Here is a 72,089-nt window from a genome sequence, read left to right on the forward strand (position 1 = left end):
CCTTTCTTAATCCCTTTTAATTCTTCATTGAACTCATTGCCCTTCCTTCCTGGAAGTTACCCTGGCAGTTGCCCAAGCAAAATTGCCCTCAGTCCATACCTCAGTTTAGCCCTGCGCAGATATGCTCTATGTGTGCTACCTTTCTACATAGTGTGCTTGTGTGTGCTGTCCGTGTCAGTGTTTGCCTGCTGGTCCCAAGCCCCCACAATGCCTCACCTGCACATGTTCCTCATATGACATACACCCTGATGTTCCATTTAAAGGGGTCTTGGGGTCCAGAAACCAAGCATGTGGCAGATAGACCATAGAGCTTCTAGTAGCAGCCTTAGGTGGCCAATTCAGTTGATCAGTGTGTCTTGGGGAGGCCACATTCCTTTGGCACGACCCTGAAAAGGTTTCAGCCCTCTGGCAAGAGACTGAAACGTATATATAACCAATGCATGAGACAAAAATTATACCTACAGCTGTAATCAATAAAGTTGTGGCCATTTTTAATCCAAATCATTGTCTGTTGTTCTATCACATCTCACCTGGGTCATATGCTGGGAGGAGTCTGTACTCCTTGAGTCTGTACTCTGAATAGTGACACCAGGGACCTAGAAGGTGCAGGGCTTGTCAGTCCAACCCCTGCACAGTCTCATTAGGGCTGACCTTAAGGCAATTGGAGCAATTTGGCCAAATTGGGCCCCATGTGCCCCTCCTAAGGGGCCCCCTGCACTAGGGCAATCTAGCTGGATTTTATTTATATCTATAAGATTTTGCAGACTTTGGCTGTGAACTGGGGCTCTACAAAAACAAAAAATTCAAGTTGTGCCCCACTGCTTCAAATTGGGCCCCACTGGCTAGCCCCAAGTCTCATAGATGCTGTTCCTGAGTTGCCCTGCCCTTGCTTGAAGTCTTGGGTTTGCAATTTTGGGAGAGGGGAGACTGCCCACTGGGGAGCGGGCGGGCTGGTGAGGCCCCCAAGATTTAAAGGCCCTAGGCTTCAGCCTACTTAGCCTATACATAAATCCTGCACTGGGTCAAGGCGGCCCCTCTGCCACCACCATCACTACAGCATCAATGTCCCGAACGTGTACCGTAGTATTTATTTAGCCACGCCCCCAGCCGACCAGATTGGTCGACCCAAAGAGTGATGCAGCCGGGGACTCCCTAATGGCGTGGGGGCTAACCACAGCCCTCACACAGAGGGGAGAGCTGCTTTGGTGGGCAGGCACTCAGGGGCATCAAGAGATTGCTTTTTCAAAATGCCTGGGGGACAATTTGAAACCAGCATGCCTGACTTAGACTATAAATACCTTCCCCACCCCCTTCTTGGTCTTCCAGCCATTTTTACTCTTCACGCAAGGAGCTATTGGTGCTGGCATTGTCCTGACCAAAGATGTAGCCTATGACATACATATATGGGGCAGGGCAGGCAAGTGAGTTGTTATGTACTGAGCTGAATCATAGAACAATAGGATCCAGAATCAGCAGTCTGATTGGTCCGCAGGAGCCACCCAATCCAACTTCAGGTGAAAGTGAACCCGCAACCTGATTGGCCTACAGGAGCAGCCAATCAGGCGGCTGGCAGAAGTGAATCCGCAACCTGATTGGCCTGCACGCAAAGCCCATTGTGTAATTAATGTATATAAGCAGATGGTTTTGGGAAAGGTCATTCTTCTCTTCTTCTCCTTGATGACTATGAGCTGAACATTGCTTAAAACAATTGGAAAAAAAACCACATTAGGGTTGCAGCACAGGTATCTCTTTAGACTACAAATCACTTCCATCAGTAAAGAAATCAAACAAGTTTGGCCAGAAGTTTTTATTAAACCGAATATTATTTTACATCTTCAAATATAAGCTTGTTTGCCAGTTTATTGTAACCACAGAGCTTCAGTAGTTTACTCACAAACAAAGCAATTCTTAAAAAAACAAAACAAAACCTGATCACAGCAGAAAACAGCAATAGGGGTTATTACTAACAAGTGCTTTAGGCACTTGAAGGGCAATGTTATTGCTAGTCGATAAGTGAAAAAGCAAGTGTTAAAGCCTATGTTTGCTAAGTATTAAACAGTTCATTTCTAGGGCGTATCAGTGCATCGTACTATAGACAGACAAGAACAAACAAACCCCTCTTTCATTAAAAAAAGGTTTTGTATCAGGATTATTTTTATTCCCAGACAGTAGTTTCAATAAGCATGAAGAGAAGAGTGAAAAGTGACTGTGCTAATTACAGCCATGCAATTCTAGTGAACTAATATTTTAGACCAGCTTAAAATATATTGTGTACGGAAGTACGTTTTTTTTAAAAAATAAAAACACCTATGTGCTGATGTCTTTTATCAAATGGGTATGTGTTCCATACTTTGGGGGAGCTTACTTATTTGTTACTGGCAGTCCTTGTTGTTAACACATAAAAGAGAAAGAGTTGCCTTGAAGTTTAGCTTGTTCAGGGCTTCCTCATGTGAACAATTGTGGTTTGAATGAAGACTGCTCAACAGCAATGGTTAATAACATTTATAAGTAACCATAACCAAATCAAAATTTGTAGCCAACTAAATATTTTAAATACAACATAATTAGTCGGACAGAATGAAACAATCTTGTACAACTGAAATATGCCAAACTGGAATGCCAAAATGGTGACTGTCTCTGACTGTGGGCGTAACTGCACTCGCAATGACCATATATTTGCTCCTACAAGGACTTATTGTGCCATACAGCTCAAAAAGTGAATTCTCAGGCTACCCACCCAGCTATAATTCCCAGGATGCTTTGGGTGAAACCATAATAGTTAAACTGGTCTAAAATTTATAGTGAACATTTGCCCTTGTAAGTGCTGAAAGCTACTGAAACTGAATAGATCCAAAGAAATACAAAGAGAAGTTCCTGTTTCTGATGTTTTAAAAACCTGTGTTGAGAAGTAGCCAGTAAATGGCTGAAGTGGAACGACTTTGTAACATAAGAAAAGTCAAATATGAGGTCCAAATAATGTTGCAGGAGCTTCATTAGAAATGGATCCTGTATTGACATTTTGACATGACAGTGGTGGTATGGTAGTCAATGAGGTTAATCCAAGGCACCGTTATTGCTAGTTGGAAACTTTTCATTTTCTGGCTGTTGCTCTACACACATTTATAAAACAACAGAAGGGAATGAAACACTGGGAACACCTTTAAGCAGCCATAAAAACCAAGCTCCTTAAATTTCTTTAGATATCTACCAAATGTAATCAAGGCACTTGCAAGGTAAAGAGAATAGATTATTATAATCTGGTGGGGGGGGGGAATCCTTGAAAAGAACAAATATATTTACATTACAGAGCATGTTGTCGATACTGCAGTTACTTTCAGCTTACATATGGTACATAACTAAGCATGTGAGCCAGAACCCAAATAACTTTTCTAGTGCCTTTGCATGCCCAGTGAAGCACCCTATACCACATCTCCAATAAACATGTAACTGTCAGTGGAACCAACTGACATATGTACCTTCATGATCATATGTAAAGTGTTAGTTTGTGATATAGCATAGGGATCTGTTGAAGAAAGAAAGAAAAGCCCTATGTTCTACTGGGTGCATGCAAGCGGGTTCCCTTTGGCGTTCCCGAAGAAGCTCTTTGGATCCTGGCCAATATAGCCTATATTTTCAGTATTTTATTGACCCAGCTTTCTGTGCATTTAAGCTTCCATGAAAGCAGTAAACAACATAGAAAATATTTGGGTAGTAGTGCAATCTTATGCTTGTTCCATGAGTAATCCATGGTTCAATGTGGGGATGTACTCCATGACAGGCATAGGATTTCAGTTTTAGGGTTTTGCAGCAGCTTGTAAAAGTTAATAGCAAATATTTAGCCAGAGATGTCAAGCTTTTGTCAAAATACAGATTTATCAGAGCAGGTTTCTTCAGAGAGAAACCATTCAATCAAATTTGCTTTCGAGATATGATACAACAGGCTCGCTTAGTCGTGCCTGTGCTCTTGGCATGTTATCATTTTTTCCAACATTCCCAAGTATGTTGTTCCTTCTGCCAGTATGCTGTGCAGTTAAAGCTCTTTGGGAAACTAAGTAGAGGGATGGTAATGTATACTGTCCAAAAGGTAATTGTTTCATGACCATAGTGGTTCCTGTAGGTGGCTGGGAAGAGTTTGTATTCAAACACTTCATCATATACAAAGTCATAAAGAGTGGCTGATATGTTCTGAGAACTGATGGCATGCAATGGGGGGCTTAAACATGCATCATTCATCAATATTGCAATGACCTGTAATAATTTTGCTTAAACGAAAATGGATGTATTTCATTTCTTTCCTTTTCCCCCTCACTTTGTTACCTAGCTCCTTCATGTTTGCCAGCTAAAGAGTTGAACTATGCATTACATCTGAAGTTACTACTTGGAAGAGATTCTGTGCAAGCACTATGAAATACACCAAGCAGTTCCAAAACTGAGAAACAGTCCGGCCAGTGTTCCTAAAGGGAGCTGTTCCCAAAAGTCACCTTGAGCACAATTCCATTTCCTTTCCAGGCTGGTAAAAACCATTAAATAATGTGGCGAGCAAACACAGGGTGTTTTTTAGCAAATGACATTAGGAAGGCACCATGATGGACCCACAATGCTCTCCAACACCAATGATGTATTAAAAGTTTGTGCCAATGGCTCCTGCATTATATTCACTGCCATTTGTGGATTTGGGGGAGGGGGGGCAGGGTGCCAGAGTTGTCCTATATTGGCAGTGATTCTGCATTTCCTTTTTGGTCTGCATAGCTTTAAGAGGTTTTCAGGCAAGTCTCTCCCCCCCCCCCCCCCCGTGATTTGCTATGTATAAATAATAACATTGTTCAGTGGCAAATCTCTCTCTTTAAAAAGGGGAGTGTAATTGCAAGTGGCCTTATTGATTCGAATACTGAATAGTGCTGTATTTTGTCACCCGCCTTCGACTCGTACCGGGAGAAGCGGATCCTATTGTTTGGCTAAGGAGATTATCGGGACTCAGCATTTGACCTGTGATGCCACTCATGCCGCCAACGCCGCCACTCATTCCTGCCCCTGACACTACTCTTTCAGTAACAACCACATTGCGTCCACCTGATAACTCAGAAGGAATGCCACTCATGCCGCCAACGCCGCCACTCATTCCTGCCCCTGACACTACTCTTTCAGTAACAACCACATTGCGTCCACCTGATAACTCAGAAGGAATGCTCAAATTGCCCTGCATACCTGAGACAGGTCGAATCACTCTTTCCGTCACCACTACATTTGACCCCTCGGACAGATCAGGAATACTCATGGAAGGGGGTATCCTTGCATTTGGAGCAATCACCCTTTCTGTGACCACCACATTGGACCCATCTGGTAGCTCTGGAATATCCATCATGCCATGAAAATCAGTGACCGAGGAAGGAGCAAGCACCCTTTCTGTTACCACAACATTTGATCCACACAGAGGATCGACATTCATTGTCGGAGGTTTCATTGTTGGCCCCGTTGTATACGTCTCAGTCACCACTACATTGCCTTGGAGCATAGGATCGGGCCTTGGAGGCTGTACAGCAGAAGTAGTTGTGTAGGTATTTTCAGTAACAACCGTCGTGCTGCCAACAGGAGGAGGTGGAGTCATAGTTGAAGATGTATTAACAACAATGGTAGTTCCAGGCGGTGGCAGGCTTATATCGAGATCAGGATTGGGAAAAGATGGCCAATTCGAGTCAGTATCTGGGAATGGCTCAATTTGCACACCCAAGCAGATTTCTGCCAAGGTCCTAAACTTAGGTCCCAGTGTATCTAGATAGGTGTCATCCAGATCATCACCAATAAAACTGCAACAGCCAATGGAACCAACAGGAGAGCCTATACCCTCATGATCATATATCAGGAGACAGTCATTTGCAGGTCTGCCTTCGTCTTCGTCAGCATAGGCAAACGCTTTCTAAAAATGAAGAAAGGTGAAGACAGAATTGAAGTCCTTGCTTTCTTGTGATCAACATGGAGAAGAAAATGAATCTATTAGTAAGAGATGCAACGCACCACTATTGAGCACCAGGCAGAATATCAGTGGTAAAAAATGTGCAATCGGAGTGATTAGATTTGTTCAGATAAATTCCTTCTGCTGTTAGCCAAAGGTCAGGCATGCAGAGTTTATGTTGAGGGCAGAAGGAGAAATTGATGTGCCTAGGAATTTATGTGGCAGGCACAGATGCGGTCAGACACAACCAGCAAGTTTAACTTCTCTGCACCCAGAAATACACTTAGTGCAAAGCATCCCAAAGTCACCACCTTTCCCCACCTCCCCTCCAATTTGCCAAAGCAACTGCATTCAGCAACTTGGATAAAAGCAGTTTGGACTTCTCTGACCCTGCGTTGAAAGAGATGAACATGGGTTACCTCTGAAAAATAGCTGTCCAAGAAAGCCATATTCACGCCACTCTCTCTGTATTCTTTTAGGGTCCCTCCATATGCTTCTTTTCTTCCTGTTGTTCCATAGCCTGTAGTAGCTCCATAATCAACATTCGTTCCATAGCCTTTAACTGCTCCGAGTCCAATTGTTTCTTCAACTCCTGTACTCACCCCACCTTTATACTTAGTTGCATAGATATCTGAAAATTAGAAACAACAACCACCCCATGTTATTTTTGCATGATGCTGTCAGAGCAGTGGTGATTTATGTAACCCCCAAACATCCTGCCCTACTAGCCAATGCTGAGATGAATTCGAGCCACTTTAAACCCCACTAATATGGGCAAGCAGTAGTGGATGGTGCCCCTTGGGTCTGGTCAGGCATAAGGGAGAGAGGCAAAAGGTAGGTAGTGCTAGAGGTAATGACAGACTGAGTCAGCTAATTCTAGTTTTGCACCCATCCTTTTTCTTTCTGAGTTCTACAAGGACAATCTTGAGACTGAGGAGGAGGAAGCTGACAGCCAGTGCCAACATCAAGAAGGCAGGCAGAGTGCGGCTGGTTGAGGGCAGAGCATCCTAATAGGCCAACTTCTACTACTGCTCGTATACAGTGGTACCTCAGTTTACAAACAGCCCTGTTAATGAACTATTTGGTATACGAACTCTACAAAACCGGAGGTAGGTGTTCTGGTTAGCAAACTTTACCTCGGTCTAAGAACGGAAGCCAAACGGTGGAAGGCCACTGGCGGCGGGAGGCCTCATTAGGGAAAGTGCACCTCAGTTTAAGAAGAGCTTTGGTTTAAGAACAGACTTCCGGAACGGATTAAGTTTGTGAACCGAGGTACACGCCCGGCCCTACGTGCAGGCTGGGTGTGTACCTCCCACCCGCTGGCCGACCGGTCCGCCGTGCAGCTGCGCCTGTTGCACCTGCGCTGCGCGCGGCGCCCACCCACCCACCGGGGTGGGAGGGTGCCGGAACGGGGCGGGAAGGCGCCGAAGGGATCCGGCGGGCGCCGGAGGATCCGGCACACCACGGCGCCGGGAGCGTTTAAGACGGCGCTGCCGAGGTACCACTGTATAGGTGTTTCTTCTTCTTCTTCTTCTTCTTCTTCTTCTTCTTCTTCTTCTTCTTCTTCTTCTTCTTCTTCTTCTTCTTCTTCTTCTTCTGCCACATGGCGAGCAGCTTATCTCCATGGATCAACTCCATCACAAAGGAACATCTGTTGATCTCTGGATTTCAGTGGTACGGACTTCAGTTAACGTTGGAGGTGCTAACAAGATCCAAACCAAGGTTTCCCAAACTTGGGTCTCCAGCTGTTTTGGGGGCTACAAAAACAGCTGGAGACCCAAGTCTGGGATACCCTGATCTAAACTATAGTAGGTGAACACAGGCTGTGGAGCTGGGTTATGCTTCTGAAGGTGCCCTGTCTCTCCAAGCCCCCCCTTTTTTTTACCTACTGGAAGGAATAAATATGAAAAGTATTATTTACTGAACTTACAATGTCAGTTTAGCCTTACCTGAGGAGTCACCATAGTCGCCCATGCCTGTATTTGCGACTTGCCCGCAAATATTTGAAACGTCCTAAAAGAAGTGAGTAAAAATAAATTTAAAAAATAGCTAGTTTATATATGGATTTTTAAAAGAGACGTAAATACTGTATAAGGTTTTTGGCCTGATTCAGAGGGCCACAAGCATAATGGGATGCTAGACAGGCATTAGAGGCAGATGTTGGGTTAGAGTGGGAGCATTTACCTAACCTCCCGGCAGCAGAGCTGCTGCTGCTGCTTACAGGGAATGAAGGTGGGACAAAGCAGTGGAGGGGGGGCCAATCTGCATAAGGCTGGTTCTGCTGCCTGGCCCCTCCCACTCCCACTCAGCAGCAGCAACCCACCTACCAGGAGGTCAGGTAAGTGATGGGATTACACTTCTTCTGAAGGAGTGGGTATGCAGCTTGGGGAGTGCTTCTGGATCTGCCGCTGTCACTTGTGGCTCAGGTGGCCTTGGTGGCACAGAGTCCCTTCCATCTGCTTCAGCTGCACCCCTGCCTAGACAAGGATAGCTGACATTAGTTGTCTATGCTCTGTTAACCTCCAGGTTAGATTACTGCAACACGTTATAAAAAGGGCTGCCTCTGAAGGCAGTTTGGAAACATCAGCTGGTGCAGAATTCAGAGGCCAGGTTGCTTACTGGGGCAAGGCGGCTTGAGCATATGCCAATCCTGGCCCAACTGCACCAGCTCAGGACCACACTACCTCAAAAATGGCCTCTCCTCATATGAAGTGAGCTGGACCCTGTGATCACCATCTGAGGCCCTTCTTAGTGTGCCTCCTCTGTGAGAGGTCTGGAGGGTGGCAACATGAGAACGGGCCTTTTCTGTGGTCACTCCCTGTTACTGGAATGCTCTCCCGAGGGAAGTTCACCTGGGCTTGGTTACACATCTCTAGGTGCCAGACAAAAACACTCCTCTGAGACATTTGGCTAATTAAAAAAATCGATGGCCTTTTAAACTGGGGGATGGGGGGGAGTATTGTTTTTGCTTGTTATTATGGTATGTATTTTTGTGTTTCTATATTGTAAACCACCCTGTGATCTTCAGATGAAGGACGGTATAGATTAGAAATTTTAATGCTGGTGATGGCGATGATGATGATGATGATTCTGCACCAACCTCCCCGCTGCCTTGCCCGTCCCTCCCAGTAAGCAACAGTGGCCCACTTGTCAGGAAGCTAGCACAGCAGTTCCACCCCACCTGGTGAGCTGCTTCTGCCTGGGAGACTTGCCTCAGCTGATCTTAGCAGTTGGGCAGGTCAACATGGAGGAAAATAGTCAACCAAGTAATATGTTGGTTTTGCTATGCTCCCATTACTGCTTATTTTGGTTGCTTTTATATTACTTGGGAGTAGGCTCGGAGTGAAAACAATGAAGAGTGGAATTCAAATGTTGAAACCAAATAGATGGGACAGACAATAATGGTTGTGCTGGGAAGTCTGACAGGTTGCGTTAGAGCAGGGGTCAGCAACCTTTTCCAGCCGTGGGCCAGTCCACTGTCCCTCAGACCATGTGGTGGGCCGGACTATATTTTTTTGGGGGGGGGGAATGAACAAATTCCTATGCTCCACAAATAACCCAGAGGTGCATTTTAATAAAAGCACACATTCTACTCATGTACCGATAAAAACGCCAGGCAGGCCCCACAAATAACCCAGAGATGCATTTTAAATAAAAGGAGACATTCTACTCATGTAAAAACTAAGCTGACTGTCCGCGGGCCGGATTGAGAAGGCGATTGGGCCGCATCCAGCCCACGGGCCTTAGGTTGCCTGCCCCTGTGTTAGAGGCTTCATATTGATAATGGGATAGATCCTGTAAAGCTTTCTGCAAAGTTATGAACCAACCCGGTCTTCAGGCTGTGCTCCTTCAATTCCCCATGAATGAATAGCTCCTTCGGAACATTCAGGCACAGGCTCAAATCCAGCCCCAACGCCACCAGTAGGACCAGATCCACAATAGCCGCAACAGTCACTCTGTGACATCAGAATTGGAACCACTAATAGAAGGGGTAAAAGAAATTGATGCCGTTTTTAAGCATTACGGCATATATTTGTCTCCAACATACTATGTTACAGTCATGTACAAAATAATAAGAAAGATAACAGCATAAATATAAAACACAAATTATAATAATAATAACTTATCTATATTCATACAAATTACTATATATCTTTACTTTTACTTCCCTTCTACTCTTTCCATGGTTTTCTATTTACTGTCTTTTTAACTGTGTTTTCTTACTGTTCTAAATTATTTTCTCTTATCATCTTTATTTCTTAATCTATTTGTTTAACCACTTTTATGTTTCAGTGGTGAGCATTATGAACACCACATTATTTCTATTTATCCTATTTATCCTATTTATTTATTACGAACAGGCATGGCTGAGACAGCATCAGGTGCCAGGATATAACTCTGATTCAAGCAGACAAGTCAGCCCAGCGGTGCTGGGATCCAATATAACACCATTCCCATCGCTGATACAGCAGCTGCCCTGGCAGCTACATGAGCAGCACTCCTATGGCAACTGATGCATCTCTAGATCTGCTTTGCAGGTACAGTTGGGAAGAGCCATAGCTGAGTGGTAAAGCATCTACTTTGCATGCAGAAGGTCCCAGGTTCAATCCCCAAGATTCCCAATCCCCAATCCATCTCCAGGCAGGGCTGGGGAAAACTGCTGCCTAAAACCCCAGAAATGCTACTGTCGGTCAGTGTAGAAACAATACTGAGCTAGATGGAGCACTGGTCTGAATCAGCACTATATTCTCATTGCTGTACACAGAACTATCTGTTGATGAAGCATCTTAAGGCTTTTTGGAAACAAGTAAGAAAGCTACTCTGCTTAGCCTTGTGCATTAAGCTATGGTAGCACACGTTTCTGTGTTAAATGCAGCACTTGATGCTTCCTTCAAGGCTAGGTTGTGATTTTAAAGTGTGTGAACATAAACACATAGTTAATGGGACTCCAAAATCTTCAACTCTCCTCTTGTCAAAACTCCTCCTTTCATGGGAAGGTGCACAGAGCAGCTTTCATTAATGCAATGTTATAGCAAAATATTAAATAAGAGAGATCAGCGGTCTAGTTCCCTTTTAAAAAACACACAGAATTCCCAAGAACAAACAAACAAAATAGAAATAGTTAATTTAGTTTCAGTAGAATGCTTACACACAAATATTAGTCCTCCGAGGAACATCAGGCCAATGGCTGTAGCACTAAGTGTAGTTTCTGCGCCTCCTTGTCTGTTCCAATCATAACCACCACCATAACCACCACCACCATAACCACCAGTGCCACCATCAATCATACCACCACCACCATAATCAATACCACCACCAGCGCCACCACCAGTTCCTCCTCCTGTTCCGTAATCTCTTCCTCCTCCTCCTCCCCCCCAGCTGCCATCTCCCCCACTCGTTCCTCCGCCAGTTCCTCCTCCGCCAGTTCCTCCCCCTGTGCTTCCTCCCCAGCCAGTTTCTCCTCCGCCAGTTCCTCCCCCTGTGCTTCCTCCCTGGCCACCTCCACCAATAATGCCTGTTCCACCTCCTCCTATTCCTCCTCCTCCTCCTGCTCCCCCTCCTGCTCCTCCTCCTGCTCCCCCTCCTGCTCCTCCTCCGCCACCACCACCAGCACCACCACCTCCACCTCCTCCACCAGCCCCACCACCAATAATAGTAACAGTGATTCTTTGAGTGGCAGACTTGACACACATCCCATTACGGTCGCAATGGCAGGCTTGCAAAGGAATAACCAGTGGCCTATCACAGCTTCTGCCACTGTTGTCGACCACTCTAACTTGGACCTCATGAATGACAAATTGTATATCCTGGGAGAACAGTGCTGCTGAGGTATCTGTTTGGGAGCAGGGAAAGGGAAGAAACAAAAACAACAATTTATATTAAGAATTCTGCTTTGCAATCTCTGCTCAGGGTCAAGTTCATGTTCCTAAATAAAGTTAGCAGTCCTTATGAGGGCAGCCTAGACTACATTAATCTCTCAGGGTCACCTCCAACATAGTGCTGAGTGAGTGTGCTGCCAGCGTTAGGATTTCCTCTTGCCCAATGGGATTTCCCTACCCTCTCCTTCCCATGGATGTTCACTAACTCTGTTCTAGGAGTTCTCTCAACCCTCAGGAGCAAAGTTGGGGAGGGCACAGGCAGCATGTGGGGGTAGGAAGAAGGGGGAAGTCCTGTTGAGCAAGCAGAAATCCATGTGCTGATGGGAGCCTAATTTTGTGCGATGTAGGATACAAACCTCAGAACCCACCTGGGTGCATTGAGAAAACACATTTGAGTTTCTTTCCTGCAGCACAGTGCAGCTATGTCACTGACTTCTCTCTTTGCTTTCCCTCCCATTCTCTGGGCTGATCAGCAATGTCTTGTAAGAATTGGCCATCAACTGATAAAAGTGAATGGGGACAGGTACCCAGCAACTACATTCATTGTGTTGATCACAGAGAAGCCAGAGAGCAGGAGAGGGTTATTTGATGGTCATGCATGGAGAACATGTCCTCTAGCAAATGCTTTGAGCAGCCTTCCCCAGCCTTCACACATCTGCCCGCTAGATGTTTTGGACTACAACTCCCATGAGTCTCAGCCAGCGTGGCCAACAGTAAGAGATGATGGGAAATGTAGTCCCAACACCTGGAGGACATGAGGTTGAAGAAGGCTCACTCTCAGGGATGCTTTAATTGATTATAGGTAGTGCAAGACATTTGCATTATATTGAAGCTGAATTATATAACATTACACAGTTGCACCATGCCTTTGCCCGAATGCCTTTATTTGCTACAAACTCGATAGATGTTTCTCCCTTCCTGTGGCCCAGATGCTTAAACTCAGGCATCCCCAAACTAGGGCCCTCCAGATGTTTTGGCCTACAACTCCCATGATCCCTAGCTAACAGGACCAGTGGTCAGGGATGATGGGAAATGTAGTCCAAAACATCTGGAGGGCCGAAGGTTGGAGATGCCTGTTCAAACTGTTGCATAGGACTCCCACATGCCCAAGTTGAGAGTGACCAGAAAGCACACTGATTCTTACAAACTTACCATACAAAGAAATGGTTGGTGCAGGGATAGGAGAGAGGTGTTGGAAGGTAAAATCAGCTTAGAAAGGCAGGCAAGCATTGACTGGCAAGGTGATCTCTACATATAAATGTACTCACCATTCACTATTCTGATGTTCCACGAACTTCCTGGAGACTGTGCCACTATTGTAAATTTAAAAGGTGGACCATATGGATGGCCATCTAGATCGTAAGCTGTGATCACCGCTGTTGGATTTTCCACACATACTTTTCTGATTTCGTCTGTTACAGTAGGGCAGTTGTCATTGACATCATCAATAGTAAGCACAATGGTACCAGTGGCTGTTGTGAAAGGACTGTCTGTAATAAAATACATCTATATGAAGATGGTGGGTGGGTGGAATCACGTGCATCTTACTACTCTCAGTTGCAGAAGATAAATACCATATATTCCGAAGTATAAGACGACTGGACGTATAAGACGACCCCAACTTTTCCAGTTAAAATATAGAGTTTGGGATATACTCGCCGTATTAGAAATACGACCCGGCGTACAAGACGACCCCCGACTTTTGAGAAGATTTTCCTGGGTTAAAAAGTAGTCTTATATGCAGGAATATACAGTATTCCTGGTAAGCAAACAGCATGGCAAAGCTACATTTGTACAACTCAGAAAAGTAAACAAGTGGTTGATTTTATTGTTTGATAAATGGTTGATCATGGGATAAAAAGCGGTGGGGACACGGGGCGGAATGCTGTCTACACACAGCATTTTATTCTAGAATCAGTGGAGACTTAGTACATTGTCTACACACAATCTAGTTTTATGGGATACTTTTTGGTCCTCAAAAGTGCTTCTTGAGAAACTGGTTTCATTTTAAAACTAAAATCGCATTGCAGATTGATTCTGCATTACCCTGCAGCATGTCCATTTGAAAACTGGTGAAAATAGATGTAGGCAGTCCCAGTAATGGTGTGTCTGTGCAAGCTGGAACATTTCCAGATTCAGGAAAAAACTACATTTTTGTGTCACAAATGGGTTATCAAAAGAGTGGGAATAAACAGGCAGCTCCCACAATGGAGGGATATAATAAACGGTATCTCCCAAGGGTCAGTATTGGGAACAGTGATTTTTAAAAACTTGAACTTGGAGTTAGGGTTGAGCAATGAGGTGGCCAGGTTTACTGATGGCACCAAATTGTTTAGGATGATAAAATTAAAAAGATGGCTTGCAAGGAGCCTCAAAAGGAGCTCTCTGAACTGAGCAAATGTGCATTAAAATGATAAATGCAATTCAATGTAAGTACAGTGGTACCTCTACAACCGAATGATTTGACTTCCGAAGGTTTCAACTTCCGAAGTCGACAACCCCGGACGTTTTTTCGCCGCACGCGCCCTGCAGAGGCAGCACTTCGGCAACCAAAGACTTCGACTTACGAAGACGGCCGCAGAACCTTCGTAAGTCAAGGTACCACTGTAAGGGTAAAGTTCTGCACACTGAGGGCAAGAATTCCTCAATTGACATTTGTGCTAAAAGGGTTTGAAACTGGCAGGGACTGATGAGCAATGAGACCTTGGGATCACAGTGGATAATTCAATGAAAATGCCAACGTAGTGTGTGGCAATTGTGAAAAGGGTGAATTCAATGTGAGGGATTATAAGCAAAGGAACTGAAAATAAAACTGCTATACAGCTGCACAGTGGGACTGCACTTGAAGTGTTGTATACTGGTCGCTTTCCCTTGAAAATCATATTTTGAAGCTGGAAGAGGTGAAGAAAAGGGCACCCAAAATGATCAAGGAGCTGGAACTACTCTCTGATGTGGAAGGGTTGCAATATTTGGATCTTTTTAGTTGAAAAAAATGGCAAGTTAAGGGCAGATGACATGGTGGAGGTATATAAAATTATGCATGGTTTGAAGGCAATTGATAGACATTTTCTCTCTTAGGATTCCAGAGCCTCTTAGGATTCTAGAACCTGAGCTCATCCAATGAAGCTGAATGATGGAAGATTCAGTAACAGAAAGAAGTAATCCTTCACACAGCAGAATTACAGAATTTGATTCCACAAAATATATTAATAGCCACCAGCCTCAATTCTTTAAACAGGATCGGGGGCAGTACAATTCTGAATAACATTTGCTGAGAACCACAAGTGAGGAGAGTGCTTCCAGGATTCCTGTAGGCATCTAGTTAGCCATGCAACAGCATGCTGGAATGGATGGGTCTTTGGTCTGATCCAGCCCCTGCTTCTTATATGATCAGTACTAGTTCACATATGATAGTTTACATGCCTCTTATAATTTGGATAGTTTAAACAGGATACCCTTGGATATCAAGATCAACACCACTGAACAGCAGCACTGAACTGCCAGTAGGAGAGCCCTGTATCTCTCTAAAGCAGGCATAGGCAAACTGCGGCCCTCCAGATGTTTTGGGACTACAACTCCCACCATCTGTAGCTAACAGGACCCGTGGTCAGGGATGATGGAAATTGTAGTCTCAAAACATCTGGAGGGCTGAGTTTGCCTATGCCTGCTCTAAAGCCTCAAAAGTTCCTGAGCGGCAGTTTGTGTCTCCATTCATTTGAAAATATGGGTATCTTTGTACACGTCCTGTTGCATGACTGTTGGAAGCTGAAGAAGCTGAGACAGAAGAGAGTTTGCACAAAGAGGAACTCAAGAAGTGTGGAGTCTTCAGAGGTGATTTACGGGGGATCAGTTTCATGTGTGGATTTGAAACTACCACGCCAACATTTGGGTGCAGTTCTTGAAAGGGGAATATTTGTATATTTCGCTATTTGAAACCCACAAAGGCTACTTTCTTCACTAGCTCAAAACGGACTACGAGATAGTTGGAGGAACTATCTCAATTTGCAGAATTGCATTTCTCCGAGCTGTTGCAGACTTCCTGTAAATAGCAAGGAAAATTATATATATATAAAGAACAGCTCTTTTCTTACCTTTAGTAATAGCCAGCAGCTCTGCAGAGTATACCCCATTGACTACATAAATTGATTCCCGATCAATCACTTTGTTGAAAGAGATGGCGCCAGTTGTTGGGTTGACTCGAAACCAGGCGGCTGGATCACGTCCCATGACGTAGCTGTTTTTGATTAGCAGAAATGAATTGGGCTTCATTTTAAGATGTAACAGTGCTTGCATTAGCACAAACTGATCGATTTTATTTGCTCAGTTTGATAGGAGAAAATACTGTTATGTGAGAGCAAACCTTTTTTGTTGTATCTTAGAGTTTTGGTTCCACATATTATGCAGAATGAGCAGAGGTGACAAGACTTTGCTGAAGGTACTTCAGCAGCCATCTGTAATGGGTGCTGTGACTGCGTCCTGCAGGGTCCTGAGCAGGGGTTGGGCTCAACCCTGAAGACCTCTGATTCTGCAGTTCCTTCTTCTGCTATAGCAGGCAGGAGCAATCACTGTAGGTAAGAAGAATGAGTCTCCAATTTTCATGTCACCAGGAACTCTTCATGTCTGGGAAGGGCCATAATAGAACATCTACCTTGCATTGGTTTTCATACTAAGATAACGCTATTTTTATTGCCCTGTGAATTGCTATTTTAGGATTAATAATGTGCATTATTGGCACCATTAAGTATAAATCAAAAGTGAAAATGGGTCTTTCTTCTGTTGAAAGCTTGGGAGTCAGAGCTGTTTCTTGGGTCTAGACTTGTTGAAGACCACTGGGATAGATCATGCAGCAAATGTTTGTTGTGACTAAATACTAGGTTGAATGTAGGTAAACTATAATATTCTTTCAACAGAAGCCTCAAGGTTTCCCCCACCAAGAATACAGATGAGTACCATTAGTGGATTTATTTACACTACAGTCATTTGGAAATCTCCGTCTCCACAAAGCATTGACATTTGAAATTCAGAACTGTAAATGCATTCCTTTAAAAATCAACCATATAATAGCCACAATTCATTTCTGACAAACGCAGTTTAAAGAACAGAGAAAGATCAACTTTGAAGGTCACCTATTGTATACTAAATGCAGACCCTCCAATGTCCCAATTTTCCAGGGACAGTCCCAGAATCACAGAAGCCATCCTGGTTTCTGATTTGATCCTGGAATATCCCAGTTTTCCTTTTTCCTTCCCTCCATATCTCGGAAAACAATTAAAAGTGGTGGTGAGATCAGACCACCACCCTCCGTCCTTTTTGGAAACAAGAACCTTTGCTTTCTCTCTCTGTGTGTAATACATAGCTGCCAAGTTTTCCCTTTTCTCACGAGGAAGCCTATTCAGCATAAGGGAAAATCCCTTAAAAAAAGGGATAACTTGGCAGCTATGGTGTAATAATAATAAGAATAACAACAACAACAACAACAACAACAACAACAACAATAATAATAATAATTTCTTATTTATATCCCGCCCATCTGGCCAGGTTCACCCAGCCACTCTGGGTGGCTTCCAACAAAATATTAAAATACAGAAATGCAGTGTATGCATGTCTATGTGTGGGTGCAAAGATTGAGTCCTGTTTATACTGAATACACACACACACACACACACACACACACACACACACACACAGAAAAGTCTGAGAGCCACAAAGAAGAATCCTGAAAACAAAGCCTATCTTACCGGACATTAGTGGCAATTTTCCCAGTATCCTGGTCGATAGCTTGGAATGTTCCAACTTCATAGGTGAGTATAGTTTTAGTTGTTAAGCTTTCAGGTGCAGATACTTTTATTGAAGTTGGATGAAATGCTGGTCCTTCCATTACATTGGTTATTTGTACTGTAATTGGGGTACCCTGAGAAGCCGCTGAATATTGATATTGTGAAGCCACTGAAGAATGGAATGGGGCTATGTTTCGCACACCAATACGCAGTGGTATGCTTGAAAATTCTTCATAGTTAATTTCCTAAAACAAAGAAAGAAACAAGTCAAAACCAAATAAAGCAGTCAAACGATCATATGACCGTTCTGTTTTTTAAAATCTGTTTAATAAATTCCATAGATTACATATGAATCAGAAAATTTCCCCAAATGTGCTTCAGACAGAGTACAGATGTTGACAGATGACACAAAAAAATGCAGGAAACATGAAATGCCATTGTCAGTCCACAGTCCTGTGGAGTTGATTAATAATCTGATACATGTGGCAAAACTGCATTTCTAGCCCTGGCTCTTTGTCATACATGTAAAAGAGCAGCATGAAATTCCGGGGAGCCCCGCTGACATCACCCCCAAAATCATACATATCACTGATCCCACACCTTCTACATCCATACACTGAGTGTGGAAGTCTGCAGATAAGTAATGTAGCCATGTCCCATGCAGGAGTGCTGATTGTGTAGACACCCCTTTGCAAACATGCACACTCAATGTGTGCACAACATGGAGATGAATTAAGGCACTATATATAGCAAGTCAACTGGGAAGCAAAGCTGAAGTTTGGAGATGAGGAACCCGTGGCTTTCCATGTGTTGTTGGACATGTCCCATCAGTTTGATGGGCAGGTATGATGGGAATTGTAGTCCAGCAACATCAGGAAGGCCACGGTTTCCTCACCCCCTGCTGTAGCTTATTTTATGAAGAGACTACAATTATCTCTCGCTCTGTGTTTCTTGGACAATATGAAGAAGAGTGGATATTCTCTACTTTCAATAAACAGTGAAAATAGGAAAATTCATACCTTTATAACCCTCAGGATACCCTCGTTAGTTGATCTGTCTAGGACTATGTCAAAGTTGCCATTTTCATTTCCTGAGATAAAATAAAATTCTGCAAACCAATTATCTGTATACTCTTGATCTAAATCAAAAACTTGTATTCTCAGTGCCTCTTGATTGAGTGTATTTTCTACAATGGTAATTGCGTACTAGAAAAGAAAGAAAACAATTGTTGACACCTGAGGCATGCATGGGTTTACTACTATCTCGAAAGGCATTTTGCACACGACTGCTACTCATTTCAAACTTGCTATGAACACTAACGATCTGATATGTATCATTTGGCACTCAGGTGGATACAATTAGCTGTACAGAATGAAAGTGTATCATGCTTACTTACACAGTGCACAACAATCTATGGGTGACTGGGATAACCGTAGCAAGCGGAAGAAAAGTGTTTTTAGAAGGTCAAAGATCTCTCTGATAGCTGTGGGACACACACAGGTGTTGCTGTGTTCTAAACCACTGAGCCTCTTGGACTTGCTGATCAGAAGATCGGCAGTTTGAATCCACACGACAGGGTGAGCTTCTGTTGCTCTGTCCCAGCTTCTGCCAACCTAGCAGTTTGAAGGTGTACCAGTGCAAGTAGATAAATAGGTACTACTGTGGCGGGTAGGTAAATGGCATGTCTGTGCACTCTGGCTTCCGTCATAATGTCCTGTTGCACCAGAAGTGGTTTAGTCATGCTGGCCACATGACCCACTAAGCTGTTTGTGGACAAATGCCAGCTCCCTTGGCCTGAAAAGCGAGATGAGTGCCACACCTCATAGTCACCTTTGACTGGACTTCAGGGGTCCTTTACCTTAACCATTCAGGGGTCCTTTACCTTTTTTACCCTTTGAAGCACACTGAGGACTTTATATTTTTTTTAATTCGGAAAAATAAACTATAATAAATGCAATGAATCAAAACATAACTCAGTTTGCTATGGTAATCCCACCGATCCATTTTTTGTTTTGCACATTTTGTTGTTCTCAGCAGCTCAATATAGAGCAATTCCCCTCCCTCCGGGTTATTTATTTCGTTGGTTCTCTGCCATATGATTTTACACAGGACAGTCCTGTATCTGAAGGGCTGTCCATCCAGCCCAAGTGTGAAATCTATAAGACAGGCAGCGGGAACTGTTGCCCATCAACAGTCAGTATGTGTAGACAATCTCAGCTCTCTTCCATGTAACTCTGTATTTCATTTCCTGTATTTACAAGTCAGTTTGCAAATCCTATGGTTTCAAAGCACGCATTCACAATTAAACATTATTTTCCTTTATTTTATTTAGAAATATACTGTATACCTATTCTTTTAGGAATGCAGTTGAAACGCTAAATGTTTTTCTGTGCAAAATCCTTTATTTTGTGTGAACACGCTATGAAAGGTCAACTCCTGAGAGTTGGTCTAAAACAACCTTCCCCAACTTGGTGCCCTCCAGATGTTGTTGGACTTGCATTTCCCAACTTCCTTGGCCCTCAGCCATGTTGGCTGGGGCTGATGGGAGTTGTGGTCCAGCAACATCCCCAGGTTGGAGAACTCTGGCCTAAATTGTCAGCTTACCATTATCACAGGTTATATGGCATTAGTAAGGTACTGTATTCCTTTCAGTGAAATACAGATTCATTTTCCATTCATTTTATTTTTTTGAAGGGAAAGTAGAAACTAGGCTGATAGTCTGGACTGCTTCCATTTCTACTTTCTGCTTCCATTTCCCCTCTTCTAGTTCCTACTCCCAGCAAGTATTGCAGAATGTGGAATTGATTGTTGCTGGTGGTACTGCTTTAGTCAATAGCTTACCGTGCTCTGTGCACAAGTTGGAAACTGATCATTTACATCAGTTACAGAAACCTCGCATGAACATTCAGATGATATTCCATCTGGACCTCCATCCCTGTCTGTGGCTCTCACAACCAGACTGTAACTTGCATGTTCCTAAATAAAAGTGAGGGGAAGGAAGGAAGGAAGACGAATGTTTAAACAGTCACATTAGTGATAAAGCACGCATCTACATTGTAGTGGTTTTTAAACTCATTGTGGAAAGTGTTTTACATGGACCATATTTTGTGGGAGGGATTTGGGTGTGTACTTGAATTTTAGGTTAGCACAATTAAAGTGGACGGAAGGATGAGTGAACAAATCCCCCCCTTTAAAAAGAATCTAACTTATTGTGCTTGAAAGTGAAGGGGGAAGTGCATTGAAAAGTGTAAGGATGAATTTTTATTTAACAGCCCTGCAAACAAATAAGAATAATGGCTGAATAAAGAACAGAGGATATAAGTGAACCTCAGTGTAAGGTTTGTGCAAGAAAATTAGGACAAATTCTCAATAAATTGGTTGTCTGGAGGGATCCTATGATGTGATGTAATGGGAAAAGTTATGAAGTTATTCCTAGGTAAACATGCACAAGGTTGCAGCATTCTGCATATCTGTCACTTCAACCCATCTTATCTTGCTGATTTCCCCCCCCCCTGGCTGATTTTCTCTTCTTGAATAGATGCACAATAGCCAATTATTTTGTGCTGACTTTTCAGGAAGCTTTCTTAAGTCCTGAATAGCTCTTTCCTCTAGCATACAAACTGAGGTATTTCTCAGGAAAAGCAATGGACTCATATGCATGTATTTTTACCTCTCGGTCAAGGATATTAGCAATGTGAAGTTCTCCAGTCTGTTTGTTCAAAATAAACTTTGATGGACCTCCAGGATTTTGACTCACGATCTTGAAGGCAATTTTGGAATTCAGGTTATTTGGCTCATCTGCATCTGTAGCAGTTATTTTCATCACCAATGTGTCTGGAAAGAAGGAGAAGACCACTCAAACAAAAACCTTAAGAGTTGCACTTCAGTTTATTAAAACTGTAAGGATGCCATAATTTGTGAATTCTCCAATATCTTTCTGCTTACTAAGAGTAGGACAGAATGCATTTTTCAAAATATTAGGTATGTTTCAATGAAGTCCCCCAGTCTCTGCTAATGTGCTGCACTACTAATGTAGCAAACCCTGATGTGCCTTTAAAAAACATATTTTGGCAATGTCTCTAAAGCAGCGACAGGGAACTTCTGCCCCACCCCCCATGTCTCCAGCTCCCATCAGGTAGCATGGCCAATGGGAGTTGTAGTCCAGCAATCACCTGGTGGGGGGGGGGCAAAGTTTCCCAAATCCCTACTCTACACAGACACAGGGTTTTGGCCTGCAATCCCAAACCCACCCAAGAGCAGCCCCCACTGAACACAATGAGGCTTACTTCTGAGTAGAACTGCATAGAATTGGGGAAAGGGCAACTGGATGAGGGTGAGTGAGGAATCCAAGATTGAAATGGAACATGATGAGAAAGATAGGTGCATGCTTATTTTATCCAGTGGCAGAAATGGCTACAATGTGTTTGTAATGTACTTACTGTCCATGCTGCTTTCTGAAATTGACCCTGAAAACACAGTTTGTGTAAACATGGGTGAATTGTCATTTACATCCAGAATCCGAACTCGAAGGTCAAGTGGTGTTTCCACTGACTGTCCGGTCACAACATTTATAGCAAAGCACTTAATCTGCATTAAAAAATAATAATAATAAAATCAAAGATTAACTCAGAAGGAGTATGTAGTATTCAAAATACTTAAAACCATTCATTTGTTAGATTAAAAAAAGCAATCTAATTTAAAAATACTGCAGGATTAATAATAATGATGATGATGATGTTAATAACGATGTATTATAAAATACAGTATGCCTTTCAAGTTGGATACAAGTGAGAAACAACAAAATCAACACTAAAAATGAACTGAGTGACAACAGCAGAATGAATAATAAAAAACCTCCATAATAATTGTCCAATAGTCACTTATGTTATAAAATCATCACCGTTAATCTACAACAAAGGAGTCCCAGAAATCACCGTATTTTTCCATGTATAAGACTATATTTTTTACTAAGGGGGGTGGCGCTGTGGGTTAAACCACAGAGCCTAGGGCTTGCCGATCAGAAGGTCAGCAGTTTGAATCTCCGTGACGGGGTGAGCTCCTGTTGCTTGGTCCCAGCTCCTGCCAACCTTGCAGTTCAAAAGCACATCAAAGTGCAAGTAGATAAATAGGTACCACTACAGTGGGAAGGTAAACAGCGTTTCCTTGTGCTGCTCTGGTTCAGCAGATGTGGCTTTGTCATGCTGGCCACATGACCTGGAAGCTGTACGCCGGCTCCCTCGGCCAATAATGCGAGATGAGCACCGCAACCCCAGAGTCGGTCACGACTGGACCTAATGGTCAGGGGTCCCTTTACCTTTACCTATACACGGATAGGGCATATTGCATTTTCTTAATTTTGGCTTTTTAAAAAATAGGGGTCGTCTTATACATGGGGGGCATCTTATACACAGAAAAATACGGTATGTGTTGCTGCTTAAAAGGCCCTGTAGTTCCCACCAGATGTATCTGTGATGTTAAGGGATGTAAGAACACCCCAGCTGGATTAGCTAAGTGGCTCATCTAGTCCAGAATCCTGTTCTCGCGATGGGCAGCCAGATGCTCGTGGGAAGCCTGCATGCAGGACCGAATTCAAGAGCACTAGTCCCCCCATCTTGCAGTCTCCAGGAACTAGCATTCAGAAGCATAGTGCCTCAGACAGTGGAAGTAGAACATAGCCATCATGGTTAGCAGCCTGAGGTAACCTTAGTAAGTAAATAGACTAATATGGGTAGATAACATAGCTGCCAAGTTATCCCTTTTTTACAGGGATTTTCCCTTATGCTGAATAGGCTTCCTCGTGAGAAAAGTGAAAACTTGGCAGCTATGGTAGATAATGCCCTTCAGATATTCTGGTCCTAAGTAGTAGAGGGAAACAAAGATATAGTTTTGCAAACATATAGTACTTACAACAAACATTGGTGTCTCCTCTCGGTCTACTATTTTCGTTATATTAATTTCCCCTGTCTTTTGATTAATGATAAATACTCCAACAGGATGCTGATCAATTCCTACTCCAGAGATTCTGTATATAAGTGACTGAGTTTCTTCACAATCTGATCGGATCTGCAACAGAAAACCAAAAACCAAAATTAGCTATGTTTTTCTCAACCCTAGATTTACTTATGTATTTATTTATTATTTATTTAAATATGTACAAATGGCTCTGCATTCAAGGAACATTCTCGTGAGATGGCCTACTCCTATCAGCAGTGTAGTAACAAAAAAAGGGGAAGATTTTGCTACTTGTTTCATGCAGCTGGCTGGATGAGAGGTAGACCTTGGCTTAATAAACCATGGCTTATTAACCTTGGAGCAAGAAGCATCTTAGAGACTAAGTTTGTCATTGGTATGAGCTTTCGTGTGCATGCACACTTCTTCAGAAAGCTCATACCAATAACAAACTTAGCTGGTCTCTAACGTCTTACTGGAAGACCGACACGGCTACCTACCTGTAACTAGGAGCAAGTGCATTCCAGCAGTGTTATCCCCATCCTTCCAATCCCCCTTTCTCCCCACATGCCAGCTATGACATTTTGATTGTTGTTTCTTTAAACCATGGTTTCCCACTATCTCCAAAATGCAAACTGTGGTTTCATCCTGGTTTATTCATCAAAATGTGAAACCAGGATATAGGTGCATGAGAGGAGAGGAGGGGAGGGGGAGGTAGCACTAACTTTGATTATATCCCCCAAGCCTCCAGGGCAAATTGAAGGGGTACAATGAGTAGTAGGGGGATTGGGGAACATGCAAGATTTTCCTCTGCTCCTTGCACTGTAGGAGTGGAACTCTGTTGAGGGGCTTCTCCTGCCAGCAGCTGCAACTTCAGGTTGTTAGCCAGTGTAGGCTATCATTTATTGCAGGCCCGTCCAACTCCCTAGAGACTGCGATAAGTATAAAACAACTGGCAGGGATCTACCCATTGTCATTGGGTGGGTGGGGAGATTTGCTGAGCTTTTTTAAGGAGAGGTTGGAGTTCTTGAGCTTTTTTTGGGGGGAAGGTCAGAGATGCTGAATTTTTTTAGGGGGGAGGGCAGAGTTGTTGAGAGACACTTTTAGTTATTATTATCCCCCCCCCCCCCCGGACTCAACCTTGAAGAAGAAAACAGTTTCCAGCATTGTGTCTTGTTACAAACCATTACGGTAGCAAGTCAACTAAATTTTACTCAGAATAGATCGATTTAAATGAATGGATTAAAGTAGGCCTACACTGAGTAACACTTAATTGACTCCCACCCTAGCAAAGGGGGGTGGGGGGCAGCTGTCCCCCCAATCAGTAAAAAACAATACAAATCTGAAGTTCTGCCCCCCCAACAAAAGCCTGCCCCTAACAAAAATCCTGGATACGCCCATGCACCCTTAGTCCTAGTCGCACAACTAACCTTGATATTAAAGCGTGTGTGTGTGTGTGTGTGTGTGTGTGTGTGTGTGTGTGTGTGAATTAGACCTCACACTTTCAAAAAAGAGAGAAAAAGCTCCTAGACTGTGAAAAACAGTTGTTGGTATTTTAAGTTTTTCCTCATTATCAACCTTTATCAGATCTTTGCTGTAAGTTTCGCACACTGAAACTGCGGAGTCATTTATTTAAGCCCAGTGGACTTTGCCACTTAGTCAGTACATGGGAGGATCTCTGCCTTGTTTGCTTGGTAATCCAGAAGTGTTGCTTAGTAATTTACAAGTCTTGAACTCTTCTGATTTGCTTGGAACTTACCCTTGCAATTGGATTCCTCTTTGAATTATCTTCCCCTTCTCTACAGGCTGCAGCAAATTTAATCCATTCTCGTTTCTGCCTGTGGTGGCTTTTCCATCTCTCCATGCCTTTTTCATCCCATTCTTTCACCTTGAATAAACAGCACATGAGCATTAAAGGGACTAACTGAACACCATTAGGACCAGTTGTTCTGAATATTGAATGTGGTTTGATGCAAAGGTGGGTGACTCAGGGTCAGGGTTCTGAAGGAGACAGGAGGAACATGTGAAACTAAAGCCCATGTGTAGGAGAGGATGTGTACGGTGGGTAAGAAGAGCTGGAGGAGGGGTGAATTTCATGTCCCCCCTTTTTTACACATTTTTTATTTACTTTACTAGGTTTACATAACAAAAGCATAAATTCATTCCACGTATCTTTACAATATGCCTTCCCCCCACTCCTCCCTCCTCCCTTCCCACCCTCCCCCCTGATCGGGCCTTCCTTCTTCATATCTTTAACCATGTACACAGTCTGTTCATTCGTTCTTGTATATTCGGGTTGGCTTCTCCCCTTTCTACCCAATTCCTATAAAGTGCCCACTTGTTTGTGATTTTTTGACATTTATTTTCCCATCTATCCTCTGTTGCTATCTGTGCAAATATTTCTGATTGTACATATTCAAAAACATAATTGTTCCATTTTCCCATATTCCATTTAGCTTTTTCTTTCCATCCTAAAGCAATAACTGCCATTCCAGCTAAAATCATGATCTTATACAACTCTTGATTAAGACTTTTTACTTTATTATTTCCCAATATTCCCGAAAATAACAAGTCCCTATTAATTTCTATGTTTATTTGGAAGAATCCAGACATTACCCTTATGTAACAGTTCATAATAGGGTGTTTCGTCTGCAAGTCATGGGTTCATATGTAATAGATTTGCAGGATGCACCAGCAAAGAGCTGCTTTACATAGTGTCCCATGCCTTAAACAAACAAACAAACAAACAAACAAACAAACAAACAAACAAACAAAACCCTCAGAAGTCCCACTGTACTAAATAGACCCTACTCCCTGATATTTACACATACCTGGGAGTAAGTCTCATTGAGCACAAGTCTCATTGTCTAACTAGACAAGCATATGTTTGTGCTGCTAATAACACTGTGGTGATTAAATTACCTGAACATGAAAAGCAGCAGTGCTGAACTCCAGGGATACCTAGAAGTGGAATAAGAAAGAACAGTCAGCGCAATGCTCACCTTAATTTCCCCCCACTTATAAAGCTCATAGAAACCCATCTCATCTACGTCTTTCAAAGTCCGCATCATCAGCCTTCATATTGCTAAAACGCATACAGATTAAAAGCAAGAATCTGATCCCACAGTGTCCTTGGACAGGTCCATTCCCTCTCCTGTATATTTTCCTTCACATTACTGCCACCTCTTCAATTAAATCAATGCGTTTCATGCACCTCTCACTACTAGGGAATCCAATATGTAAATATGAAGTTGCAAGCATTTCTATAATGAATAGCCAGAACAAAAACAACTTTTCATTTTATTCTTGAATGTGAAGTGCAAGTCAGTGAAAAACTCCCTAAATCTATATTGTAAAATATGCATCAGATCACAAGCAGATGATTTTTTTTAGGGCTTGTCCTCATGTTGGCTGCATATTTAAAAGCACTACATTGTGCAAACAGATATCTTTATATTCACACCAGAGATTTTTTTTACAGAATACAAACATTAGATGAAACTGAGATCATGCTCAAGTGGCAATAGAAATTTCAGTCAGCCATGTATTAATCTACTAAAAATAAATAAAAGTAAGTCAACTCCAAGAATTTCATTAGTGAATTTTTTTGCACACAGCACCCTGGGCACCTACAGGGTCCCTTACTCAACAACAATTCCAATTGATGTCACCCTTCACCCACAGAGGCCGCTTGAGACTCCAGTGACAGTGTGGAATCAAGGAGCACTCCCAGACTATGGATCTGCTCCTTCCAGAAGACTAGGGGCACATAACACTTCTGTCTTTTCAGGATTCAGCTGCAGTTTATTGGCCCACAGCCAACCCATCAATGCCTCCAAGCACTGGTTTAACACCTCAGCTGCCTCTCCTGACTCAGTTGGAACAGAGAGATAGAGTTGGGGTGTCATCTGCATATTGATGACACTCTGTAATGAACAGAATAGGTTGTGGGGAGTGCTTGGTTGCAGTGAGGTTTCGGTGGCCAACAACAGTTTTTCTAGCTTGCAAATATGGCCATGGGTCCAAAAAGGTTAGTAACCCCTGTGTGTTCTTCACACTTGTTCAGATAGCTGCATCCTCCCCTTTAAACACAAGCCATTGCTCTTGGGTATGAGATTGTATTGGAGAGAATGCTTGCTGAGTGAACTAGTAGAAACACACAGCCTTTTTATCACCCTTCTTCAGACAACTGTTCAGCTCATTCTCTCACTGACCTTCGGGTATAACTTTGCCTAAAAGCCAAAGGACAACATGCTGGCATTGCACACAACAAAACTTTAGAGAAATGGTAGAGAACGTCAAGCTCAGGAGGTCCTTCTTTCTGACCCTGAGGACTCTCCCTGGACCACTACCCCTCCACAGGCCACACCCCTCACTAGTGCTGTTCCACACCCTCCTTGAATGTTTTAACCTGGCTGGAACAGGCCCTTGAACTGTTAAAATGCCACTTCCTTGCCTGGATGCAGGATGGAGTGGCTTAGGTGTGGCTGGAATGTAGCCTATGATGCAAAGGTAATAATCACCATCACTGCTCCCCTCTACCCCCAACACTTTGGATCTTGCATGTGCCCTCCACAAGGTTTTCCACAAGGGGGTGTGGCTTTTGGGATGAAAAGCCCCCCCCCCCTGCTTTAGAGGTTCTACCTTCTTCCTGACTGATAAACCACATCTCAAATGTGGAAGACCTTTGGGAGCACTCTCCAACAAAACATGCACAGATGTGATTGGAACAAGTAATCAGGATGTTCAGGGAGAAGCATCTGGTTGTGTATGGATTCCTGCCTTTTCTATTAACTTCAATTAAATTTAGATCAAATTCTTTTGGGCAAGATTCACTGAGTCTTGGACTTCGACTTGCATAAGGGGTTTCTCACCTCCTCTCCCTGTTTTTTCCTGCACCTCCAAAATTGACTTGGGGGGGGGTGTCTGTTTGGCAAAGCGATATGTTTGCCCTGACAGAATGATCAACATAGCACCATGTTGAATTCCTCTATTTTAGTGCACATGGGCAGGCAGATTTGCCTCAAAGTTCCCATCATCATCATCAATTTACTTAGACTGCTTTTGGCAGGTTAAAAATATTGGGAACTTGAGGAGCAAAAGCAAAAAGGATAAATGTAGATGATGCTGGGGGGGGGGAGAGCCAATGTAAATTTCACAGCAAACTAGCAACAGTAGACATCTTTTAAAATATATATGAATGAGAGTCAAATAAAACTCTGTTTTACAGGTTACATAAAAGACAGGTTAGCTTTATGAGAAGCACAGTCATCTGAGCATCTGTATGGATGGTAATTTTACAACAACCATCCTCAACGTGATGCATTCAGCTTCCATCACTCTGGCCAGGGGTGCCAACTCTGCCCCACATAATCAATCACAAGGCTCAGCATACACACCATTTGAATGACAATGCCCATCAACTGGGGTGGGGGGTGGGGCTCAAATATTTTATGGGTGTGTGTGAAGCGACCTCACCCCCTTGGAGTTGGCTCCTATGAGCCTGGGTGAGGTTGATGGGAGTGGTAGTCCAAAACACCTGGAGAGCATCATTTGGAGAAGGCTGATTTATAATATGTAGGCTGAGGTGGGGGGGGGCATACAATTTAACTAATAATAAACAACTATCTGACTTTTAGAAGATACTGTATCTGAAGGCAGCCCTGTTTAGGGAAGTTTTAAATGTCTGATGTTTTACTGTATTTTTAATATTTTGTTGGAAGCTACCCAGACTGGCTGGGGAAAAGCAGCCAGATGGGCGGGGGTATAAATAATAAATTATTATTATTATTATTTCTGATATGTTAGCAAGTCTGAGTTGAAATAGATTGAGGGGAGGAATTAAGGCTCTGTTTCCAAATTAGAGATCTAAGAATCAGTCCTTCTGTAGCCAAAGTGTCAATATCCACTTGCAAGAGGCGAGTTTTGTATGCAGAATTATAAAGAGGAATCTTCAGGAGGGAAAGTCCAAGGGAATTCCCCCAAACAAACTAATGAATAAGACTGAGCATATTCAATTATGGCCTGGCCACAGAATCCTGACAGACTGTTGGGATGGGCGGGGTGGAAATGGAATGTAATATCACAGAGAAGAGCATGGGTGACTGGATGTAATCATGAACACCAAAATGTGGCACTGCAAAATGTTGCTGTTGCAAGTTCATTCTACTTCTGATGTTCAGGTGCCATTGCTTATGTCACCAAAACAGACCCACCACCCAAGTGGTAATTAGCAACAGGCTTACGAGAAACCCAAGATTTGCAGAAGTACAGAAAACTTTTGGGGAGGGGAACTCTAAGGGACAGGAAACCCACAAGCAACCCAAGGAGAATAATTATCCAAATAACTCTGAAGTGGTACATTACAGGAGCGCTGTATTCCAACAGATGGTATCAATGACTACTTCATAGGCAGGCTAAGGGGCAGCCCCTTTTGAGTCTGCGCTAACTACTTTCTCCAAATATTTGAATGAACAGAGCACAAAAGATGACTATGAGTGTCAATATATTTATTACCTCAAAGAACAAAGACAGATCTACTCCACCTATAAAGATGGGCCTGGTCTGCATTTAGTAAGCATTAACCTATTAAAATTAAGCATGTGGTTTTGCCTCACCATCCCATGAGAAAGTTCTAGTTTGCACCTCCACTTTTCTTCTACTGCGGTCCAGGCAACATGAATGCTTGCTATGACTGCTAACTTATTTAGCACTTCTTATTTCCAAAATGGATGGTGATCTTTCTTAGCTCTGTTGTCATGACAGACTTATGATATACTTTATTATCTGTTTATTTAACAACATTTTTATACCACTTAAAATTGTCAATAAAAATAAATATTAGAGGAAAAAATGCCACATATACAGGTGTTTTGAGAACTATGTACAGCCTTAAGGAAGAAAGAATTGGTATTGGGAGCAACATAATGCTGGAAGATCTTGTACCAATACTACTTCCCACTTCCCTAAGGCTATACCTGGTTCTTAAAAGCCTACATATGTAGTAATTTTCTGCATTATGTTCAGAGTTAAATTCAGAGTGTGGTGGTGGCAAGCAGACAAAAGGAAGTCAAGTAGGGCTGACTTTTCCCTTTGGCTACTGTGGACTGAAATAATGAAAAGGCCTTAAGTGCAGTGCAAATGAATGCCAAATAAGCATGGACTTCACAGATCTGATGCATATCATTCCAAATAATCCATTCCACAGATATGCCCCCTGTTAGACAGCCATTGGTTTTACTGTACAAGTGTAGGAGTTGTCTGAAGTCATCGTTAGAATTGCTACCACTGCTGTTAAGAGACTCACATGATTTACCCCATCCTCTACCGTATATAGTATGTGTTACAGGTGGGTAGCCGTGTTGGTCTGAGTCGAAGCAAAATAAAAAAATTCCTTCAGTAGCTGTCATTGTCCAGGAGAGGCTGTAGAGATCTACATCATCAGAGATCTACAGCCTCTCCTGGACAATGACAGCTCCCTTTCTCAAGCTCTGGGAGGAAGACCTTTCATTGCCTACAGACAGCCACCCAATCTTAAACAACTCCTCACCCACAATAATACAACCACCAGACTTAACATGGACACTGGTACCAGAGCCTGCAATAAACCCAGATGCCAACTTTGCTGCCACATACACCCGGACAACATCATTACTGGCCCCAACAACATCCAACATACCATCTCAGGACTATTTAATTGCTCATCTTCTAACATTGTGTATGCCATCAAATGCCAACGGTGCCCTTCAGCTCTCTATATTGGACAAACAGGCCAAACCCTACGCCAAAGGATAAATGGACATAAATCTGACATCAGGAACCATAAGACTGAAAAACCAGTAGGAGAACACTTCAATCTCCCAGGACATTCTATACAAGATCTCAAAGCAGCTGTTTTATTACAGAGAAATTTCAGGAACAGACTGGAAAGGGAAGTTGCTGAATTGGAAATCATTACCAAGCTTAAAACCATGGAAGCACCTGGGATGAATAGAGATATCGGATTCTTATCTCATTATGCATGATCAAGCTTTCTTTAGCACCTCAGCCCAGGACTAATTGCAGCCATCAGCAGCCATTAACACCCATCTACAGGTTTACCACTCCCATCAGCCCATCTCCCATTCCCACCCACCCCCACCACCCTCTGTATATATATAGGGTCTGACACTTCTGTTTCTAGTGTATCTGAAGAAGCGTATATAGTATGTGTCTCTTGGAATGAAACATTTTTACTAGTCCTGTTGAGTGTTACTTTCTAATGGAAATATTCTGGTAGAAAGCTCAATGGAACTAGCACATAGTGTTAAGACTGTCTATAATATAACATATGTTGCCATTCGTAAATCTATGAATTACAGTTACATCACTGCAAGTTTATAATAAAAAGCTACTGGACTGGGATAACTCATATAATGAAGAGAACGCCAATAACTTTTCCTGCACAAATTCCTTTGAGAGGCATGGGACTACATATAAAAGCATCGTAGTGTTTTCATAGATTTTGGTGGGGTTTGCATGGGAGAACTTGCTAATGGTATTTTTGCCCATTTTCAACAGAGACGCAGTAACTGCAACTCATGAGTATGCATTATTTTTGCTATCTTAGCTAAGAACTAATATGGGGAAACATATATGTGTTTATTTTGCAAAAAGGGAAGAATATTGTTTCCTGGCAGTTCTGCTTCTGAAAAGGAGAAGAATGTATATACCGTATTTTAAAAAAAACAACCTTCTCATGAACATTGTCCATGTGGTGGAACTATTTTCTCTTTTTACTTATGACCACTGTAGGTCTCTCATCATTGAGGAATGAATGATTGTATGTATGTATGTATGTATGTATGTATGTAATTACTAATATTTAATTTTTATGTGTACATCCCACCTTCCCCCAAGGAGTCAACATGGTTCTCCCTCCATTATACTCACAACAACCCTGCAAGGTAGGATATATACTGTCCGGCCCCAAGTCACCCAGTAAGCTTCATGGCTCTTTGAGAATTTGAGTCCAGGTGTCCCCAATCCTAGCACAACATTCACCAATGCACCAAAGGTCATTAATAAGCCATCAATCAAGGGCACAGTTGGTTGCAATATACAGCAGCATGGTGTGGGAGAAATGTTCCTTGATCTAAACTTAATATTTGATATTTTACTCAACGTGGGGGTTGATTTATTGTGGCATATTAAATTATGTGCACCAGGCCAAGCAATAAGTGTTTTGCTGCATTTGCTTTGATGCAAAATTGGCTACATTTCTCATGCCAACAAGAACAGTGGCAAATTCAAGATGCTCATGTGGATTTTGAGAAAGGAAAGTGGACACTCTAGAAACCAGCACTCATTAATACAGTCAAGAGTTTCAAAGATGCATGCAGATTCCTGCCTGCCTCTTAAAGTTTCCCACGCATTTCAGTGGATGGAAGTTAAATCAGCATGTGCATTCCTTTGTGGGTGTTGTTCAACACTCTCTAGTATAGTGATTTATTCCACTGTTCAGCCAGGATTTCTGAAGTAATTGATCTTCCGATGCTTGAAGCCAAAATCCTAAACACACTTAATTGGGAGTAACCCCAGCTGGACTCAGAATGACTTACTTCCAAGTAAACATGTATTAGTCCATGTGTTGTTTAAGGGATGAATTGAAAAAATTGAATGTTTTAAATGTTTGAACCCAGATTCCCAAAGTCTGAGTAGTTATTTCAGATTTCCAAGACTGCAAAAGAGATCAGCTTCAGAGTTCCATTACTTTAATATGCTGCTCCACAACTTCTACTTCAAAGCCATTTACAAACATGAATTAATTAACTACTATCAGTGCCAAGGCAATATTATATGCAATTATGGCATACTCCCTGCTCCACCTATTTGAATCCAAGTGACTGAACATGCCCTTAATTCCTGATCTGTTCTCTTTCCCAGTGCTATTCTTTTTTAGGAGTTGAGCCTGTCTCTTTGAAGTCAGGCAGGGTATTGCTGTGAACAGGGCTGAGTACTCAAGCACATTATACTATTAGTCATCTTTGTGCCATTGTAGTGTGCAGTTGTGTCAGCATTTTGGACTATGCATTTTATTCCTGCGCCAAAACTCCCACTGAAGAAGATTAGATCATTCCTTTTATTACATTTATTTCCAAAGTTCTGTAACTTTGCAGTCGAAATCCTGGCAGATGGCATCTCCAAGCCTAAACACCATTATATGATTAGAAATCCCACAGAAATCAACAACAACTCAAATAGGATGTGTATCTATGTAATTGCATTAATAATTCAGGCCTAAATATCTAGGCACCTAGTATCTGTCTTCAAGTAATTTTTCTTTTTTAAAAAGTTGATGTTTACATCCAAGCTAAGTCATTGTATTCATGAATGTTAATAGCTTCTTGGTTTTGTTTTTTAATTAAGAAAGGTAATTGTATTTCAAGGATACCAGCAGAATTATGGGCCAAATCCTGAATTCCAGAAATAAATTTGCCAACAATTTTCAAATTTGTTTTTCTTCCAAGTTTAGGTAACAAATCCATATATGTGACACTTGTTTCTAATTATATAGAAAGCCAGCACCATCCCTTTGAGCTAATGGATGTAGCAAATAGTCAGCTTTGGAAACCTAGGATGCCTTTTATTCAGAGTTAATAGGAAGTATCTATATTATTGCTTAATAGATAAATTGTACTTTTCTTGGGCTGCAGTACAGTGGTACCTCGGTTTACAAACACAATTGGTTCCGGAAGTCTGTACTTAACTTGAAGCATACTTAACCTGAAGTGAACTTTCCAACTGAAAGTAATGGAAAGTGGATTAATCTGTTCCAGACGGGTCCGCGGAGTACTCAACCTGAAGCGTACTTAACCAAAGGTATGAGTGTAATTGGTTACGGAAGTCTATACTTAACCTGAAGCGTACTTAACCTGAAGCAAACTTTCCCATTGAAAGTAATGGAAAGTGGATTAATCCATTCCAGACAGGGCCGCGGAGTACTTAAACTGAAAATACTCAAACCGAGACATACTTAAACCGAGGTATGACTGTATAGGGAATACTGTATGCAGGGTCCCTAAGGATAATTGATTCCTTAAACAAATTGGCCTCTGATCACATGCCACAAGTTCAACTCGCAATAGGAAGGTTTGTGGTGGCATCATTAAATAACCCATTTTTTTTGGTGCATGACACACCACCCATGTGACAAGTGATCCTGTAACTGAGCTCTGAGCATGCACTAGGCTGTAGCCATTCAGGTCACCATCCAGACTATTTTTCAAAAGGCTTAAACATGCTGAACTCGAATACTGGATTGTCATCACAAATCTGTGTGCAATGCCTCATCCTGGATAAGATTACTTAGTCCTCTCAGTTTGCTGTGACGCTTCATTAAAAATACATGCAAGTAATCTAGCTTTTTATTTTAATAATTAGAAGGGAAAATGAAGGTGTCTGGGTGAAACAATAAACAAGAGAATTGGACAAGTGGAGATGGCATAAACTAGTTTTCATCAGGCAGGTGGTAAAGGAAAAATGCACTCCCTTCATGAAGCAAGCCTGTACAAGTACTACCGGTATGAACACAGCCCAAACAGAAAAATCAGTATTTTGCAGTGAGTACTCTTTGGCTCAAGCAGGTGTTGAAAATTCAGATCAGATGGGAAAATATATACTGACTCCCTCCCATACCAGATCATTTATTTCAAGATAAAATTGCTAGTTTAAAATTTTGATTTTTTTCTGCTCTTCTGTTATCTACCACTGGTTCACATGCATATCATAACAGACGTGTGTGTGTGTGTGTGTGTGTGTGTGTGTGTGTTTTCTATTGTTTGGGAAACTCCACATTAGGAAGAGATTTCTCTTACTTTTGCCTGTGAAGTCCCCTCAGTGATCATGACCCCAAGCAAATATTTGGATATGCCGAAGAGCTTGGGAAATTCCCAGCAAGATTACTGGCCTTTCTCCCCTTCCCACCCATGCAATGCAAAGTTACAAACTTCAAAGGAAAACCCCATTCACTTTAAAAGACCCACACCCCATTGGGTTCATTGGAGTAGTTGCACAGTTATTTGGATGAAGGCCTCTACTGATGACCCCTGTGTTTATAGACATTTTCTCAGCTTTGTCAAAAGATGGCTAAAAACAAACCTGCTTCATATGCTAAAAGAGACACTCTCCCCAAATAAATGTCAGAGGGCACACCTACCATATAAATCTCTGTACTTAAACCCCAACCTTAATAAATGCGTGTTATTTACTTATTGGGTCTTGGTCTACAGATAATAATGAAAAAGATGTATCAATGGCCCAGTCTATTTTTTAAGAGCAAGCAACATTCCAGGCTTTGAAGAGACCTGAATGTTGCACCAAACATGTAGGTACTGATTCATTGCTTTGCTTTTTGCCAACCCTTAAGTTATTCACTTGGCAGCTGACTTCATTGATTAGTTCTAATTTATCAAGTGTGAAATTGTTAATCGGGCATTGCTTCTTTCCTTTGAGCAATGAACTGCAGAGTTTCGCTCTGCCACATCATCTTAGAAAATTTTGATACATTACCAGTAGGAAAAGGGGTGTGTGTGTGTGTGCGAATTTCCATTTGGTCTGAAGAAATCCTATTTAAGAACAGATTGCAAATAATTCTCTAGCATTCTTAAGATTATAAGGTCACTTGCAACTAGTACTATTTTTGTGCCAGAACTCTTCATGAAACACCTCCATCATTCACTTAGAATGGCAATGGTGCCCATCTGAGAGGTGCCTGAACTGAGCTCCAGCAAGTTCCAGCTGAAAGAAGCCCTGCTTGCTACCATTCTAAGTGCAAGAAAAAGCAATACAAATTACGATAAATGGAGTTACATGAAAATATGGACTATGCAGCAAAGCCTCCAAGGCCACCAAGTTCTGTTTCTACAATCTCTCAGCATTCGATTGTTTCAACATGCCTAAATGCCGTTTCTTCCACCGATAGCACTTTCCTGTGTATAAGAAAAACAAACGCAGCCCAAAGCCCTTACATAAAGAAGTACCATGCTGACTAATTTCCCTGTTTGCACATGTATCTAGAAGCAGGGTTTCAGTGACAGACTGGAGAAATCTAACTCCGAGGGATTTGAGCATCAAATCCTAATAATAAACAGCAAACCATACAATCTTCATGCAGTACAGGAAAAACAATATATGCCTGGATAAAGATTGAAAGAGTCTGTGCAAATGTTTCCACTTTTTTGCTAGAAACATACTAGCAAAAACAGATACCAAGCGATTGCTTGTTACATAGAGTGGCTTTCAACTAAGTCATACTTGAACTAGACCCTTGACTAACACATCCATTGATTACAATTTTCAATGAGCCCTCTACCAGTAGAATTTGGCTCTCTGTTTTGGATATTAAACATCTAAATAAATGTATTTGATCATATTTAGAGTAGATGCAGGAAAAACCAAAGTACAGAGAATTACCAGCTTTGCCAGCACAAGAACTTGAAAAGTAACACTTTTTGAAAACAATTCTCTTAAAATCCATACTTACCGTTAAAATGAACAGCACAGCAGCTGCTCTGTAAGGAAGCCAATCCATTGCATCTGTTGTCTCTTAGGTCCAAGAAAGGGACGATAACACTCCAGGTGGCTGTGCCCTTCCCCCCCACCCCTTGTGACAGTGCCTGTAAAAAGACACTGCGTAGATGTTCTTTCACCCAGGCTTTGGAGGAGTCTCTGACTTCCTCAGATCAGAGCACTGAAGATGCTGCTTAACCAAGTGTGTTCCTCCACCCAAAACCTTTGGGCAGGTCTTGAAATGCTTGACAACATCATTATTGCTCCAGGGGAAAAGCCAAAGACACACCTTGATACTTTTTGCGATGAAACACTTTGTTGGGCACCAAAGAGAGTATTATAGAGAGAGACAAGACAGGCTGTACTGGGGAACTACTGAATGAAAGTCAGAATTACCCACTACCACTACACAAAAAGCTGCACTTGTAAATTTTGGGCAGGTCCACACAACAGCAGGATCCCAAGTTAAATCCATAGTTTCACAAACCAATTTGATATTGCTGTTCTAAGTCCTAGGAGCCCACTTCCTGTGGGCATTTGGAGGTCATGTTTCCACCTCCCTCCAATAATATTCTTATATGGGTTCCTTCAGCCATTGGTAAATGATGGAACTGGAGAAGCAGAAGGAAAGAACAAACACAAACTTTGGATTTGTCCCCTTTCCTTGAGATCATATAGATCTTTCTGGTGCCAGCTTAACTGAAGAGAATGCCAATAACAGTCTTCTGCTTACTTCTAGTTTTGAGAAGCAATGTGAATTAAAGTCGCCATATAAATACAGTCATACCTCGGTTTAAGTACGCTTCGGTTTGAGTACTTTCAGTTTAAGTACTCCTCGGACCCGTCTGGAACAGATTAATCCACTTTCATTACTTTTAATGGGAAAGTTCGCTTCAGGTTAAGTATGCTTCAGGTTAAGTATGGACTTCCAGAACCAATTACACTCATACTTCGGGTTAAGTACGCTTCAGGTTGAGTACTCTGCGGACCCGTCTGGAACTGATAAATCCACTTTCCATTACTTTCTATGGGAAAGTTCGCTTCAGGTTAAGTACGCTTCAGTTTAAGTACTCCGCGGACCGTCTGGAATGGATTAATCCACTTTCCATTACTTTCAATGGGAAAGTTCACTTCGGGTTAAGTATGCTTCAGGTTAAGTACAGACTTCCGGAACCAATTGTGCACTTAAAGCGAGGTACCACTGTAAAGCTAAGTTTAAAAATAACAATATCCTGTGTTCTCATAGTAGCTCCCCTGCCTTCAGATTTCCACATTCATTTTACTGGCTGAGGATTCAATATACAAAGTTGATCCTCCATTGAAGTCCTTGGAGTTATGGAAGCACCGTAGTCCCGGTGCTCACAGAATAAAGCTCATTGGGAGTAAATGTGTCTATTTTGTTTCTGATTGTATTTCTTATCTAGTTCCCTAGATCAGCTTGATATTCTTTGAAAAGAGCAGTGTTTTTAAAATGTATTGAAAAGCTTATTTGGTTGAGTAATCTTACACACAACAAACAGGTGTGTCAAGCAGAAGTCTATCCTTGACCAGTTAAACAGGGAGCAATGCCACAACTTTACTGTCTTACTGATGATTTGTGGGACACAAAAGGAGGTATGTGGCATAACTCAGTTTGGACAGAGTGTGGATGACCACAAAAGTGATGGAGACTGACTGAAGGCTTTTACTCTTCCTAGTATTCTTCTTGGGACAAATTTTTACTCTGGACTCTTTCATTTTTAAAAAGAAACCGAAGCGTATGGCTCCAAAAGTCACAGCAGAATCAGTAGTGTGTGAGAAGATCTGATGTCATGCCTTGTCACCTCTCTGTATCAGCAATCTTGCAGCTGCATTCATCCTGAGGACTGTGTTTCCTCTTGGGCAAGCTTTTGGGGCCCACATGCAAGTTACGGGCAGGGCCAGAGGCAAAAGAGGGCAGAACAATGGATGTGACTCTTGCATCATAGCGCCACAGTAGGCTATGGACAAGCTGGATATTTCTATGTTAACTACATCTCTTCATCCTCCATGCAGGCCCTAATTGGAACAGAAGCAATTTTTGGCCCAAACTGCTGCGAAACAGAAGTTGTGGGAGTTGCTTTGTGAATGGATCAAGCCAGCCTTTTGCTGCATTGTGTAGGATTCCCATTTGCTTTATTTGGCTATGGCAAGGGTCAGCAAACGTTTTCAGCAGGGGGCCAGTCCACTGTCCCTCAGACTTTGTGGGGGGGCGGATTATATTTTGAAAAAAAAATATGAACGAATTCATATGCCCCACAAATAACCAGAGATGCATTTTAAATAAAAGGACACATTCTACTCATGTAAAAACACCAGGCAGGCCCCACAATTAACCCAGAGATGCATTTTAAATAAAAGGACACATTCTTTTATTTGATGAATGCTTTGATGGTGTTTCCTGCTTGGCAGGGGGTTGGACTGGATGGCCCTTGTGGTCTCTTCCAACTCTATGATTCTATGATACTCATGTAAAAACATGCTGATTCCTGGACCATCCGTGGGCTGGATTTAGAAGGCGATTGGGCCACATCCGGCCCCCAGGCCTTAGTTTGGGGACCCCTGGGCTATGGTGCCACTTCAAAGAGTCATGGCTTCCCACAAAGAATACCCAAGGAATTCTGGAAATCATAGCTCTGTAAGAGGAATAAGGGTTTCCTCGCAACTTTCAGCACCCTTGATAAACTACAGCACCTATAATTATTTGGGGATAGCCATGACTATTTAAAGTGGTGTCATAGTGAAATAAAATGCATGCTGTGATGGTGGCCCCATTCTCACTAGGATTGCAGTGGTGAATAGCAAAGAATGGAGGGGGTACTTGAATGAGAATCTGGGCATGTGGCAGCCAAGAATCTTGCCTTCTGAGAATCTTTCCTTCTTGGAGCCACAAGCCTGGGCGCCCATCTATCATGAATATCGAACACTGTCAGAGGGACTTTCGGGGACCTTTGCCACTATATGATTCTATGAAACTAAGTGGAACAAACAATATTCTCCCACTCAAAGGCAGCGCATGAGTGCAGAAAATTCCCAGGAGCGACAAATAGGCAGCCAGGTCTTACCAAATGCACAAGATACTAAAAAACTGACCAAAAAAATCATTTCTGCTTTTAATTTTACTGACAACAAACATCTGACACTGGGTTGGTTGTTAACACATCCTATAAACATATTTTTATATTTGGAAGAAAATGGTATGAACCCAGGGTATTATATTCAGGGAAGGTATTATATGTCTCAAAAGCAAGGGTTTATAATTCAGTTGTTGGTTGGCATCCGTCTATCTTGGGAGACAATGGTGGCCTTTGGGGGTGAAGTCAATCTGTTGGAAGGTTACAGCGCCTGCTGTGGCTGTAGAGAACGATATGGGAGAGACATATTTCATTGCAGCTAGGACAGATGAAGGCATTCAGTTGTGCTGCTGCAGTTGCACCATGGTGTTTCTTCTCTCTGTGCTCCTCCCAGCAGTTATTACTCCATTGGTCACTGCTATGCATGCATGACCTACCTGTCTCCAGGCACTATGGTCATCTGCAAGGGATTCCCACATAGGAGGAATCCCGCATGCGTCATGACACACAACGCATGATGCACGCATCATGACGCACATGTCACGAAGCGCGACGCATGCATCGCGAAGTATGATGCATGCATCGCAAAGCACGACACATGCGTGCGCAGGAGACGGAGTGAGGCAGTCTCGCTCGCATCGTGGCTTAAGTCCTCGATGGCGGTGGCCGCGTCGTGCGGTGGCAGCCACCGTCGGAGGGGGTCAGCCCTGCCCAGCCCCGTCCAGCCTGCTGCCCCCTGCCCAGCCCCACTGCCCCCATCTTAATACACCACTGGAGCACATCTTTCTTTGAGACTTTGTCCTGCCATGTGATGCCCAAAATCTTCCTCACTCAGCGCATGTGGAAGTCTGGTAGACCTTCAACTTTGTATTGGACCTTAGCATCACATTTTCCCATATCCTTTTGGAAAGGTGAGCCATTGCCGTAGTTGCCTTGCCAATACGTTTGTCCAGCTCAGTGTCTAGGTTGCTGGGTATGGTGGAGCGCAAGGAGACAAAATCATCTACCACATCAAGTGTGTGGTCACTAATGCTGAAGCATGGAGTGCTGGTTTCATCCTGATCCAGAATGACACCAGGATCCTACAAGTTTTCAAACCTTACCCATTTATCAGATTGGATCTCAAAAAGACTCAGATTGGACTCTCAAAAAGATAATCAAAGACTTGTTGATTATCCTTTAGCAACAAGTATACTTGTAGATATGTTTTTTCCTCTTTATTTAATGAAGGAATATTTGGATGGAACTTTGGATTTGAGAAATCCTGTATTGCACTTGGATATGATTTTGGTATTGCATACATTAGGTTAAAGCTATATTTAAAGAAACAGATACTTGGTGGAATAAAAATGTCATATTTATATTTGGTGTTTGGGAAGTTCTATGTAATTGCATAGAGAGTTGCGTGAACTGAATTTGGTAGGCTTCATTTCCTCAGAATATGGAACTACACCTGCAAATTGCAAATTTTATCCACTTCTGTCAACAAGTGTGTGTGTGTAGCCATTTGAACATTTCCCCATATAAACCAATGCAAATATGTGTGAGATTCTGATTTAGACAAACCAGGTGTCTTCTGCAGTGGTCCTAGCCAAATCAACCCGCTTTTTGAAGCATCAAAGCAGAATCCAAACTGAATCATGTCTTCAGTGTATACCCCTAATTAAAATTAGTGTTGATGAAAGTAACCTACACATCTCAAAGTAGCTTGGTTCCTATCACAGTCCTTATATCTTATTGCAGCTTTTGAGATCACCTAGTATCTTCCTGACTCTATATTGTCAATCTAAATAGGAAGGAAAGCAAGAGAAATCCTATGGAGCCACTGCAAGACCAGATGTTGTTGAGCTTCACTTCCTATCAGCCCTAGCTAGCATGCCCAGTGGCTTGGAATAATGGCAGCCAGTTAGAGTCCAGAAACCCTGGAGGGCCATAGGTTAGCCATTCATGGTGTAGACCAGGCTTCCTCAAACCCGGCCCTCCAGATGTTTTGAGACTACAATTCCCATCATCCCTGACCACTGGTTCTGCTAGCTAGGGATCATGGGATTTGTAGGCCAAAAACATCTGGAGGGCCGAGTTTGAGGAAGCGTGGTGTAGACAGTGCTGAGTTAGCAGGACCAAAAGTCTGGCTTGGTGTTAGGCAGCTTCCTATGTTCTTTCCAATCATTTCTGATTTATCCAATGAATCTTCCATTCTCTTTAATGTCCTGACACTTGTCCCATCCAGTTTCCAGTGCTCAGTTCCTCAGTATCTTATCAGTCTTTAAAATATCCTTCTTCAGTTATTTCCCCCTCTTTACACATGTAGGCCTTTTTAATGCAACTCTATGTGTTAGGCCAGGCAACACTCATTCCCAAACCATGCAAATATTTATTGAGTGTTCATCAGCTGAATTCCTCTAGTGCAGGTGTAGTTAACCTGTATTTGATGGGCCAATGATCAGGGATGATAGGAACTGCAGTCCAACAACATCTGGAATGCCATAGTTTAGCCACCTCTAGTTGCTATGCCTCTAGTTCCCCAGGTCTCACTCTTCTTAAAGAATTTAGCCTTACAGCATGGCAAAATCTACTCATGCATTATTCTTTACTTGACAAACTGGAAAAATTCTTCTCTCTTCATACTCTTGCTGTGTATTTCAGTATTAATTCTTTTAAATGATCTCCTCCCCTTTGCCTCGAGGCTCTCTTATCCCAAGATCTGGGCTCATTCCTTATAGATGAATGTCTCTGATCAATTTATAATGAATCATAGCTCTGCTGAAATCAATGGGGCCAGTTAAGCCTCCTCAATGGGCTTTCTTGTTCTCATTTTGACCTCCCTAACTTTGCCTCACTCATTACATGGAGGATAATTTATTTTGCTAGGCTGACCACACCTTCTGTCTCTCCATCTCTCCACTTTACCTGCAGCACAGACTTGTACATTTGTTCATGGGTATGTCCTTGCTACCTTCCTTTCATTTGCTCCAAGACTTTCATTCTCTACAGTACTATTCCCTAACCACAGCAATGTCTTTAAAATGACCATTTCCTTTCTAGACTTCAAAATTTTGCAGACTTTTTTGGGGGGGCAACTCCCTCTTTATTTCACAGAGCTCCTGCCAAGGACAATTTTACTATATAAAAAATTCTACTTTATTATCTTTGCAGAACTCTATACAATTGCAACGGACACACTTGGCAAGGTAATAAGGCAGCTCAGGCTATCCTGGGTTGACACAACTCCCCTCAGGGCAATTTGATCATCTACATAGGCCAGGGGTGGCTAGCCTGTGGCCTTCTAGGACTTCACCTCTCATCAGCCCAAGCCAGAATGGCCAATAGTCAGGAATGATTGAAGCTGGAGAGCTGCAGGCTCTCCATTCCTATAGACCCACAACATCTCTTTCAGAAACCTCCCCAGGAATCCCCAGGAAAATATGATGAGTGAGCACAATCCCTGTATCTTTTAGAAACAACAACACACACACACACACACACACACACACACACACACACACACACACACTGGGGGAACTCCCTCCCTCCTTCTGCCACAGCATAGATGTCTACAATTGCTGTATTTTAAACAATTCAAGTTTCACCTCATTGCTCACGAAAGCTAAAAATTCAGAAAACAGTATGCGTAGGCTAGTGGACAAAATGTACAAGAAGTCTGTTTGCAGGTGAGGCCATGCTTATCAAGACAATAGGGGTTATAAAAGGTATATAACACTCTCCACATTAGCTGGTTTGAGAGACTGAGCAATACAGTGCGAAAGGTTTGATAAATCTGTCTTGGGAAACTTGTCTGACCTGATTTAGAACTAGGGAGTGGCATCTATGTTCCAATGCCTCCATAGAAACCTCTAGCAGTAGTTTGAAACCAAGAACAAAGTCAGCCAAAGCTCCTGCTACTCTCCTGGCAGCACAAAATTAACTGACGTGCAAAGATTAAGGCATGTTTTTATGCATTGGTCCGAATCTAGCAACAATCCCAACAAATTGGATTAAAAAAATATATTCTGGAAACAGCGTGAAAACCCTTCAGCTTTTTTCTTTTCTTTTTAAAATTTATTTTCTTTTCCTTTCTTTTCTGTTTTTATCAGCATCTGGATGCAGACTAAATGAAAAAACCAATACTAATCCAGACATATTTTTATCATTTTAAATTAATGAGAGTCTTTCATAATCTGAATTCTCTTGCACATTCTGAAGGGGAGTGTGTTCTTAGTAGAAGCTTTAAAGAAAAAAAAAAGAAGTATCCTAAACTGGAAATTGTACAGACATTCTCAATAATCTTGAAAAGTCACAAAAGTCTGATTCTCACTATTTTATTCATACCGGGCCAAATTTGACAAATAAGTCCCTGTAGCAGAAGGCAATGTGCACCCCAAAATTGACTGGGGGAGGGGCAGTCAGCAGAACCCACAAAACAGCATGTGAGGGAACAGAGGGAAAAACATTCCACTGGGCAATGTGTCATAGAACGTTCACCTTAGTGCAACACTGAATTTCTCCCACTGTTGTGTATGCATTCAATTTGAAACAGATATTAGTTAGTTCATTTATTACAGCTATCACTCTTGCTACTTGACCAGATTCTTCACTGTTACAATGTTAAAGAAGGGATGAAGAACCTGTGGCCCTACGGATGCTGTTGGACTCCAATTCACATCATCCCCGACCTCTGGCCATTCTGGCTGGGGTTGATGGGAGTTGGAGTCCAGCAACAGCTGAATGGCCACGGGTTCCCCATCCCTGTTTTAAATGAATGTTTTGCTGTAGTTCATTATATTAATGCATATTTTGTACAGTGTTGAGCCTCTGGGAAAAGTGCCACCACCACAGTTTCATTACATATACAGCTATGGGGTGAAATTACTTCACAGTTTACATATTGTTATATGAACTCAGATCACCTTGTGCTGTATTTGTTGAAAACGGAAATAGAAATTTTTGTATCAGCATACATTTAAGTCAGCCTGATGTGCCATAGGGGAATGACTGAAGGCGATGCATCTGTGGTCAGATGACAATGACAACTGGGTTAAACTCTTACTTCCTCCTCCACTCACGTTAAATGTTCTGTTGCACCTGTTGCACCCCGGTGAGTTGTCTCTGAGTATGGCTAGATGACTTCAGCTGTTTCGGAACTTTTTACTTAGATGGGTGGAGATTCATAATGATATGGCCTACAAATGATCAAGGACAAGCCCTTGATGAATACTCGGACTGGGCTGGGTTCCTAGTGCAAGTCCAGTAATCAGACAGGGATTAAATGTGAAAACTGAAAATGTCTAGAAGCATCTAGTGAATTTGGCACCAGCGAAGCATTTGCTCCCTTAAGTAAACACAAATTTCTGACGTACACTTTCATTGTGTGAACGCATCGTATATCATGGGCGTACCCAGCGCGGGGCAGGGGGGCAGCTGCCCCCCCTAAAAGCAGGGCCAGCGCAGCCGTGGGTGAGAGCGAGGCTGGTGGGCAGAGGCGGAGGCAGAGCACAGCCCGGCAGAGTGCGAGTTCGGCGTTCCTCCCCGCCCTCCCTCCAGCTCCCCGTCGCGCCCTCTGGCAAGGCCAAGCATGGCGGGGAACCAGAGAGCACGACGGGAAGCTGGAGGGCATGGCATGGCAGGCAGGAACGGCGAACTCGCACTCTGCTGGGCTGTGCTCTGCCTCCGCCTCTGCCCACCAGCCCCGCTGGCAGCGCCACTCTCGCCCATGACTGCGCACTCCGCCGGGGTCCTGGCCATAGTGCACCGGGGGCAGCCCGGTGAGCCAGAGCGAGCGCCCTGGCTGTGTGTTGTCAGCGGAGCCCCGGCGCCTCCAACTGCAAAAAGCTTCGCGGCGCCTAGGTGAGACCGGAGTCAGTTTCACCTGGGCTCCGCAGCCCCGCCCACGTTTCCACTTTGTGGTCCCTCCCCTCCTGTGCCTTGACCCCGCCCCTTGCACCCCCTAGTTTTGATCCTGGGTACGCCCCTGTCGTATATACTAACAGCAAACTCATAGCTTACATACACATGGCTTTAACATAGCAATCATCAGCAATCATGTCGTGTTTTTAAAAATTAAATACCAGACTTGGAAGGTAATATCAAGATTGCAGTTTGGGAGAAAGACTATACACACTAATATATTCCTTTGAACCCACTTTCAAGCACGTTAATTGAAAAAAAAGCACAGCACCATAGAGTTGACTGAAGGAAACCACCACAGCAAATATGTTCCATTAAAAGCCTATTAAAGTGCAATCCTTTACATGTCTGCTCAAAAGAATGTCTCAATGGGGCTTATTTCTAGGTAAGTGGGTATGAGATTTCAGCCTACAATAACTGTGCTAATATATCAATGCTAATGTAATGAATCTAAAAAATCTTTCAAACTCCCAAAGCTTCAATAGCTTCAGGAAGGAAGTGAAACCAGAAAGAAACCAGAAACAAGTATGAAAATGCAGGATACAATGCTGGAAAAAGAGGAGAAAATCCCAAGGTTTTCATGTAATATGAATTATGCTTTAAATGCACATACTATTATACTACTATATTATATTAATATAATGTTAAATGCAGCAACCTAGGTTGAATCAGTGTTGTATTGAACTTAATCCTTCAATTCTGTTATCTGGCATATTTCCATGTCACTATAACATTTGTAGTTGGCAGAGTTATTTATCCAGGGACTTGAAACATCTGCTTCATTATATGCACCCAGGTCAGAGTTAATCATGCCTAGACATAAGATTTCTACATAAAAGTACTGTTGTTGTTGTTGTTGTTGTTGTTGTTGTTGTTGTTGTTGTTGTTGTTGTTGTTGTTGTTGTGAGAGTCACAGAGGCTTTAACAGGTTATTTCCTACAAGGTGTAAAATAACAATAATTTCTCATTCTTAAAATCACGTGAGTCAGCCAATCATTTTTGTTTATCATTTCATTTATCGTCCATAAAGTCTTCCAAGGAAAAAAACCTAAAATAGCCAACATCAGTATTTGAATGGTGAGACATTGAAAAACTACCAATACAGCTCTCTTACGGCCACTGAGTCCTACTAACTTTATTTTGGCTTAAGCGGGATATAATTTTGCCTACTGATCCTTTTCATGAAGTGCAACTGAGTAAGTTATCTGAAGGCAGCCGTCTCCATGGTAGGTGCCATACAGTCACCTCAGGAATTAATGTGACCACCAGCAGGCTTGCAAAGAAGCCACATTTCACCTGGAAGCACCATTTCCATGGTATGGTATCCCCACATTGATACTGTATATGTAAGCACAATGGCTTTTTCATTAGTGGCACTCCCTACATTTAAGGGCAGCCATGTCCCCGACCCCATACAATGTCTTTGGGAAGGATAGCATGAAATGATATTCCTTTTCTCTTGGAGACATTAGTGACCTATTTTCAATACATGTGCCAGCAGCTGTGTTTTCTGGCCGCTCAGAGCAGCTACTGCCAGTCAGAAAGGGTTTTTATTGGACCACCTCAGACAATTTGTTGTGGTGCAAATTGAATTATGCTTCAATCTGTGCATTAGTCCAGGAGGTGTGGATTAGGTGAGTTCACTTTGGCATATGGACCCAAATGAATTAATTGAGCATCCCTAATTACAGCAATAAAAAACTGCTTTATAAATCAGCTTTTATTTTTAATAATTTTTTATTTTTTATTTTTATTTAATGATGGTTTCCAAGGTCTCTCTGCCTGTGACCTTTTTCTCCTCAGGCCAAAGGAAGTGAGTCTTCCTGTCCTTAACTAATTGCTGATTCCTCGCAGGAAACAGAACACAAGTTTTTCTAGTGGGTCTCTTGTAGTGGTACATCTTTTCTCTTTTGAAATGAAAGGAAATGGTGAAGGGGTGTTTTTGCCCAGTTCACCCATTCCAGGTATGGTCAGACTTTGTCCTACAGTCCCATATAGAGCATGTAGTCCAATTAAGATGTAACTAATCACGTAGGACCTATTGATTGGCCTGTTGAAGTATTGTTTAAAACGACTCTTGATTTACTTTTTCCTGTTATGTCTTGTAATTGCTACTGAATTCTCTTGAAATGCTATATTTTATTGTACGTCCCATTGTGCCATTGTTGTAAGGGGCTTTGAACAGGGTTTACCACAGAAAAGTGGCATGCAAATAAACTGAGGAGAGACAACACCCAAACAATGCAGTAGTACCCTTGGTGACATTCAGCAATGCACACACAATGCTAAGCACACTGCAGTGTGTCCTGCACATGGGAATGGCAGGTCCATGAGTGCCTATTATGCTGACACAACCCTCCTCCACCCAAGAGTGAAGCAGACACCCAGTGATTCAAGGATGCATCGGTGTGTATAACGCGGCTACATAAAACAAAATCATTTTAGAAGGCTTAACTGCCTTATTGATGCTTATAAATAAACTGATGATTCATTAGAGGAAAATGTGATGTTTCGATTGCAAGCTATCACTTGTCAGCTTCTTAAGGTTATCCTGAGTTTTGTATAATTGTGCCGTCAACAAAGACAAGGAATGAGAGTGAGAAGTAAGAAGACATGAGAGGTTGGTCATTACAGTACACTGAGACAAGAGATACACCCACAGTTAGCATCCTATCACCCAGGAAACCAAGGCGCCGTTCCTCCATAAGGTGGTAACAATAAACCCTAGTAGTGCCAGCTATCTTCAAAACGACCTTTCAGAAACCATAGGGACACTTTAAAGCCCTGTAGTTTGGCTGGATCCTGTGTAAAACCAAATGTTAGTAAATAGGCATTTTCTTTGCAATGAAATTGCTAATAACCATCTATTATTACTTCATTCGTCAATGCCTTTCTCTTAAGATGCTTTAAAATCCCAGTCTATGATTTGTTTTGTGCTATTTTCACATTCTTCCTAATTATAGCATAAAGAAGTAACATTTAGTTCAGTGGTGTTTCCATGTGGCATGTGTGTGTTCATCCTCATGAACCAGGAACCCCTGGGCTTGAAGTTCACCATTCTCACAAAAAAATTAAATCCATCAATACAACTTAAAAGTGCTTCAGGTGGATCATGCCCAAAACAGAAAGAGACTGTTTGAAAGTTACCACATTATTGCTGCTGATCTGCTGAAGTATGTGATTAAGCCATTTTTTTAAAAAAGGGCTTAACGAATATTAATGTGAGCTACATTGATCTCAATCAGCAGATTGATCCTCTTCTAAATATTTCCTCAAGTTTCAAGATGGAAAGTCTGAAAATAAAGTTTCAAATTGAATCAGAGCCTAGTTCCCTGAAAATTTATCATTCCTTTATCCTTTTCCAGCTTCAGGTTCATCTCTTCACTTGTCTTATGCTTAGTTTTTAGGATACAGTAATGCTGTTGTCATTTGTATTTTGAGGAACCAGTCCCAGGTCCTACATTTTACTTCTTTGAAAAATGCTTTACACACAATATTAATTTATCCCATGTGGGTTTTTAGACATGGGAGTCATTTTGAGGCATGCACACTCCCATGTTGTAAAACAGCTCTTGTGGGAAGCAGACGTAAGATGTCCTGTGAGTCACCTTGCAATGGGGTTTCTTGAGGTTTACCATAGCTGCCAAGTTCTCCCTTTTTTTAAGGGAAATTCCTTTATGCTGAATAGGCTTCCTCGCGAGAAAAGGGAAAACTTGGCAGCTATGAGGTTTACATCCAGATGTGGCCTCTTGAGTCAAAACTTTATTTGGTAAGGTCCCCAATGATACTGCCAGACTCACCTGCTCACTTATGTTAAGCATGCACAGCCATTTTGCTGGCCTCCAGTAATGGTATTTTCTTAAGAGCGTTTTAAATGCACACATTTCTTGAGACATACTGTATAATCAAACACTCAGCAAAGTCACCATTTGGACTTGTTTTGGCTTTCTCAGGACACTGTGGCAGGAGGAAAGCTGTACCAAGCAACTACAGTACTGTAGTCCATTGTTGCAATCCTCTCTAAGGAGACAATCTGAACTTTATGTTGCTGTTGCCAGAGCTTTGCAGAGTGGCTGAGCCAACACCGGATCTGCAGCTCTGCACTTCTCAGCAGCCATGATGGAAGGGGAGAGAACAGGAAAATCAGGCTAGTGCAGCAATCTGATCTGGTCTGGTTCTACTGCTGGCTGACGAAAGGTGTGAGAAGATCTTGGGATCAAGCAGATCACAGGCTGGCTCTGCCCCACCTTCCAAACGCCATGCTTGGGGCTTTCCACTGGGCTCCACCTAGCAGGGATGCTGTGAGTAGACTTCCCACAAGTTTTGCAGCTGACGGAAGGCCATCTGAGCTGGTAGATTCAAGTGAAGGGATGTATCTGCTCAATCCAAACCTCTCACAGTCTATTTGGATTGCTCTGTTAGTTTGTTTTGAGATTAATACTCTGCTTTTCTATTAAAGCAATGAAAAGCAATAAAACCTTGATTAAGCTAAGCAGCTCTTGAGCTGGTCAGTGTTTGAATGGAAGATCACCTGGGAACCTTCAGTTCTAATGTGGGGAAAAGCCATTATGTAAATATACTTATTAATAACTAACTAACTAAGAACTAAAATTAAAATCACACCTTCCTTTCAAACAAATGCATCAACAGCTAAAATAACAAGAGGCAGCAGTACTAAAAGAAAGCCTTGTTGTTGAAATAAACAATGAAAACCATTACATATAAATATGAACTCTACATTTAACCCTTCATGTAGTGTGGAACATATGACCCTCCGAATGTTGTTGGACTACAACTCCCATTATTGCCAACCACTGATAATGCTGGCTAGGACTGATGGGAATTGGAGTCGAACAGCATCTGCCTCACTCCTGATAGAGCATCAAGAACCGAGAAGATGCAAGATTCCCTGTTCTTCATATGAATTTACATCTGATATCATGAAAACTGGGAAGGATTTAGCAGATTTAATCAGAGCAATGTATCGAAATCTCAGGCCCCTTTACATATGAATGCTTTCACTTTTTTCTGACAGCGTCTTTACATATTATATATGGCCCTTGGGGCCTCATGAAAAGGTAAGAATAGGTTATAAGGGTGGTATTCTAATTAAACTTTACTCAGAGTAGACCCAAGGAAATCAATGAACATGAATGCGCCGAGTAATAGCAACTTAGTTGAATACTACCCTAAGTCTGCAACAGCATTTGTGGGAAAGGGGAGCTGGAGGCAGGCTGAGCACACAGCTAGGCCAGAGCAAGGTGGAACCTGGGATTTTGAGCCACCCTCTTTCTGTCAGTCACAGGATCCTCAGAAGGTAGACTACCCTGCCAGACTAATTTTGCTGACTGAGGATATGCAGAGTAGTTCCACGTCTCCACCTAATCATCATACTCGGTTTGCAAGTAGCATCATGCAGTGAGTCAGGGATGAGGGGAAAGCATTTTGCCTCTCCTCATAAGCAACTGATGGAAAGAGGCTACTTGTGCATATACTGATGGGTGCCACTAGTCAAGATCTTCTTCACCAAAACTGAACATTGCAGAAGGGACGTCACATTGCGTTTACATTTGTAGGCAGGTACACTAGCTCTTTACGACCATTTTAAACATGTATTTTCTGGTGTCACGAATGGTTGATTCAGAGAGTATGTTCTCTGTGTTGTAATCCATAGACTGCTCTGCTCTCTCATCACGAACTGAAATATCTGATTTGCAATCATTCAATCCTTCTTGCTCTCAGGCATTCCTGGCCACACCTCTACTTAATGCACAAGTCATTCCACAGGACAAGCTACAACAACGACTAGTTCCCTCTCTCACTTCACAAGTCTGAGAAGTTCTCATCCCTGACTGGTTATACTGGCATGATAGTTGGTTTAAAAAAATGACAACCAGTCATACAATAGACATCTTTTTCTTAAAGGTGAATGAGCTACTTATTTCATGCAGAAAAATGCAGAATCTTTCTCCCCCCCTCTTCTTTCTCACACAGAGGGCTTCCCTGGATGAGGAAGTTTTAAACTAATGCCCAGTGGCAGTTGTGGTTCAGCTTCAGGCTTGAAGGAGACTGAATATCAGTCTGTCTTCAGACCTGATCATGGCACTGAAACTGCCTTGATCACCCTGCTTGATGACATTTGTAAGGAAAGAGATGTGGGGAGTGTGAACCTGCTTGTTCATCTTGACCTCCTAATGGGTTTCAACATCACTGACCATGGTATCCTTCTAGAGGGGCTCATGGAATTGGAGGCTGAAGGCACTGTACTTCAGTGGTTCTGTTCCTACCTATTTCCAGGGCTGTTTCTAAAAAGCAGTTATGAGAGGCCCAGAGGGTTTTTGTTCTCCATGCTGTTTAACTTTTACATGAAGCCACTGGGAGGACTTTTGGTTGGAACCAAGGGTCACCAATATGCTGGTGACTACCTGCTCTATTTCTGTTCCATCTACATCAGGAGAGGTGGCTGAGATGCTGGATAGGTGTTTGGAGGCAACAATGTGCTGGGTATGAGCCAAGAAATTGAAACCAAAACTGAACCCTGAAAAAACAGGTGTTATGCATTCCAAGTTCTTGAGTCGAGGAGGTGGGCAGGAAGATGGCCTGTTATGAACAAGCTTGCACTGCCCTAGAAGGGTAAGGACCATAGCTTGAGGGTATTCCACTCGGGTGGCCTCGGTGGCTAGGTTTGATTGTTTCTAGCTCCGGCTAGTTTACCAGGTATGGCCTGTTTTGGACAGAGATGACTGGGTCATGGTACTCCTTGCTTTAGTAACTTCCAGACTGGAATACTGCAATGTGTTTGATGTGCAGCTGTCCTTGAAGCCCTCAGAAATTTCACTGGTTCAAAATGTAGCTGCCAGATTATTGACCGAGGTTCCATTTAGAACTCAAATAAACCCTGTTCTAAAATGGTCATTGAATGCCAGTTCACTTCTGGGCCCAATTTAATTTGCTCACACTAGTGTTTAAAGCCTTAAATGACTTAAACCCCAAATACCGTAGCTGAAAGATCACCTCCTTTCCTACAGACACTCTTGGATGTTCACAGCTGCAATAGGGGCTCTCGTTAGTTCCACAGAAGACACAGGAGAAGGCAACCCACAGAGGTGCATCTGGCATATTCATGGCACAGCTTTTGGTGAATGCTGTAGATGCAGATCTTTGTCCCAACTTTTGACACCTGAGGTGTGTTTTCAGGACCCACCCTATTCCTATTCCTATAACTGTAATTTGTTTTAACTATTTTTAATTCTATTTTAAATTGTTGTAACTCACCCTGGGACTGGAAGTTGAAGGGCATGTAATAATTTGTTGTTGTTGTTGTTGTTATTATTATTATTATTATTATTAATCCAACAATTAAATAAGGCAAAACTGTAGAAAATATACTTCACAGGGAAACATGAATAGGTTCCCTGCCTCACACATGCTTAAAAACAAAACAAAACAGTTGAAAGAGAAATATTCTGCCCAATGTTGTTCGGAGAAGCTTTTTTCTCTGCAGAAAAAATATGAACAATTCAGATGCAAGGCATGTCTGTGAAATACCTGCAGAAAGTTCCCAACTGGGTGTGGACTTTAATTTTCTCCCTTGGTTCTCTTTGCTTGGGAAGCAGCCAAAGTGAACACCCACGTTTCAAGTCAGTTTGTTTTTTAAAAAACCTCTTTTGACCCAAAGCTTTTATTTCCCATGAATGAGCTGCTATTCACGAAGTCCTTTGAAACTCAAGCGAGAACTAAAGTTTAATTTAAAAAAAATCAAAATGCAGTTGATTGCTATTAGTAAAATGAATACTTCTGGGAGAAGTTTATAACCAATCAAACCAGAGGGTGTTCCTTCTCTGTCCCCAGCTCTGCTGCCTTGACTTCATTGGTTATGGGTTGCAGCTCTCTCCACTGAAATTCAGTGAAGGTCATACAGGGTTCCATATATGGATCAGCCTTCTGGGTGGATATAACCCTAATGTGCAAAAAGCTATGGGAAAACAAAACCAAAACTGTACTCGGTGCCCCAGAGTATATGCACCATATATAGGCTGGTCAAACAATCCATATTTGTCAGTTCAGATGGTGCCACTTGGGCAGTGGTGAAATTAGACACTGGACTTCATGGGCTTACTTGGCAAGGAGGGTGGAGAAAAGGTGAAAAGGTAACACTATGACTTGCGGCCATTTTTGACACGGCACCATTTTTGACACTTGTCCTTTTACTGCTTGTTTGCATTTTTCTATTGCTCTAAACTTTTAACCAACAAATGAATATCCAGCAAATCAAATTTATTTTACCCAGGTAAAAGGATTATTTTTCAATATTTCACTGAAGTAAAAAGCAAAACTTCTAAAACCAGAATGTCATAAGGGCTAATACATCCAAACTCTACAACTATCTGTATAAAACAATATGTAGTTAAGTAGGTCTAAGTTCAGGAACTATTTTAAGAGTTGTGATGGTAGGCTTTTTTCAGATTTGGGAAATAAGGTCAAAGAGGCTTGAATTGTAACTATGCTCTATATCATTTTCAACACCTGCTAAAACATTTTTTATTTACTTCAGCAAGCCTACTCAGGCATGTAATTTTTAACATGCAATTATTATGTATGATTGTAAAATTGCTGCTTTTATTTATATTTTGATAATGTTTTGAAATGGCAACTTTTATTTATTTGTAAATAAGATTTACCAATACAAGTGAAACAGAAAACTAAAATACATAATAAACAGTAAAAATTCAAGATGAAAAAATACAGTTAAAAATGAATAGTGTAAAATATATTCCATGGTGGGGTACAAGATTCATATTTATTAAAAAAATACAGCTAAAAATGAATGGTGTAAAATACATTCCATGGTGGGGTATAAAGTTCATATTTATACAAAATGTGTCAAGTATTCATAAACATCACCATGAAATTGCTTGGTCATATAAATCGTGATTTATATGTTAACTTATCTGTAATGTTTACTTTCATTGGTATTTTATTTTTTTTGTAAACTGCTTAGAAGATTTCTGTCAAGACAGAAATAAATGAATAAATGAATCTGATTCGCTTCATGCTTAATAACAACATTTTGTATTTTGATCTTGAGATTGAACCCAAAGATCACTATGTCAAACAAATAAATACCCTTGAAGCAGCCTCCACTAAGTGAGATAATAATGGCAGAAAAAAAAATGACCATTTACTTAAACTCCTACTAGTATATTTGCACATGTACGTTATTCATATGTGCAGATCTTAGCTTAGCTAAACTCTTAAATCAAGACAACCAAGAATAGTATGGTCTCTGAAGGATAGTTTACAGCCATAGAGATTACAAATATGCAGAAAACATAAATCACTACAGTTTTTAAACATACACAGGGCACCGTTTATTATTATTATTATTTTATAACATACTCATTAAATATATATTCCATTTGGCAAAGCCTAGTATTCAAACACTGTAAAACCAGGAGCTGGAACAGAGCAATTGTACAGCAACATTTATTCTGGCTACACAAGCCTGGCTGTGCATCCTCTATTCATTTCAAAGAGACTTGGATGCCCAACAGCAGGAGAACTGATTCTTCTGCTTACATGTGGGACCTGCAACAAAAGGGTTCAGTGTGGAGTGCTACTGTGCAGGTTCTGCCCCTTTCAATAATATTCAATTGCATCCTCCTACCTGTTTTTTTTAAAATCCCTCCACTGCTATCAATAGACATTGTGGCCACTGAATCTGGCCAGTCCTCAATGGGCTCTTGGTGATGGGTCCCCCCCCCTTAGGGTATTATCCTGACATTGTTTTAACTTTTGTAAACCTTGTGGCTACCCTAAATGTGCCACTAACTCCCTCTTGTGTGTGGATGGTACAATTTTGGCTATATAAAGAGTACATCATCAGTACTGTTATAGATTTGGGGGGGATTGGTTTTGATGCTTGAGAATCGCCAACAAACCTGTGGTTTTTTGTATCTACAAGATGGGGGCCTGTAGTAGCAGGAACTGCTAAACCCGTCATACCAGTTTCTGTGTTTAGCTGATGGCCTAGCTGGCACAAATAATTGCATGACTGAAGTGTTTGCTATGTTGCCATAGATACAAGTGAGTTATGAGGAGGGGGTGAGCCCCCTCCCCTCTTACCTGCCTGGATGTCATGTAATCCTAGAGTTAGGAAAACAATGAGCCAGGGAAATAGTCTTGGTGTTTAGTCTGAAGCTGGAGAGGGAAGCTGGAAAGATAGACATGTCTTGATATGTGCTGGATCCAAAGCTATGGCTTCTGGGACCCTTCCTCTCTCCCCATAAATCTAATGGACTTTTAGAATGTTAATGCTCTGTGCCATTCTTCACTCTCCATCCATTAATACAAATAAATGTATCGAAAAATTATCAAAGCAAAAAGGTTTTTGTACAATTCTTCTGGATAGGATTTGCACTCTACATCCTTCCTGGTTGCCTTCCAGTGGAAGACACCATGAAGAAATTCATCCCATTAGACTTTTTCAAATCAGGAAGTGTAGGCAGCCAGGGAGGTTGCAGAGTCCTGGAGAAATGTTTGATGGAAAGGAGACACACCCATACCACCCCTGGCCACCATGCAACAATAAGTTAAGGTCAAAATATTACATTCACAGAAATTCTAAAGCGAGAATGAGAAGAATGTACACCTCTTTCACAGAGGAAGAAAACTATTGAGAAAATGGTTTATTGTGTGGATAAAAGGAGAAATATGTATGCCGCCCTTAGTGCTTTACAGGAAGCATGAGATAAAACCTTTTCATAAATAAACAACCCTTTTAGCCGCTGGTTGTTTCCCTATGCAAAATTGCTCCCCAGTCTGCTGCTCCCCCCCCCCTTCACAGGGTTCCCAGTGTATATTTACAATGGCAATTATACAATGCAAGGACAATTGTGACCTGCACGGAAAGGGTTAGGCATCTGGTCTCTGTCTTACTCTTCTGCTCCAAAGACAGCCTCCTGAGGCAGCTTTTCATTAAAAACAAAACAACAACATCACCGTCTCCAGAGGCAGCTTCTCGTGAAAAATAAAAACAGCAGCAACAAAAACGTTGCTTTTGCTTCCTGTACTAGCATGCAATGTGTGATTCTTCCTTAACAGATATAATTTGATTCATTTTTTCCCTATCTTTTATAGTTTGGAAACCACCACAATTTATAAGTGAAGCATGTAAGGGATTTCTACAGCAAATACAGAAAAGACACACCAGGCATGTGAAGCTCCAAATGTACATGGATTAACTTTAGTTAAACATTCAGTCCTGTACTTTGAACCAGGTTACTGATAGCGTAGGAATGCAGCTGTGGTCTGGATTTTGTTGAAATTAATGGGAACCAAAACAAATCCTGCACTCTAGTTTGGCAATAAATGGTTATCATTTTTTAAAATTTGTATTTTTTTTTTGGTCAACGTAATAAATTTTTTTAAAAAAATGTAACATAAACTTACACTGTCATTCTGACAGGGCAGGGCCACAACTTGGCCCTTCAACTTTTCTTGCTAGTTCCTTTCAGTTTCTTCCCAGCAATGAATAATGTGAGATCACAAATGAGGAGAAAGGAATTTTTCTGTGTGTCTACGGCTGTCAGATATATTTCCTCTTGAGAAGTCTGTTGCCACCTCAAAAGTCAGGAGCACAGAACTGAATATTGAGAATGACAGCATTTTCTGGATTACACAAAGCTTTGCTACCCAAGGACTATCATTATTTGTGATTATACATAATTGTGACAATAATGGGCCAAACTTCACTAGTTCCACATTTGAAGAATTCCTAACCAAAACCAGATTTAAACATATTCAATTCAAACATCAAACCACACAGTTTCCAATGACCATGCTGCAGGAATTGCATGGACTGTTAAAGAGGAGACGGAAAACATGACTAATTGGAGTTTGGAGACAAAGGTGGCTTGATTCCTTTTGAAATATAGAACCACACCCAAAATGATGGGTGTGCATCCAGCCCAATTATTGATAAGAGGATAATAACTTAATAAAACTTATTGCATTCTAGAATAAAGGAGGAAGTGCAAAGTAAATAGGCTCTCCAAAAGCATCAATATGATTATTTTTCCATGGAGACACACTTGGGGTTACAGTGTCATGTCTACACCAAGAATTTAATTACCAGCCAATTTAAATAAAGATTCTTTATCTCTCAGAATTTGTTTAAATGCTGGCAGAGTGGTCAAGCAATACCAATACCCACATCCACATACAGCCTGATGCGTATCTGCAAAAAGAATGATCGCCCCAAAGCACAAACTGGAGGTGTTATTGAGATTTCAGAAAATAAGAGTGTGAGGACCTCTATACAGTCACTTAGAAATTAATATATTTTTCTCTAAGGAGCTCAAGGTGGTGTAGATGGTTCTCCACCTCTCCATTTTATCATCATGACAACCCTGTGAGGTAGGTTAGGCTGAGAGACAGCGACTGGGTGAAGGTTACCATGTGAGCTTCATGGCTGATCAACACTAACCCCTATATCATACTGCTTTCTTTTAAAAAAAATGTCAAGGAAAAAAATAGCTTAATTCTTCAAAGCAATCCCTGTTTTTGAACTTATTAAATACTGTGAATTTTTTTTGGCAGCCAAACTAATAAAAAAGCATTGGTAACTATAGTTCTTATTCTATATTTTAAATTGCACAAGCACATTCACATTGACTAATTAGGATGTTCACATGTAACTTCTTGAGCTAACTATATATCTTCATGGCAGAAGAAGCTGATAGAATTTATGGAACTGTCTGAGTTGACCGGGAGACTCCGGGATCGGAGTGAAGCAGCAGTGGAAGAAGATTGGAAGAAATTTAAAATTTATTTAAAGAATAAGCGTAAAATAGATTAGAATCAGTGGAAGTGAGGGAGATACAAAGAGGTTGTAGATAATATAATGGTGTGAAATAAGTATTGTTAGAAGATAATGATAATTTAATTAAGAAGTAAGATATAGATAGATTGTAAAAGGACAAGATGTAAAAGATAGAGAAATAAGGTAATATTAAAGTAATAATTAGAGTTTATATAAGTTTTAGAGTTTACTAAGGATGATATGTAAAGAATCGCAGAAGGAGGTGGAATGAGGAAGTCAATAGATTAGAAATAAGGGTTATAAATTAGAATTTTTGTTTTTGTATTTTTTGTATTTTGTATTTTTTGTGTTTTGTATTTTTTGTGTTTTTTGTATTTTTTATGTTTTTGTTGTTTGAAAAAATCTTTAATAAAGACATTTTTAAAAAACAAAAAACTATATATCTTCTAACTGTAACATTACTAAAATATAGGTTGTACTTACCTACTTAGCAGCATTTATTTATCTATTCATTGCATTTATATCACGCCTTCCACCCTACCCCCCCAAGCAGCTCAGAGTGGCATATATGGTTCTCCTCAACAACCCCTCTGCAGGAGGTTAGGCTGAGAGGGAATGATTTCTCAAGGTCACCCATTGAGTTTCATGGCCATGTGGGGGTTTGATCCTTGGTCTCCTGGTCCCTGTTGGGACGCGGGTGGCACTGTGGGTTAAACCACAGAGCCTAGGGCTTGCTGATCAAAAGTTTGGCGGTTTGAATCCCCGTGACAGGTGAGCTCCCGTTGCTTGGTCCCTGCTCCTGCCAACCTAGCAATTTGAAAGCAGCTCAAAGTGCAAGTAGATAAATAGGTACCGCTCTGGCGGGAAGGTAAACAGTGTTTCCATGCGCTGCTCTGGTTCGCCAGAAGCAGCTTTGTCATGCTGGCCACATGACCCGGAAGCTGTACACCGGCTCGCTCAGACAATAAAGCGAGATGAACGCCGCAACCCCAGATTCGGTCACAACTGGACTTAATGGTCAGGGGTCCCTTTACCTTTACCTTTACTCCTGGTTCCTAATCCAACATTCAAACTAGCTGGCTCCCATCAAGTACATTGGAGTTCACTCTAGATAAATGGGTACAGAATTGCAGCCGCAATGCATGATTTCCATTCTACATATAAAATAACTTCTCTTAATTTCAGGATATTATCTGCCAGGCCCAGGTCATAACAAATACATCCAAAATGCCTTTGTTGTTGTTGTTGTTGTTGTTGTTGTTGTTGTTAATTGGAGGTTTCACTTGCAGGACAATTTGGAAACAGAACCTTGATTTTCTGGAGAATCTCTCTCTCTCTCTCTCTCTCTCTCCATGTGTGATGTAATCCAAAGAATGTTATGAATATCTAAATCCCATCAGCAGGATTTAATTTCACTCTGAAATTAAATATAGTGAAATATAGTTATAACTTCCTTCTTGAAATTGTACACGTGTGTGTGTGTGTGTGTGTGTGTGTGTGTGTGTGTGTGTATTGGAATTAGGACAGAATCAGATTAGTATGGGGAACTTCTGGCCTGTGAATCTAATAAGGTCTGCCAGGCCAATTCAGCTAAGCCTTGCCCATTTTCCCTATCTTGTCACATTGGCTGAAAGCAGGGTTTGCACTCAGGCCCCACCAAACAGCTCATTTGTGGCCAGGGCAAAGCCATTTTTGGTGTCTTTGGAAGTATTCTGACAAGTGTCGGAATCATTGGTGCCTTTGTGATGATTTGTAACTGCTATAATTAATAATTTGTTAGACTAATAAATTAACAACAACAACAACAAAGTGTTTACGTGGAGGAAGTCTTTCCCTGTCCCTTCAGAAAGATTTACTCACATGCAAACTTAATTAATTTAAGGCTGCAATACAATACACTTTTCTGAGATTACGTCTCATTGAATTCACTATAATTTACTTCTGAGTAAACATGCATAGCATTGCATGATACTTGACTCAGTGCAATTTTATGCTCATTTAGTCAGAAATAAGGGACATTGTGTTCCATGGGGCTTACTCTCAGGTAAGTATGCATAGGATAACAGCTTAAAATTCATACCACTCAAATACTAAGTGTGGTATCCAATGCTAGGACCACTGAAGTTAATAGACATGACTAGCTTAGGTCCACTAATTTCAACGAGTCTACTCTGAGTAGGGCTTACCATAGTTGACTACAACTCTCATGGGAGGATCCAATGTTACGCTTACATATAGTAGATTCACTGAAATTAATAAACATGCTTAATGAACTATTTTCAGTGGATCCACTCTGAATAGGACTAACATTGGAGACAACTCTAAGATATATTTAACTTGGTGACAGTTCTGATTTAGACTGACGTAATCAAATATTTGCACAGCATTTTCAGATGTCAGACTTAGATCACCTCTGAGCCTCTTGCACACTATTTATGCTAATATGTCACTTGCCAATGCAGAAAAGAATACAGAAGAGATGCATTTGGAAAGTCAGTTCTCCAGCCAGCAAAGATATTAAATTTATATTAGGAACCAGAATGAAGCAAAAAGAGCTTTGACTCCGTGTTTGGGGGTCCTGCTGTGTTCTGTGAACACAGTTATGAAGCATTTCTGTCAGAATATCTCCAAAGGTGTTATCCTCCCCTCTTATGTGAATAGCTATGGAAACAGGGAGGCTTAGGCTTCAGAAGTGATCAAAAAGATAATCAGAACCTGAAGAGCAGCACTCCAGGCTTCAAGGGTACAGAACTAGATGGGAATGCCATGATAGTTGTCTGAAGCAATTGGATCAAGCAACTACTGGGAGCAAGTTGTCCACTTTTCAGACCGTTTCAAATATAGCTTCGTATTCTTTTTGATAACAATAGGGCCATGAACTTTGAACAAAACTAAAGATGCTATGAAGATTCATCATTAATCCACTGCCACATAGACCACCAAATGCCGCCTGTAGCTATTCACAGAACAGGAGAGAAAAGCAATTTTGCAGACTCTCAAAGCAGAAATGCCCCCAAACGTGAATACTGAAGTTCCTAAAAGAGACAGCAACCAAACCAACTGTTTGGATGCATCTGAGGACCAAACTAGGCATGCACTTATATACATTTCAGACAGCTACATAACTTGTTTTTTCTTAACTAATTACAGGGGTGGGGGAGCCCAATTCTTAAAGTAAAGGCAGTGCATGGGCAGGGGAACCTTCTGTCTTCACTCCCTCATTGAGGTTGGAATGAAAATCACCTGCCCTGCCTTGCCCCCAGGACTAAGCAGCCTTAGAAAGATGTCCCCAAATGCATAAGTGCCACTACATGCTATATATTAAATTGCCCCCCTAACTGCTACAAAGGTTATTATGTCAGCACCCAAGTTCCAGCAGACCTCTCTCTCTCTCCCAGGGGGACACCCTACAGCTCAGACCAATCCCCAATTACACCCTTCAGGGTGCTGCATCCTGATAAAATCTCTCCTCAAGAGCCAAGGAGGCTGGAGAACTTGAGATAGATTCAGTTCCTACCTTGGAGTTGCCACTACTGTATTTGCATATTATTTTAGTAACTGCATGACATATGGAAGTGCAACAGAAGATGTATCTCCTGGCTTACAAATGCAAGAATGATAGCCTGTCCCACTGTTGTTGTTGTTGTTGTTGTTGTTGTTGTTGTTGTTGTTGTTGTTGTTGTTGTTGTTATGTGTGGGAGTAGATACGGTTAAGGATGTTTATTGTCAGGGACATGCTGCAGCTATGGGTAAGTGAACTTGAATTTTAATGGGGGAAGGTGTGTTCTTTAGCACAGGATCATTGCTGGAGCTGGCACCAAAGAGGCTGCAGGCCAGGGATGGGGAACATTTCTAGCCTGGGTACCACACTCCCTTACAGACAACCTGCCAGGCCACATTTGTGGTGGGTGGGCCATAGAAAAACGTGGGTGGAGCAATAGAGGTGATTTGGTCACACTGGGCATGGAGCTTCAGGGGCACCACAACTATGATGTAGAATGGAAGGTGAGAGGCGGGTGGGAGGATTTTGGCACCACACAGGGCACCGCTGAAATCTGAGACCCCAAGGTCTGCCACTGGGAAAATGTCTGGAATGGAAAAGGTTCGACACAGTCCACACATGGCCTCCCCATTCTGTTGCTCACAAACCTCTAAGGGAGCAACCAAGGGCAGTTTGGAATAAGTGCACCTCTCACCTGAGCCTGGGCTCAGCCAGGGCTGTGCCAGTCAAGCCCCCCTGCCTGCCTCAGCCGGAGATACACTGGTGTAAGTCTTCCATCCTAGCTCAGCTGGCTCTCAGCTCTCTCTGTGAAGTCTGGCAAAGGTCCTGAAAAGGGCCGTTTTAGGTGTGTGTGTGTGGCAGTGGTGGGACAGGGCAGGGGGAGACTTATTCCTATCCCAAACTCCTTATATCTCAGGCATATGACACTAGCAACCCAACTGAAGTTACACTGGCAAAAATGATGGTGTGTGTCAAACTCTGTTTTAAATAAATAAATAAAAAATTCCTTCCGGTATAGCACCTTAGAGACCAACTAAGTTTGTCATAGGTATGAGCTTTCGTGTGCATGCACACTTCTTTAGATACACAGTTTTAAAGGTTTGTTTTTCTTCTGCCAGGCTTGGACCGGTTCAGCAGCCCCCCTTCTGAGCAGGGTTTGGAACTGGGGTAACTTTGGCTGGCTTATGATATTTTGGGCTTTTGTTGTTGCTTTTAACAAAAGTTAATTGGAGAGGTTTGCCCTCTGACATCTAACTCTTCTTTTGTAGTTACTTACCTATATTCTAGGTTATTTAGAATTATATATTTATTTTTTTTAAAAAAATCCTGCCCTTCATCAACAGGTGATCTCAGGGCAGGCAACAGAATAAGCAAATACACACTTTATTTTATTATTTGGTCCATCGTCTTTGCCCCCCTCATGTGCCAACTATATTTTTTGACGTGTATCTTAAATACAACTCTCTCTATCTCTCTAGATATACCGTATATTAAAGTAAGAGGAAAGTTACACACATGTAACTGGGCCATGAAACAAAGCACTATAGAGACCACTCTATTTGTGCTTAGTTTTTTCCAATGAACATTTATTGCAGCCCTTTAAGATAGGACGGGAACATTTTTTAATCAAAGGGTTGCATTATCTTGCGGTAAATCTGTCAGAAGCCACATACCAAATGTGGGTGGGACTGAAGTCATCAGTGGGTGGTGCCCCAAATTAATTGGGGCCAGAGCTAGTGATGAGACACTCTTCTTTTTTCTTCTAGACACCCTTTTAAGTTACAGAAAAAAATGATTATAGTATATGAGACTTTATATCCCTTTTTAAATTCCTGTCTTAGATTAATGAAGTAGAAGAAATTAGCAATATTATCATGATTAGGCTCTCATAATAGCTCATTAAAAGATTTGCCTTTCTCTTTAACACTTTAAAATAAGGCTGTCCTTTAAATAAGACAAATTCAGATGGTGTGTTGCAGGTATTCTTGATGGCATTTTCACAGAAGTATGTGTCATACAATTTTGGATTCTTGAGGTGGGGCTGAAAAGAATAAGAAAGTTCTCATAGTGGAGGTAAATACCAAGGCATTCCAAAGAACCTGCCACACCAAAACAAAGTATTGGGCTTCCAGCACAATTAAGCTGACGGCTTCAACAGCCATACCGGCACTCAAGAAATACACACACACACACACACACACACACACACACACACACACACACACACATGGTATATATAATAAACTGTGTCGATGCTTTTATCATGAGAATGATCAAGATTGTAGCATCCCTGTCATAATGTGGTTCCAGCAGTGAGAGGAGAAATCAGAGAGCCAAACAAGGTGTGGCTCTGGAGTTTCATTGCTCAAGGCTAATTATTCACCCAAGTCCCCACCCGAGGAAAGCTGCTTGGCAGGTTTGGTGTTGCAGACAGCTGTCAAAGGAGACCAGCCAAGCCAAACTGTTTTTGATGAGGCTGCCTACACTTTACCTTTAAAACACATTTTAAGCACATTTTCCTCCTCAAAGAATTCTGGCCACTGTAGTCGATTCAGAGTGGCTGTCTACTGAAGCTCTGCGAGGGGTAAACTCAAATGCCCAGAATTCTTTGAGCGGGGAAATGTGCTTTGAATATGCTTTCCAGATACAGTGTGTATGTAGCCCAAGATTCCACTGCACTCAGCAAAATAATCCCATACCTTTTGGCACACATCCAAGTTCTTAGCCATTATATGTCATATTGTATAATAAGATGTGTTTTTTTCAACATTTAACCATATGTGTCTTGAAACCCCACAAGGCTAATCTTTTTTAAAATATAATTTCACTCAAGGAAAATGTACAGCTGTGGGCATTTCTGGACATCCCATTACGAAATATTTTACCATTTATTTATCCAGTTCAGACTATTTATTTGGTGGGATAGGGAGAATAGTGGAGCAGAGAGAAGCCAAGTGAATGATGGTGACCACAAGGCCTTCGAGTTTGTTTGTGAGAACCTAGAAATCAGAGAATGACAAAGAAAACTGAGCAGAGGTTGGGTATTCCTTTCCTTTCCTTTACTCGAGTTCCTTGGGCATGCTGATGCTAATAAATTTGGTATTATGTTATGTACTGATGCTGTTTGATGTATAACTGCCTGTATTTTTTGGAATCTCCTTGTGAACACAGCAATGGGGGTTGTTATTATGCGCTCCTGAACTTAAAGATGTACTACTGTGCCACTGGGTGGGATGCCAACAAGAAAATCTGCCCCATAGAATCCCCAGACATTGGTCTCGATGCTTAGAGGTAAGCAAGAGCTACTTGAAGTTTTGCGTCTTCTGAAGGGAGCTATACAAACCCTGGTTCTGCGATTCTCCTCCCAGCGCATCAGCCAGTGCCTATGAACTACAGCAGAGGGTGCTAATATAGGTTCCCAGAACATTTCCTCCTTACTGGGAATGTCTTGCAGGTGCCTCTTATACTTTTCATTAAAGCATTATTTGGTTTACAGTGCTTGTGGGAAACAAATGGCTAAATGGCACCTTAAACCTTGGTTATGGGCGCAACAATGGAATGCCTAGGCGTGATTTTTTAATAACAAAAGTATAAAGCTAAAAATGAATGAACTGCAGCTAAAATATTATGTTAATTTTTCACATGGTCTAGTCCTTCCCCTGCCTCACCACCTGTTCTTAAGAGGCTCTCTTCTCCTGAGAGTAGCAGGTAGTTGGGAGGCAGAAAAAGTTCCTCCTTTCCTTTCACTCTGCAGTTTTAATCTGATATCTTAGGCACAGTACTGTGCCCAGACCTCAGAAACTGCTTGCGCTAATGAAATTCCCTGTCGCAAAATGCACCTAGAACAATGGGAGTTTTGAACACTGCAAACACCTATAATATACAGTGGAATGTAGTATGCACAGATGAACTGGTTAGTGGTGTCTATATGTAACATGTAGCATTATATATATATTAAGTAATAGCAGCCTCATACCTGGTGTTGCGAGAAGCCAAGTTGCAGGGAACCAGGCAGAGGGCCTTCTCGGTGGTAGCGCCCGCCCTGTGGAATGCCCTCCCATCAGATGTCAAAGAAAAAAACAGCTACCAGATTTTTAGAAGACATCTGAAGGCAGCCCTGTTTAGGGAGGCTTTTAATGTTTAATAGCTTATTTTATTTCATTTTTCTGTTGTAAGCCGCCCAGAGTGGCTGGGGAAACCCAGCCAGATGGGTGGGGTATAAATAAATAAATAAATAAATAAATAAATAAATAATAATAATTGCTTAGGAAATTTGAGAAGTGGGAAAAAATTAAAATTAGTGCAGTTTGGAGAAGTTCAGTTCACTAACCTGATTCAAAATGGCATCAAATTATATCCGAAATTGATCTGAGAAATCATGCAAAAATTGATTTTGATACCAAACGAGGTGTCCAAATGCATCACAAGCTAACAGCTTTCCAAAAAATATGGAGTAGATGGAAGTTAGAAATGGGATAGGGAAGAATTTTATGTAACATCTGTTTTACAACTTAATGCCTCAGACCGCCCCCTCTTTTCTTAAGGGATGAATTAAATGCTAGTAGTGTGAGTTTTGTGGGTGGAGTAGGATGAAGAATATACTGTAAATAAAAACACTGCCTGTTGTATAAAAATTCCAAAAACAGGTATTTTTAGCAACTGTACTGGAAGAATTTAACCCATCAAATAAAGCAGAAGACACAAAATTAAAGCCAAGCACTTGTTTTCATTAGCTTCTGCAGCAGGTACACCCTGTTTTAACCAATCGTTATACAAATAATCAGCTGCAGAAATAATTGCTTCCTTGGCTAAAGGACAAAGGCATTCTTCTTTCCAGTGTGCACACTGTTGAATCCCTAAGGCACTGTACATGTCAAGACTAATGCTTTGTACTTAATATCTAGCTTCGGAGTGATAGTTCTCAGATCTACTTTGGATATGAACAATTGGGGCTTGTCCTCAGTACAAAAATCCAGTATTGAGAGTTCACAGCTTCATTCCCCTCAATCTCATACAAACACAGAAAACTATGCGTAAAATATGTTGGAAAAATGTATCCATTTGGACATGAAAATACATCAGGACCAAAGAGACTTTGAGGTTCCATATGTTTTACATTGCTTTGTGATGGATGGTAATTGTTAATCAGGGCTGTACCAAGACATTTTGGTACCTGAGGTGGACTGCAAATGGCGCTCCCTTCCTCACTAGGGAAGAAGGTGTGAGAGAAGATCCACATCAGGAACTGGGCGTGGGGGGGGGGGGGAGAGAAAGATTGACACTGGGATCTGCTTTCCCTCTGGATTCTGCTGCCTGAGGTGGTCACCTCATTTTGGCGGGCCGGCCCTGTTATTAATGCAACTGTTGCAGCTTCTAACCTAAAGGAAACCCCACTGAACTCAGGGAGCCTTTATTCCAAGCAAATACTGTATGTATAAGCTTGTGCAGTGAGAGTTTTAAAAGTAAAGAGAAAAGCATAATTGTTCTAGCTGATTCACAAGCTCTCTTTGTTCCTTGAATGGAGAGAGGTATCATAAACTAAACTTCCCCTCCCTTTTAGCCAGAACAGAAAACTGAGAGGTTTATTTTGCATTTATAGTGGCTTGATGGTATTTGTTGTTCCGTGGATTTTTTTTTTGAAAGTATATAACCACCCACTGTTTTCAGTAGATGTGGTGTTAAATATTGCTTCCTTATGTGTGTGAGATCAAAGGTGGATTCTGGTGTGACAAAAGCAGCAACCTCTTCCATGTTGTCTTCCAACTGTACACAATGAAGGCACGGCACTCGATCAAACCTCTGCCCCTGCCTTTCACACTTTGAATTTGTTGGAGTGAACAAAGCCTATACAGTCATACCTCGGTTTAAGTACGCCTCGGTTTGAGTACTTTCAGTTTAAGTACTCCGCGAACCTGTCTGGAACGGATTAATCCACTTTCCATTACTTTCAATGGGAAAGTTCGCGTCAGGTTAAGTACGCTTCAGGTTAAGTACGGACTTCCGGAACCAATTACACTCATACCTTGGGTTAAGTACACTTCAGTTTGAGTACTCCGCGGACCCGTCTGGAACAGATTAATCCACTTTCCATTACTTTCAATGGGAAAGTTCGCTTCAGGTTAAGTACGCTTCAGGTTAAGTACAGACTTCTGGAACCAATTGTGTACTTAAACTGAGGTACCACTGTAATAGTGCCCTTTTCTTCCCCTTGTGTTTGCTGTCGGGAAGATAGTGGGCCAAACTAGATTCTGAAAACAAATCAAGAGAGCACAGATAGTTTTCAGCTACAGATAGCTGAACTGGAAGGAGACAGGCTGTGAGGGTCCATGCTCTTGTTTGGGGAATCTGAAGCAGGATCAGTGGCTGTGCTGCATGCTTTTGGAGTCTATCTTGATTGTGGCATGCTCTACTTTGAAAATTACACCCATATTATAAAGACACCATAACAAGTGTTCTCTCTCTCTCTCTCTCTCTCTCTCTCTCTCTCTCTCTCTCTCTCTCTCTCTCTCTGACACACACAGACACATGTATCCAAGGGCTTCACTATGTCTAATGGGATTTTTGATGTTTTCCTTTGAATATGCGATATCTGTGCTGTATCACAATTCTTCCTGAAACATCCCACAGTTTCAAAAAAAACAACAGTTTGGCATACCACATGGGAGGTCTGCTCTTTGGGAAAATAAAAGTCCAAAATTCCCTTGGGGCATGTTGAACTAGTCATAGAATATTTACGTGCCGACTAGAGGCTAAAATAGGTGTAGTTGCACCTGTCTAATCTCTTAAGTCCAGTCATAATATTAGGTTAAGGATGTGAGGGCAATAAGTCACCACCTTCTCTATCATTTATGAGTCTTATCTTCTGCGTGAAGTTTCAGAAACTGGGTGTGAAGAGTGGGCACAGCAACCCCTAGGGTGTCATTAGGTACATCAAGGAAATTTTAATAAATGAAAACTCAAAAGCTATCAGTTATGCTCATCTTATAGCTAAATAAGGATAATGAGCTACTATTAGAATAAGCTGTTCCTCCTTCCGTTAAAGTATGACCTTTAATCTTGGGCAAGAACTACACCCAGATAAAAATCAATGTGCTAGGACTACCTAGGTGAAAATGACTTTTTTCTTTCCCATATGACTTTTGTTCTTTACAAATCTCCTTGTTTACATTTCAAGAACTTTTAGCACCTGATGCATTTAAATGTGCTTATGAATGCATTATTGCCTTCTTCCTTTCCAGAAGCCAACCGTTAATAATGTGCAGGAGTATTTGTGGTAGATGGACTCCGGCCATATGTATGTATTGCCACTAGAGAGTTATTTGTGTTGGTGGATTAAAGATTTGCCAAACAGAGAGAATGTCAGGGACGTGGCTGAATCAAATGCCTGGGAAGAGTCTGACTCAGGAGATGAAGGATTGCCATTACAAAGAGAGCCAGAGTCCGACTCTAGAGAGAAAAGAATACAGATAGAACAGGAGTGGTTGAGCTCGACCCCCTTTCACACAGAGTTGAACTCCCAGACTCAGCCAGAGCAGCAGACTTGGACAGCTCTCAGGAAGTGGGAGGAAGAGAGATAGATGGCATTGAGGGGGTTGCTAGGCAACCAGCAAAGAAACATTGTGCAGAGAGTTCTTCTTTTGAGAGTGGGGAGGGGGAAAGAACTCCACCCATTTTCTTCCTGAGCCAGAAGAGCTGAAAGGGTTAAAATGCAATGAAAGTGCAAAAGAGGAAGGACTGAAGGACTGGACAGTTGGTGCCCTTCTTGCTGTGACAGGCGCAGAGACTCAGAGTGACCAACTCATATCAAAAAGCGGCAGGCTAGGAGCCACACTCTGGGTGTAATTTGTAAATAAAGGTAACATAAAACTGCCAGAGTTGTTAATTCTTATCAAGGCTTGCATGCCTGCCTGAGAGCATTACAGAGAAGCTGCTTTGGGGGGGGGACCCTTGTCAATAAAGGGCTCAGTTAGGAATAGCTCAACAGCATGTTGCTCCATTGTTTCCTTCAGCAAACGTGTGTTGTGGATGACATAGTGGTGTGCACTGTGTGCCTTGTGACACTGTCTAACCAAACATTTTTCCATACCAGACTGAATGCACCATATTGTGGGTCTGGTCTATCCCATCCCTTTGTGCAAGACTAGCAGTGCTCCCTTAGGGAGCAGGCAGGTAAGTTTGTCCTGTCATGTAGGTTCCCAGGGTGCCACTCCTCCCCAAATTTTACATAATTAAGTCTTCATAAGCTTTAAATTCAAAATACTCCAAGGCCTCAAAACTATAGGCTTATTTAGTTAGTTACAGTGGTTAGAAAAGTACTTACATTGTTGGAGGCCAGCTACTATGATACACCCAAATTACAGATGGAAAGAATACAGTGCATAAACATTAGGGCCTATGTCATAGCCATCTTCAAACTGTCCAAGGAGTTGATTAAAGTAAGTAAATCAGTGCTCATCAGCCACTTTTTCATTCAAGTTAGAATAATAAAAATATGAACATCTCACAAAGGGAGCAATCTACCAAGGAATGCTGTTCTGCAACCACTGCTGATTTCAGGGACAAAACTGGCCTCAGGCCAAAGGAAATAATGGCTTGGTTTGCATGACCAATGGTGCTGGCTCTCGAAGCGGCTTTGTTCCTCTGCAGTCCTTTTTTGCTCCTGCGCTGAGCTAAGCCATGGTGTCGTCTGAACCCGGGCTTGTGGTTAAGCTCTTTCTTCACTAGCCACAAGCTGCAGCCAAGTGAGAAGACACAAGCCCCTGTTTGGGTAATGCAGTTACATGTCACACCTTAGCTAAGCTGAAGGACTGGGAAGAAGCCAAACAGCTGTGACCTCCGCTCTGGGAGCCTGTGAGTTTGTGCAGTCTTGGTAAGCCATAATTTGGCTTACCATATTGTGTGAACTGGACCTATATATGAAACGTTTGATTGCATCATACATATCCAGGGCCGGCCCTACGTGCAGGCTGGGTGGCGCAGGGCACAATGGCGCCGGCCCACCAGGAGGGCGCCGCGAGCTGCGCCCTGCGCCCGCTGGCCGGCCGGTCCGCCACGCAGCTGCGCCCACGGCAACTGCACTGTGCCTGCCTGCCCGCCTGCCCGCCGCGCAGCAGCGCCTGTGGCAGCCGCGCCGCGCCCTGCGCCCGCCCACCGCGCTGGGAAACGGGGGGCATGCCGGAGGGATCCGTTGCACCACGGTGCCAGGGGCGCTTAAGACGGCCCTGTACATATCTGTCTTGCTGTTGATTGTCAAAATAGCAGCTCCGAATTCACCTCAGGAGGAAAGCCTGCAATGATAGTACTGTATGTAGCAGTTGGTGGGAAGGATTTGTATTGGAATTGTTATTGGAACTGCCGTGCATGGGGAAAGAGTTAACACCTCCCTACATGCCACAATTCTGATCACAACCCCTTTCCATGGCTGCTATTTATTAACAGACATATATGCAATACAGTAATGCATTTCACATTCTGTCTAATTTGGACTTCACATAGAGGCACATGATGGTTGTGCTTGGTAGATCACACCCTTAAAGGTAAAGGTAAAGCGACCCCTGACCATTTGGTCCGGTCATGACTGACTCTGGGGTCGAGGCACTCATCTCACGTTATTGGCCAAAGGACCTGGCGTACAGCTTCCAGGTCATGTGGCCAGCATGACTAAG

At 42.0% G+C, this 72,089-nt stretch overlaps 1 protein-coding gene across 1 annotated transcript; it reads right to left on the bottom strand.

The window, feature by feature from the left end:
• Window positions 1-1,792: 1,792 nt before the first annotated feature.
• LOC118090180 (desmoglein-1-alpha) lies at window positions 1,793-37,268 on the bottom strand. Its single transcript, XM_060278216.1, has 17 exons — window positions 37,078-37,268; window positions 26,478-26,516; window positions 25,315-25,443; window positions 23,514-23,669; window positions 22,046-22,193; window positions 21,277-21,440; window positions 20,448-20,582; window positions 18,626-18,811; window positions 17,568-17,851; window positions 15,921-16,063; window positions 13,098-13,319; window positions 11,571-11,783; window positions 11,100-11,450; window positions 9,778-9,929; window positions 7,900-7,963; window positions 6,370-6,581; window positions 1,793-5,914 (listed from the first exon to the last, which is right to left on the bottom strand). Exons 1-17 carry the CDS (start codon window positions 37,123-37,125, stop codon window positions 4,874-4,876), a joined length of 3,687 nt encoding a protein of 1,228 aa, XP_060134199.1. The 5' UTR covers window positions 37,126-37,268; the 3' UTR covers window positions 1,793-4,873.
• Between the last annotated feature and the right edge of the window lie 34,821 nt (window positions 37,269-72,089).

This window comes from Zootoca vivipara, chromosome 8, assembly GCF_963506605.1.
Source record: "Zootoca vivipara chromosome 8, rZooViv1.1, whole genome shotgun sequence".
Taxonomy (NCBI): domain Eukaryota; kingdom Metazoa; phylum Chordata; class Lepidosauria; order Squamata; family Lacertidae; genus Zootoca; species Zootoca vivipara.

Coding starts and splice junctions, on each gene's coding strand:
- LOC118090180 (XM_060278216.1), bottom strand. CDS start 37,125: ATGGATTGGCTTCCTTACAGAGCAGCTGCTGTGCTGTTCATTTTAACG. Junction 16,064..17,567: donor AAAATTGCCACTAATGTCCG/GTAAGATAGGCT, acceptor AATCAAAAACAG/CTACGTCATGGGACGTGATC. Junction 7,964..9,777: donor GAGCACAGCCTGAAGACCGG/GTTGGTTCATAA, acceptor CACTTCTTTTAG/GACGTTTCAAATATTTGCGG.